The sequence below is a fragment of the Anas platyrhynchos genome, chromosome 4 (genome assembly GCF_047663525.1).
Source record: "Anas platyrhynchos isolate ZD024472 breed Pekin duck chromosome 4, IASCAAS_PekinDuck_T2T, whole genome shotgun sequence".
Lineage (NCBI taxonomy): Eukaryota > Metazoa > Chordata > Aves > Anseriformes > Anatidae > Anas > Anas platyrhynchos.
This window is the reverse complement of record NC_092590.1, coordinates 74,113,360-74,174,307: the sequence shown is the minus strand read 5'-3', so window position 1 is coordinate 74,174,307 and position 60,948 is coordinate 74,113,360. Positions and strand designations below refer to the sequence as shown.

Below are 60,948 nucleotides of genomic sequence, written 5' to 3'. Positions count from 1 at the left end.
TCACATGAAGTGGCTCCATCCGCAGGGCTCACAGAAGCATCACTGGGGCACCAGAGAGAGAGGGAAGTGGTCCCTGTGGCTGTTCCCTTTTGTGATTTGAATATATTTGCATGCAGCCTGATTGTCACCATCACAAAACAGCCGTGACCTCCCAGAGTGGTGCGAGGGTTCTCTGGAGCCACGCTTTGCACTGCGCTGACTGCTGCCTACCCACTTGTGTGCTGGAGCTGGCTCGGAGCCATCTGTTTCCATAGCAGGGAGTGGGAGAAAAATAAATAAATCATCAAGAGGAACAGCTGCCAACATCAGATGGGACAATATTGGGAAAGGGTGATAAGAAACAAAGGTAGGAAAGGAAATAAATGTGGTTCTGGGTAGACAAATAGGCAGGATCCTTCATGGCCAGAGCAGCAGTTCTGTATTTCTCTCCCAAGGAGTGATTTGGCCTGCCTCAGATCCCCAGCTCCCAGGAGAGGAGGAACAACCTGCGGAGGGAAGGTGCCATGCACCAGAAGACCCAGAAGAAGACATTTCAGGGTGCCCTGGTGCAGGCTGGTGCCCGCTGGGTCTCACCTTTGCTGCAGACAAGCACACCATTAAGGCCAACGACAGCAAATCCAGCATCCCTCTGCCTGATGGAACATCTCTGTTAGTGCTTGGATGGCTGTACCGTAAGCATAGCTTCTGTCTCGGCCATTTGTTTCCACCGTGGTCACCCATGCTGATCAGCAATTAGCAGCATATTTGTTCCTCATGAAGATGACTTGAAATTACCTTATATAAATCATTCGTCGCAACGCAGCCCCTCAGCCTACCAGCACTGCAGTGAAGCAATGTCAGCGTGTCTGAGGACTCCAGCCTGGGGAGGCAGGAGGACAACATTTCTTTCAGAAGAGAAACAAATCAGTGAGATTGTGGGATTCATTTTAACCGGTGCAAAAGCACACAGCTCACTAAGAACATCTCTATTTGTGGGGTCCCATTCCCCAGGAAAACTGGACAACTGTCTCCTCTGCAGCTTGATGTAGGCAAATATTATTTCTCCCTCTTTTAAAGTTGAAGGCAGTTTCATTGCTTCTGCTCTCCAAATTCCACCCACCATACACAGCTGCAGTGGAAAGCCCTTTGATCCCCAGCACTGCACTGATGGGGTCAGGAACATCCCCAAAGCTTCTCCTCTTGCAGCCATGCACATGGCTTTCCTAGGGTCCTGTGGCAACTTAATGGCAAAATTTGTCACCAGGGAGTGGTGATGGGGTGAAAAACCTGTGGAGTGTAAGGAAAATGTGATTCCTTATGCTGATAAGGTGATGTAAGGTATCCAGGAGAGGTGATTCCCTATGCTGATAAACCCCTTGGGGCAGGGAGCAGAGTGCTGCTGTGTCTGCATAGTCCATCACCATCAGCTCCTGGCTCAGGTGTGATTAATATTGCTGCAAGAGAGATTTTTGGCTGGCATTATTGCTCTCTTCGGATATTTTGGCAGTATCCATTAGGAATAACTTGCTTATCCCCGAGCACCATAGGGCTGTCTCATTAAAAGCAGCACATTTTAGGAACAGAGGAGGGAAGTCTCTACACCACCCACTGCAGGCTAATTTTGGTGCCAGTTCAGAGGACCCCAAGGCAGAGCACCAAGGTGACGATGTTGGACAGGATCGGTCCTGTCCAGGGCCACCAGCCCTTCCCTGCAGCCTCCATGGGATCCGCAGCTCTGCAATGCCACCTTCAGGCTGGCAGCAGCCTTGCTCCGTGCAGAAATCCTAGAAATCTCCTTAAACCCCCCAAAACACACAGTAAAATCAACGCTGGCTGCCCTGGATAACACACGCAAGACTTTTAAGACCATATTAACACAGCGATTTTAAAATAACTTCGTGCTATAAGACAAAGTTTACTGGAAATTTTTATTTAGAGTATATGAATTGAAACTGAGTGGCTTTAGCTCTGTAACTTGCATCGTCCAAAAAATCCTTTTTTTTTTTTTCTGACAACAATAAAAGCTCAGGTTTCTTGTGAGATTTCAGTGAAAATATATGTGTAAAAAAAAATTCTGCTGAACACTTAAAAAGTATTCAGTAATGGGGGTTTTGGAAGAGAGGTTTCCAGGCTTCCAGGGTCTCCGGTGGGCAATATCACACAGTTTAGAGAGCCAAGGAGCTGCAATCACAAAATAACATAGGTAACACATCCTAAAATCATTCAGAAACTCACAAAATAATGTAGGTGTCCTGGTCCAGCCTGCTGAGAGCAGGGCCAGCTAGATGAGGCCCTGTCTGATCATCTCCAGTGTCTGACCACCCTTGTGTAAAAAACAATCCCCTAACAAGATCCTATAAAGGAGACTGGTTGGAAAATCACTTTTTAGGAGAAAATGCTGCTATTCAGAAGAACATTCCAGCAATAAATCACTTACTATTTTGTCTCAGGCTTCACATCTGTTGATGGTTTTTCCCACTGCCTCAGCCCCTGAAATCCCATAATACTCACAGCTTTCCCTGCAAACATGCTAATCCTGGCACTCACCATGGCTCACGGGGCCGTGTCCAGTGCAACTCCAGTCTGGGAGGACAGCCTGGGGGGCTTCAAGGCAGAGCTCAGCCCCGTGGTGGGCTCTTGAGCCGCCCGGTTCAGCCTATGCAAGAAAATGCTGTAGTTGTCCTTGTACTCGGACACCCAGTGGTTCCTGCAGAGATGGAGAAAGGGTGAGAAGTGAATCTCCATCCTTTACCTTGTGCACCCAGACAGGGTCCTTTCTCCCTTTCTGCTTGGCCACCCAGCCTTGAAACCGTTTGGAGCACTCAAAATCATGTGCTGATGGCACGGGGAGAAGAAAAGCCTATGTCCATCGGGACCGGCTGTTGCTGGGACCAGTCACCCACCTCGATCAACCATTGCACCAGCTCGGGCTCCAGCCCACACCTAACACCAGGATCGTAGATCAAAATCGAGGCTTCAACGCAAAGCTGAAACATGTGTGTGCTAGGGGGAGGCGGGGGGATGAGGCAGCGGGGAGGAATTGCCGTTCTGGTGAGAAATGAGAGCTCAGGAGCAGTTTCTGCCTGTTTGTTCATAGTGCGCGGATGAGTCACGTCGCAAACAGCTCCTGCCCTGTCTGATTTGAGAGCGCCCTTTCCCAGGGGAAGCCCAGGTGCTGAAATGTTGATTTGTGCCTCCCTGCCCCTGTCCCACAGGGGTCTCGGCTCCTTCTTCCCAAGGGGACGTGTCTGAGGTTGGCCCTGGAGGAGTTTCCCAGCTTGTGCCTACAAAACCTTTCAAGAAAAAGCTGAGCCTTGGGGAAGGCTTTGGCCCTGAGGGAATTAATTTGAACCCATTGCATAATGTGGACACAGAGAAATGCACTTGAGAAACACCTTCCAACCCCAGCCGGCTCCAGAACCTCCCTTCTCTACTCTAACCCTGTCCCCCAGTCCCCCCTGATCACCCACTGCCCCCGCTCAGCTGTCCCTTACTGCTGGAAGTGCCCATCTTCAGGGAAAATGTGCGAAATATTCTTATTTGCTTTGCAACATCCATCGTGGGCTGCAGGCCAACGCTGGAAGTCTGTGGTGTAGGTACTTCTCCGGTCAAGGTCAAAGCACTCTAGTGAAAGAGAATCCGAATCATTGAAACGTTTTGGGGTCTCTATCTCCTGTACCCTGCAGCCTGTTTCCCCTCCTCCTTGGCTTCATCGTCACTTCATGCTCTTGGTGCTCCCACTGGGGCTCCCAGGACTGATGAGGAACAAGGGTTAGCCAAGGAGAAACACAAGAATTGCCTCCCTGCAGAGCCAAGGGCCCATGAGATTATTGAGCCCTCATTTCCTATGGCCTCTTGAGCATGATGGAGAGCATGCAAGGCAGATCTAGAAGTGATATCCTGCTTTCTTCTGGACACTGACCGGTCAGTAGCTATGTATTTTCTCCTAGCGTCTAGCTTTTCTTCTTTTATCATGCCAGAGCAAGGCACCCCTGCTTTATTTAATCAGGAGTAAACCAAGGAAGAGGTCTGCTTAACCTCTGCAGAGTAAATAAATAAAGGCACAGCCCCTCTTGTGCTGCATTACCACAAGAGGATGCACGGGCACTGATTTTAGGCTGAACTCTGGGCAGTCGCACAAGACTCCGTTCCCTCACTCGTGTTTGTGTCCGTGGTTGTGTGTGTGGAACTACATGTGCGAGTGACCCCAAATAAAGCAGGTTTGTGGAAATCCTGTACTCCCAGGCCACCATTAGTGCAAAAACCACAGGAATTTGGAAAAGGGGCAGTTCAGCTCCTTGCCAGGGTGCTGCAGGCAAAGGGAATGTAGGCAGGCAGGGTGGCCCCCAAATGAGGACCAGCACATCTGCTCTGCTCTCACCCCCCAAAATCCATGCAGGAGCTGATTTGAAAGGTGTCATCTCCTGTCTGGGGTATGCATCCTTCTGACCCAGCAGATCTGCCTGCAGAAAATCCGCTGCCCACCTCTCACAGCGAAGCAGGGAGGATGCACAAAGAGCTACTGACCCCAGACATTTCTGGTGTGGCCCATATGGAAAGGGGGATGAGAGAGGTGGTATTTCCAGCGCCCCAGCCTTTTCTGGAAGAAAATTGTTTTTCCTTGCCCTGCCTCTCCCCACCAACAGGTGGATGGTTATGGGGACTCTGCAGGCGCTTCCCGTTTTATTCACCTTCCCTTCACCTTCCTCAGCCTCTTCCTGCATGAAATTAAAAGAGCCCAAAGCCAGGCTGGAGGCCACAAGTCACCCACAAGGAGCAGCTGCCCCAACTGACCTTCCGCCAAAACAGAGGAGCCCAGGAACATGTTCTTGTTCTGCTGAGCCTCCTCTTGCTTTGCCCGGCCCGTCTCCAGCATGAAGTGCTGGTAGGTGCCCCAGGTCGGATCCAGCTTCTGCCTGTGCAGCAACATCCCTGAGAGATGGGAGAAGACAGTGAATTAGATGGAAGCAGCATCAATTACCCAAACCTACCCTTGGGTGGGAGCAGGCAAACAAACAGCTGAGGCAAGTTGGAGCCTCAGCTGGCATAAATCAGGGGAGACTCATTCTCTTCAGCAGGGCTTTGCTGTGTTGCATCAATTTGGAATTGATCTGGTTCACGAAGCCAGTGGGAGAAAAGATTTATGGTGATGTGAAGCGAGTGGAAGGAGCCATGCTGTCTCCACTGTGCTCCAGAGTGCTAAAAGGAGCTGAGACCCTTTGCAGAAGGTCAGGGCACGAAAGGGAAGGACTTTGCAGGGAATACTGCACCACTGGGCTGATCCAGAGAGATTCCACGGTGGGAGAGGTGAGCTCAAGGAGCAGCGAGGACTTCCTTGATCCTGTTTGGTGCTGGAGCATCACCGACCAGTGCTGCCCTAGGAGCTCAGAGGAAATCTCTGCTGCTTTGGGAAGGTTGCACAGGGATGGTGGCCACTGATTTTGTTTTTCTGATGTCTTAGCACTGACTTCCATCAGTATTTTAAGCCACACAAGCAAGCCATGAACTGGGGTGCCAAGGTCTGGCTATCATCAGTCCCTTTGCTGTGTTTGCTGCCAGATAGGTATACCTGGAGCAGAACCTGAACCCTGCTCATCATGAAGTCCTTTTGCCTCACCAAATCCTTTTGCTCACCACCTGCATCGCGGGGTTTACTGCACCTCCCTCCTTCCCAAAGGAGAGAAAAGACAAAACCCCTAAAGACTTTGCTGTGCTGATGCCCTGGTACCCCGCTAACCCAACCCTGCTTCCTCGGGAGCCTGCAACCCTCACGGCCAGCCAGCTCAGCCCAGGGGCAGGGGGAACTGAGCTGGCAAAGCAGCAGGCAGACAGCCCCTCGGGTGGCTGGATCCGGCCGGTCAGCTGCTCGCCAGAGCTGGCGCCAGCCGAGCGGGGATTACCTGCTGCTCCGGGGGCGCGAGCAGCAGCCAGAAGGCGCTGGGAAGAAGGCAGCTCGTTTTCCAGCTCACTGAGAGCCCGCGGCCTCTCCAATCTCTCCGCCTGGGTTGCTGTCAGCTCGGCGGCAGGGCAGGGCCTCGGGAGGTAGGTTTCTGCAAGGGGAAGGGCTGAACCCAAGCGCATTCGCTGCTCTTCTTCGGCCTGCTGAAATGGTGGGGGGCTGGAGGCGCTGCCTTCTTGCTTCCTCCTTCGCACAGCCCCAGGGCCGGGGGTGACTCCTCGTCCTTCCCCACCAGCATCGCTGTATGTCATCACCCGTGGTTCCTCAGGCACGGAGAACTCCTTGGCTTTGAGCTGGGCATCGGCAAACTTCAGCTTCTGCAGGAAAAAGGGGCTTGTGAGTGGAGCCCCAGCGAGCGGGACAATCTGTAAAGCATCGTCAAACAGCGCTACCTGCCCCCAGCTTTAGGGGACAGCACAGCCACAAAGCAGCTCCACAAATGTCATTAAAAACACACAGGACACCAAGCTGCCATCTTCTGTCCTTTTTATGGCTCGAGACTCTGCTGGGTGCCATGTCGACCCCAAGATCCACCTGCAGCAGCCCAGCAGCAAGCCCAGAGCTCACTGGTTGTGGCCTTGGCCCACAGCTGGTCCCACACTAGGATTTGTGGCTGGTGGCACTGGTGTAGCCCAGTTTTTTACATCTCCATGACCTCCCATCATGGAGAAGCTCCCATGATTTGACTGTGGGGTCTCAGCACCTCAACCTGACCCGTGAAAGGGAGGCTGAAGGCTTCAGGCCCTGCCGATCTCGCCAGCAGAAGGGACAGAGCCAGGCCTGGCAGAGGGAATGGCTCCAGGATTCGTGGCGGGGAAAGGCTGCTGAGGCTACTCGTGGGGATCTGCTGGCTTCAGCGTCTTTGCAGCCTCACACCGCAGCTCTGTCCAGAGCCAACTGCTCCTTCCTAAGGGCTCAGCAAAAGGCACTCCTGCCGTGAGCTCTGCCAGGCTGCTGGGGCCTGCTAGGACCATCCTTTATGCACCAGCTCCTCTGTGAGGACCTCCATGGGGTTCTGTTTGGCCCTCGGTCTCCAATGTCTCCACTGTCACCACCCACCCCACGGTGACTTCTTCGCCGTGCATACAGCAGGGCATCAGGGAGCTGCTGAGCTATGGGAACCACCTGAATTTGGGGTCTTCCTCTGCCAAAGATGGCAAAAGCTCCTCCTGAGGCATCTCCAGAGGGATAAGAGCCTCCCGGGGCCCATGGTGGGGATGGCACCTCCAAAAATGTTTTCTGCCTTAACCCAAGGAGGTCCCCAGCTTTCTCTTGGGAACAGGACACCGTCCAAAATGTCACACACACACACAAAAATATCCAAAGTTGTTTTAACCACTTAATGAGCAGGTCCAAGAGGGAAACCTGGGCCTCCTGAGGACCTCACCAGCACATGGCCCCATGGGACAGCTTTCCTCTGAGGGCCTGAGGAGTTAATAGAGGGGCAATGGAGAGTCGAAAGGAGATGTGCAACCCAGTGAAAGCGGTCACATCTCAGGAGCCTCCTCCTTTCAACTCTGCCAAGACCTCCACAGGAAGAAAAATAAATAAAGAATAGGAAAGGGGACAAGGACAGCAGCGGTGGCCGGGAGCCTGGGGTCCCGCCGTGCAGGATGAAGCCTACCACCACCACCCTCCTACACAGGCAGCCCTGGCGGGCTCCTCCACACAATGATTTCTCTGTTGTCTCCCATTCTCCCTCCCCAGCCTGAACTTTTCCTTCCTCTCCCGTGAGCGCAGGAGCCCAAAGCGCCTTCGCAGGCGAGCGTGCCCCCCGCCACATCCCGGCACCCACGGGGCTGCCACAAGCAATTAGGCCGGGGCAGGCAGAGCACGGAAAATCAGATTAAATGGCTCAGGGGGTCGCTCGCTCCACGCAGAGATTAGATGGAAAACAACGCGAGCTTTCCCCCCAAGAAGCCTTCTCAGGCCCGTGTTAGGGCACGGAGACATCTCCGTCCCGAATGCAGGCCCCCCTCCTCAGGGCGGCAGCGGGATGGGTCTGATCCTGACTCACCCCACCAGCCCCACGGGGAGCAATAGGAGTCCAAGGCTTAGGTGCGGTTCAGCGAGCAGTCGTTAGTGCCCTGACTTAATGAGTGTAATTAGCACAGCCCGCCCCAGATGCTTTTACTGGAGGGGGATTTCCCACAGAAGGGCTGGGGACACGAGCCAAGGGCGTTGGGGCCTGATGGGACCCGGTGGGTCGTGGTGGTGGGGACCGAGGTGGCCCCAGCACCCAGTGACTGTCCCACAGCCACGAGTGGGGATCTGGCACCAGGGGTCAAAGAGTGAAGCAAGGAGAAGCCCACGGTACCTGCGCGTACACCTCGGAGGTTGGCTGGTTCTCGTCGTACCACCCGTAGTCCCTCTTGTACGAACTCCTGTACATGCCCAGCGACACCGGAGGCTGGAAGGAGAGGAGGCAAACACAAGGAGCTGCTAGGATTTGGGGGAAGTCTTTGAAGGTGGTGACGCAAACACAAAATGCCTCTTGGTAGCGCAGGAGCTGATCTTCTAGACGCAACCTCTGTCCCCTTGCTTGGTCAAGCCCTGAGCAGGGTGGCCAGGAAGGTCCTGAGCTCTTTTGGCAATGAGCTTTGGGGTTCTTCTGGCCCCAGGGGGTCCCTCACAGTGAACACCTTCCTCCTGCCTTTCTCAGGCCTCCTCTGACTGCTCGGACGCTCACCCCTGGGCAGAGCACTAATACAAAGCTGCTGAAATACTTTGATCAGTGCTGAGGCCCCAGTGGCACTCAGGTTAAGTAAGCACGTGCTTCCGTCTCGTGTTTCAGCGATATTTCCCATGTGCTCGTCACAGATTTAAAGTCAAGCTCTGGCTAATGTCACTACACATTCTGCAAAGCCATTGGAGAAGTTATGGGGGAAAACACCAGCCCCAACACCAGAAATCACCGCAGAGAGGGGTTTAGGGAAGAAGCACCATGCGTTCCTCCTGCTTCCCGTGCTCCATCCTTGGCATCCACCATGGGCTGGAGACAGGGCAGCGGGGGAAACAGGCCTTTGGGCTGATCCAACAGAGCTGCTTTTATGTTAAAGGATTAAACAGGCTGATTTACAAATGCTCTGCAGAGGGCTGGGGAAGATGAGCCCTAATTAAAAGGAGGAATTGAAGGGTCACTGCCAGCCCCACTGCCACACCAGCACGTCCACCACGCAGGGGTGGCTTGGCCATGGGGCCAGCACTACCACGCCTTGTGTTGGGGCTGTGACCGAGGAGATCTGCGGGGCAGCAGGGCACAGCTGCCTGAAAACCAGCAGGTCACACTGTCAGATCAGCTCTTCCTGGCCAAACGCTTTCAAAGGAAAATGTACAACTTTGGCGTTTTGGACAGCCTTGAAATACTTCAGGCACCTCCTGCGATAAAAAGGAATCGATAACTGCACCAGCACGCAGCTTCTTGGGAAGGCTCCTCGCGCCTTGCCAGCAATGCCATCCATTATGTACGAGAATCTATTTTATATCCTCCTTACTCTTTTCCAACATTTCACTCGTTTCCCTCTCCAGGCTTCCCAGACAAATGGCTGCCAGGGGCCGGGACCCAGAAGCTTGTGGTCACCAGCTCCTCTTATCCTCCCAGCCTGGCAGACTGCAAACCCATTACTCAAACCACAGGGAGAGAAGGACCCCAGACTCTCTTTCTTTTTTCACCTTCGAGTGCACAGGTTTCCTCATCGCGTCTGCCATGGTGACACAGGAACCTGGACCAGAAGTCACTCAGTTAACACCCAGCGTCCCAGATCTTCTCCTCCACACCGCCCCAAGGGGTGAAGAATCTATGTGGAGACCTCGTGTGGGTCCTGGCAGGAGCAAGGGGATTCAGATGGGGCTCTAGGACCCCTGCACACCCCAAACTGGCATTTAGGCTATGCTTGAGTTCATCCAGCTTCAGCAGTGCCGAGTGTACCCATCCAAAAACAAGCAGGGACAGAGCCAGACCCCTCAGCTTGGTGGGATCATGCAGGCTGGAGATGATGAGAGCCCACCACCAGCAGCCAGATGGGAGGTGAATTTGGGTGTCCCCTCCCAGGACAGGAGCCTTGGTATGCACACAGTGGGATACCCCAGTGTTTGCTGGCTGCAGCGTTTCCATGGACTAGGGAAAGCTCCTGTCTTTTGTGAGGCACCCACACTCCAGAACCCTGGAGGCCTTGGTGGGATGGGGCCTCCCATGGAGTGTGGGGTGAAGGCTCCTTGGAGGAGAAGCCACCCCACAGTCAAAGCTGGGAAGCTGCGACCTGCTCCTTCAGCTGCAGCCACATGGGGACACATGGCCAGGAGAGGGACAAAGCCCTTTGCGAGCCCTGGAGGCCTCCACCTCTGCTAAAGGCACAGGTGGGAGCAAAAGATGGTGAAAGGAGGGAGAAAGAGACCCACTCTGTGGACAGGAGATCCTATAGATGGACAGGAACACCAGACCACAGCCACAAAGCACCAATTACTCTCTTAAAAACGTCAAGCTTTAAGCAGGCTTTGATCCACCTCATCCAAGACTAATCTCAACTAATTTTAGACATCCACAAAGAGGATGTCTCCCTCTGAGCCGAGCCTTCCTGGCCTCCTGGCTCCTTTAGCCTGATTTGTGTGAGCAGCGGGGATGTGTACTTTTGGAAGAAATGAGCTGCTTTCTCGGAAAGCCTGGGTTTGCTCAGCTGAATCTCATCCAAGAGTCCAATTTCTGTAGCCACACACGAGCCTGGCTATCAGATCAGGAACAAGATTCGCTGGCACCGCAGTAATGCAAATAGTGGTAAATGGCAGCGATGATGCATGAGTCAGAAATATGACATCTCAGCCCCGGAATCCCGGGCTGAATTTACTGAAAGCAATGAGAACGAAGCTCCTTGGCTGACAATTTCTTCTGAAGGGTGTGGAGAGGGACCTGCTCTACAGGACCTTATTTCCAAGGGGTTCCCGAGTCTCGAAACTGGGAGAGAAATTCCCGTTTTGTTCTGTGCTTGTGTGGAGCTGCCTACAGAGGAAAGCCGGTCACGGACCTGGGCTCGCAGGCAGCATTGGAATGAACCGAATTCCAGAGCTGTTTCTCTTTGCAACCTGTTATGCACCAGTGCATAACTGGAGCCGAGGGATGCTAGCGCTCCAGCAAGGGTCGTGCACTGCCAGCCCCTCGGTGCTGGTGTCAGAAGGAGAAGCCCTTTGTCCCCTGTCCCCGCTGTATTTTATGCTAATTAATATGAGAATAAACAACACGACAAGGAAATAATTTATTTCGAGAAATGTGAAACTCTCATATGCTCCTGTGCTTATATTAAAGGGATTACACTCCATTTCCTTCTTAATACAGCTAATGCTCTATGGGAAGCCCTCAGGCCAGGGATTAAAGCACTTATTCAATTAATTAGGAACAAACTTCTGCCTTAAAGTCAAACACACAACTATCAGTAAGCTCTCAAGAGTGTCTTCCTTCCAGGGCAGGGAAAACGAATCCTGTTTCTGATGTAAATAAACCCAAATCTGCACTCTAGATTATCAGGAGCAACATAAATTCGATGAGTCACTTTTAAAATTTCTGCATTCTGCAAAATCTGACGGGAAAGGAGGGGCAGCCCCATCATCTTTAACTCAGCAGCCAAACTCCCATGGGTTACAGGGGGAGCGGAGTCAGGTCCTACCCGACTCATATAAATGAGATACAATTTTAGGATAGAACATTAGCAACCAGCTCCAAGCTCCAGGCACGCCGGTGTTTGGATATATTTGAAGTTATTAGCGAAATCCTGGCCCTGCTAAACTCAAAATCCCAAAATGCTTATTCAGGAGGATCCGAATTTCACCTAAGGTGTCTGATTCATTACTGAGATAGGAGACAATTTCCAAAAGCTGGCTCCAAACCCTAATCTTCCTTGATGATGGCTTGATCCTTCCGCCTTCTCGCAGGCACAGTTCACATGAAATTAAAAGGCATTTTGCCAGCATAGGTCATGCAGGAGCAGCCCGCTACTGCTGTTCAGCTTCCCATTTCTTCTTCCCTAATACCAAACGATGGGGCTGATAATTACCAACAGGATCCCAATTAGAAGTGGGTGGGAACCAAACTCCCAGCTCTCATCTTCCCCTACCTCTGAGCAAGCTTATCTGCCTCCTGGTTGCTAATTCAGATATGGAGAAAAACCAGCCATATGCTCTTTTTTTTTTTTTTTTTAAGTGTTTTTACACATAACAGACTTCTTTTTTAACTTCTTTCACAGATGCCTGTGGGCTGTAGTGCCATTACTCCTCCCACAATACCAGTTCCCTGAAATGGCCCCAGATGTCTCCACGACCCCAACACAAAGGCACTTGGCAGAAGGATGCCCCCACATCGCATCCTTCCCCTGGCACCCCCGCACACATCTCAGCACACAAGACACACCGGGAGGGACAGGTCCAACTGCAAGACTCGGGAATATCGTGCTGGCTTCACACAGGCTGGAGTTGTGCCTTCCCTGCTGCGTTAACCACCACGAGATCATGTACCCACGAAGCAGTGGGGATTACCGCCACGGGGTGCTTGGTCAGCAGCTGTCTGAGCAGGCAGTTTTTGTCTTTTCCTCCCCAACTTTCCCCAGCTGAACACTTTCGATATGCTTTTGAAATCTTCTCTGCCCTAAGAGCAGCTCACTGAGGAGGGTTCATGGTACCCTGCGTGGGTGCCGGCTCAGAAGAGGACCAGCACTGCCTTCTAAACACCTGAAGGAGAAAATTGCTGTTAAATAAGGGATTTATTTGCACCATGCTCCATAAAGGTGACATCTGAGATTTCCAGGACTAGATACCAATACGAGGCACCTGACTGGAAGTGCCCCTGTTTCTCAAGGCACTCGTCACCCCAAAAATCCAGGGAAGTTTCCAGAGGGTGTTGGTGTTTTTGACCCCTCCACATCATGCTATGTGTGTGGATATTAAGAAATTGAAGCAAGGCCAACGTGCCAGCCAGGACAAGGCTGTCAAAGCAGCAATTATGTGTTCCAACAGCACCTTGGGTGAGCTCTCCAGAAGGTCCAAGTGTGTGATAGCTGAACTCAGGTCCTTTAAATTCAGCTGGGAGGAGTTTAAATTAGAATCAAGGACTTTAGCTAGAATATAAAGCCATGAGATTCATGTACCTGATCCATGTAGCTCCTTCCCAGCATCTTGCTGGGCACTTCCCTGTGCTCAGAGGTACCTATGCACCCCCAGAAAGTCAGCCTCATGGCCCTGGTAGGACTGTAGGTACACATAGGACTCAGCAGATAGATGAATTTCACCTCAATTTGGCCCTAACTTCCCCTACCCGCTGTCTTTTTCCACTCATGAAGTGGCAGGAGTGCTGTCTAAGCCTGTGTTGCTGTTGTGCAAGGTGCCGAGTTGGGTACCAGCATGGTTCAGGTCAACCACCTCAGCTATTAACGTTGTCTCACTGGGAGACAACGTGGCAAGGAGGACATTCCTCCTGTCAGCCCAGCTCTTGACAGGCGCTCTTTGGGCTGGGAGGAAGATTCATTGCCCCCGTGAGGATGTTGAAAGCGGGAAGCGATCAGCAAGCAAGGACCCCCATCGCGTGAAAGAGGCAGGGCGTAATCTGCGCATCTCCATTTGCGTTATCACCGCGAGGAGATAAGGTGCAAAGGGGAGACTCTTCTTCAAGGGATGAGTGCTGACAGCCTGTTCTGTCAGCACGAGGGCAGTCATGCATTTGGGTCTGAAAACATGAACTTTTGTCACGGTGCAGCAAGCCCAGCACAGGAGGGGTTCCCAGGGAGTTTATTTCACGCTTCTCTCCAGTTTTCTCGATAAATTGGTGGAGGCACTTATGGCACCAAGTGACCAGAAACAAACAGTGCCCTTCTGCCTAAATTTAAGGCACCCGGAGCCATCCTCCAGCCACTGAAATCACTGAAATCACTTACAGGACGAGCCCTGAATGCCAAACTCCTTGTTACACCGATGCTCCCCTCCACAGCAGGTGAGGGCAGCTGGTGAACTCGGTGATGAAGTCCCAAATCTTGGGGCCATTCTGCTGGAGCTTCCTAAAACAATCAGTCGCTTGCTCACAGTCCCCCCCCAAAAAAAAGTATCCATCAGCAGAGGGCTGCTAAAATCTCCTCCCTGCCTATGTGGGAACATTTTGTGTCCTGTGATAGAAATCAATGCATATTTATGCACCTGTGTAAGGCAAATACATGCATGTATTGTCGGAGAACCTAAATCTGCTCGCTAATGCCGTTGTTTAAATAGCCCTTTAACCACATCACTTTTCTCCTCGTTAGGTTAAGTCGCTGGAGGTGAAAAAGCCCTTCCAAAATGGTTTTCACTCACTCACTCAGTCCAAAGTAAACATGCCTCTGGGACCATTATGTGTATCAGATATCCGAGGCTTTGTTAAGAGCTTGCCTGTTAGGTAAATTCTGCTACTCATTCTCCTTGGAAGGAGAAGGTTAAAATTAGAGATAGGCTCACATGAGTGTTACGGGCTCGTAGGAATAGCTGGCCAAATCAGAGTCTTGGGAAGGCTCCTGATCTAACCCAGCAATATGACTTTGGCTTGACTTACGCCCGTCACCTGCAGTCGCGTTCGTCACAGACCTCGCTGTGGCCAAGGCTCTGACGTTTTCACCAGCAAGCGGTGGAGCCACCAGAGAGAGCCCAGCATAGCAAGCACCAGCCCTTGCCAGCAGCAAATATGAGCAGGTTGTGCGTTCATAGTGTGTCACAGAAAATCCTCAACCTGTAAAGCCGTGTGTCTGGAGGAGCTGAAGGCTTTCAGCTGGCTGGACTTCCCTCCAGTCTCACCCTGCAATACAAGCACAGCTACTTAATGTTTGGCAAAGCAACCCCTCCAAACCTAGACCTTGTCCAAAAGTGAGAACACTGAGAGGAGCCTTTCAGCAGAGTGCACCAAGGTTTGGGCCAGGTCCACAACTTTCCCACTGTATCCATTAGCCGTTCAGCTGAGCCAAGCTTGTCGGGGAGAATAAAGCAACCACCTGCTCCCAGTGACAGGAGAAGTAAAGCGAGATCAAACGCTAGCAGGGGGAGAGAATTTAAGCAATGCGAGAGGTGGTTGCATGTCATTTCAGAAGTCACCTTTTGCCTTTGATCTGCGCTTAGGAAGCGGGCACCTCCTGGATCAGGTGGTCATTAGAGAAGTGTGCCACCAAACCCACCCCACCTTGAAGTCTCAAGTGTTTGCTTTCCCCGGGGATCCTCCTCCTACTTCCGCCCTGGTGTAAACCATCTCCCCAGAGATTTCCTTTAGAAAAGCCAATTAATATATGTTGGGGAACCGGGGCTCGTGTCCTCCTCTAATTCCTGTGTTGTTCACAGCAATGAAGCTGCTCTTTTATAACCATATTATATAGGCACAAGTAGATGCCCCAGAAATCAGATAGAGTTTTTATAAAGGATGTTATGCAAACAATCAAAACAATTAAAAAAAAGGCCCAGAGGACCTTAACACTAAACACACCAGGCAGACAAAGGACTTTGACTTGAAGGATTTTAAAGACAAAGCACTCAGAGACAAAGCAAATCTGGTGGCAAAACTGCAGATAAATCCTGCTTGGCTGAATCCTCAGTCCTGCTCTTCGCTCTCCTCGGAGCGCTGCCTGCTGATGGCTAACCCAGCATTTGTTTTAGTGCCACATGCTGGGAAAATAAAATGTTGTGCGGTTTTAGTGTGGCGAGCACACGCAGCTTAAAAGCAGAGTTAAGAGCAGATGTGCATGTGAATATTTGCCCGCTCTGGGCATTGAATAAAGCAAACCCCTTGCATTTGGGAGGGAGTCTCTGCGTTCCTGCAGCGAGCTCGAGTTTGTTGATACCTTTGGTGATTGTTAACAAGGGGCAAAATCATGAGGAAGCAAGAGCCTGGGCTCAGGTTACCCCATAAATTGGTTAAGGCTGCAGAGAGGATTACGAGCCCAGAGCCATCCTAAGTACCTCGATGTCATTACGGCAAAATCAAAGGTAACCGTGGGGCTTGGCAGGGAACTGTCAACAGCGACGGGAAAGAGCCAGCCTGGGAAGGAGCTGCGCGTCAGGATGAAATCCAGCCACCTTTATTTTCATTTCAGGTGAGGGGTCAAGCAGAAAAGCTATCCCCAGCGGCCTTTATTTACAGTTTTCAAGGGAGCGGCTGATGAAGCGTTTCGGGGAAGAAGGATGAAGCCGCTCGTCCCTCACTCACAGGGTCCAGCCCGATGACAGACGGAGGATGCTGTAATGGCACGCGAGCTGGGAAGGCGCCTCTCGTGAAAGAAACCCAGGAGGTGGTGGTGGCCCTCGTGAAGGCATTAATAATATTCCCAGCAGCTTGAACAAGGCCGGGACTTCACCTCTAATATTTGCAGGGGGACTAAGGAAAAGATCTTCCCATCAGGATGTTTATTTTCTGCAGTGCAGGGGCTTACTCCTCTCAGTGACAACAATAGCAATGCCCCATAGGCAGATTTCAAGGCATTTCTGCAATCTGAGTTTCCTTTTACATTTCTTCTCTCCATCCTACCTGGGCGAGTGACCTGAATTTCTAGAAAACCACAATATTCTCTTTATTTCCCTCCTAGACATTAAGCCAATTTGACATTAAAATCTCACTTTATATATATATATATATATATATATATATATATATTATTTCTATTTCTCTGGATCTCCTGTTGATGAATGAATACAGAAATTATAAATGGTTTCACGTTGTCAAGTCATGATAGCGACATCTATGGTAGAAAAACCATCAGGGGCTGTTCTTGGGCCCTGAGCCCAACCGAAGTGCCCTGAGCTCACATCCACACACCCCAACCAGCACTGCCCATGGCTGACTGGTCCCGTGGAAACTGCCCACCGAGAAAATAATAGCCTGTGAGCCCTGCCAGGGCATGGGAGAGTACTGATAACCCCAAAACAAACCTGGCCCACGCTAATAATTTAACAGCATGGACTACTGCAGGTCACTTGCAGAGCCCACAGCCTGCTCATGCTTGATGCAGCAGAATAAATACAGACAAAAAAAAAAAAAAAAAAAAAAAGAAAAAAATCTCCTTTTTATTTCTGCTCAGACATGGGAAGCCCTCCCTCACCTCCCCCCCTTATTTCAAGACCGACAGTCCTGGCAGCAGCCAGTTTTGCAAGGGTTAACCAGCATGAAATGAATGTGGAGAGACAGTCCGGGACTGTAATCACTTATTATTTTCAGGTAATATGCTTTATCTCTGCCTAATCTCCTCATCTGGAGAAACACTCACTGCAGACAAGAGTCACTGAGGTTATCTCTGATGATGGGGCTCTACGGGCTACTGGCTGCGAGGGACCGAGGAGAGGCCAAGGAGAGGACTTCAATTATGGCCTGAACTATGCTCTGGTAGCTGAAAGGCCATTGTTTAATCTACTAGAAATCATCTATTTTAGCAGATAAAGGGATTACTTGGGTTTTCTTTTCCCCAAGAACAGTGTGTTATTCCAACTACTAACGGAACATTTGGTATTTAATTAAAGAAAAAGCACAGAGAGAAGCAACACGGGCATCAACATCACTTCTAAGGAAATTCAAATTGATTGTCACCCTTTGATGCTGCTCAATCACCTCTATCTCACTCACCCTTCCTACAACCCACATTAAATCATCTGGTTCTCCCCGTCCTGCATTTGATTTGTTTTTTAGGGATCCCATCCAAAACTTTGGGACTATGTAATGTGAATTCACTGCTCAGCAGAGACCTCCTGACCTGTAAAGAGCCCAATTACCCCTGGTTCTTCAAGAGAAGAGGGTGGAAATTCGAGTTAGGTTTTGCCCCTTCTTTGCTTGGTGGTGGTTCCTGTCCAGCAGAGCTCTTTCCACCTGGCCCATCAGGGTGATGGTGTCATAGGTCTACAGTTTGGAAACCAAAGGTGGCTTTATTGCTCAAGGATGAACTTGAAACTGCTGCATATAAAAATCTTGTGTTTCCCTCTTGGTTCCCTTGTCTGTGCCACCTACATTTTCAGGAAGATCTTCCCTTTATTATAATTTTTATTTATTTTTTGTCACACAGAGTACTGGCCAAAGAGTAGTGTTATAGTGTTATAAGTCATTCTCAGGTACTCCACCACATCCAGCAAACATGGACTTGTTTTCTTATGTCATCTATTCTCCTTCAGGTCCACAGACTGCAGACCCAAAGGGCCTGTGAAGGATGAGTGAGAAACAGCAGCTCACAGAGATAGGTATAAATTCAGTGTGCAGTGGTCTGTTGAGAAAGTTGTAAATAAAAAAAAAATAATAATAAAAATTAATAGTCTTGTTTCTCCTACCATCATCATCTTAATTCTCTTCCCCTTACCACAGCAGTGTACCTAGAAAGTGATTATTGAGCCAGCCAGCAGCCAGATCATGGGAGCTTCCTCTCATAGATGACTGCCACTTTTTTTGTTTTGCCTTCCTGAAAGTCTATTTCTCTGCACACAGAGCACGGAAAGGATCCTACTGGGTAGTATGACTTATGTACCCATGACTCTTGTCTTTTCGTGACTGTTTCAAGTGATCTACACCCACACGCACCAGCTACATCCTCCTTCCGATCTCTGTAGAGGGACCTGTTGCTGTCCCGTGTGGCGAAATTTCTCAGATAAATGGGGCTGTCCATCTTGTCCACCCTGCTGCTACCTGCTTGTGTAGTTCTCATCCTTTCTGCCTTTCCTCCTGGTCCTTGTCCGGCCCACGCCAATGTTTGATCTACATCACTCATCGTGGGACACTGCAACCTGACTTGGCACATCTGATGAACTGGCACCACCACTGACGATGTGGTTATCCCGAGGCTCTTGATCTTCTTGTCTGACTTTGCCCAAAATCTTTGGTGACTGTAACTCCATCCTTCACTTTCTACAGGCAGCTCCAGAAGTTGCTGTGAATTATCTGGTCACCCTGTCTGCTACCAGTCATTGTGTTGAACCAGTTGTTCAGCTTGCTCTTGACCAGGACTGCTGACCTCACCTCTTCATAATGTTTTTCAGCAGCTTCTTACACATATCATATAGCCCTAGGACACTCCACGCAGCTATTGCAACACACTGGGTCAAATGACTTCTTGGAATTGTGCAACTGAGGTTCGTGTTCTTGATATCTCTGAACTTGCCAGTGATCAACCTCTTGCACTGGTTTTGCTGTACTGTCCCCGAATCCACCTTCTGAATCCTCAGCAAGGAACACATTGAGGAATTTTCTCAGGCATCGGGAAATGCACAGAATTTGGAAGGTCACCACTGTGGGAACTTGCTTACGAGGATCCACTTTTCCTTGTTTAGGGGATCTTTTCCTTCTTGATAACATACAGTTGCTTCGCTGGGTCAATGACCCATGCTATAGCTCCATCAATCCATTCTCAGTCCCTCAGATTTCTTCAGCCTCCTGACCCTTCTTTACAACCTCTGCCAGCAAAATACGTCTTGTCACCCAGCTCCTGAAGCGTTATAATCTCCCAAACACTGCAAATCTCTTCATCTCTTGATCGGTCGTCTGTGTAGAGTCTGGTAATATTTCACCCATCTCCTCAGCCTGTTCTTTTTTGAATGTGGGGGCTGGCCTTATCCTTAATGTTGTGGAGAACACACTGGTTCTTCTTCCTTTACATCTATTACAAAAGGCTATCTTGATTTGGACTTTCACAATAACGTTTTAATACTGCTTACTTTTTAAGATTATTTTCTTTGACTGCCCTTACTTTTTGACTTTTACCCAGCTCTGGGTATGCTTGCTGAGGATGTATTCCTTCTCACCTATCCATTCTGCTTATCACTGGCCAAATGGAGAATGTCCTCCTACAGACTCAGTGCCTGCCTACCTTCTTGGCTTTATGGTGGTCAACATCAAGGCTTGATGAATCTTCTGTAGCTGGTTCTCAGTGGCAACTTCTGAGTTGAGCTCTTGGCTGAAGGAATCTCCCTTACTCCTTCGTATGTTTGGTCCTTCTAGCTCAACCATTTTGTAGCTGATTTCTTCCAGCCATAAGCCAACCAGCCTTCTCAGTTCACATTTCTAACCAAGCTGTGTTAAATAAATGAGGGTACAACTGCAGAAGACCTCTGCTCCAGAGGGTATCCAGTAGCTGCTCCTCCTTTACTTGCCAGTTTTGGTCTCCTAAATGCCAGTCAGAGCTTTCCAGCTCTGCTTCCTGTTTAGTTTGCACTTACACCCCCTTTTGCATATGTAGACTCTATAGCCTCATGAAAGCCTGCAGGCTTTGCCTTATTTGCTCTTGGTTAGTACTTTCATTGCCAATCTTCGGCATGTGCCAATCAGTCACGTACCACACTGAGTACATGAATGGTTCACTCCGAGGTATGGCTTAGGCATGCCTTGACTGGTGGAAAATTGCCTGAAATTATTTGAAGAAATCAAAGAAATTCTTCCTTGGCATTTGTCATAGGAGCCCAAATGTCTATAAGTATTACAGCACCTGTTTCACAGCCCTATATCCTGATGAAACCAAAGGGCTGGTTTCTGAAAGGTAACAAACCTTGAGCTGACCAGGATCATTTCTTAAAACAAAGTTATCCAATGTGACAACACTGCCTTGACTATCCATATGATTTTCAAAAGGGTCACACTATTATCCTGGTATATCTCTAACTTGCTCATTAGCAGTGAGATTTTACCCAAAATGATGGGAGATTCTTATTTTTTTTTTTTTTTTCCCTCTGACCAAAGCTTCCATTAGTAGCTCCTCTTCCATTTCACTTTACTCTGAGCTGGTGAGGCCTCACCTTGAGTACAGGGTGCAGTTTTGGACACCACAGTATAAAAAGGACATAAAACTGCTAGAGAGTGTCTAAATGAGGATTATGAAGGTGGTGATGAGTCTAAAGGGCAAGATGTATGAGGAGCAGCTGAGGTGCCTTGGTTTGTTCAGCCCAGAGCAGAGAAGGCCAAGGGGAGGCCTCATGGCGGCCTGCAGCTCCCTCACCAGGGGAGCAGAGGGGCAGGTGCTGAGCTCTGCTCTCTGGGGACAGCGACAGGACCCGAGGGAATGGCATGGAGCTGGGACAGGGGAGGGTCGGGCTGGGGGTTAGGGAAAGGGTCTGCACCCAGAGGGTGGTCAGGCACTGGTACAGGCTCCCCAGGGCAGTGGTCATGGCACTGAGCTGATGGAGTTCAAGAAGTGTGTGGACAATGCTCTCAGAAAAATGGTTTAATTTGGGGTGGTCCTGTGTGGAGTCATGAGTTAGATTTGATGAGTTAGATTTGATGATTCTTATGGGTCCCTTCCAAATCAGGATATTCTGTCATTCCATGATTCTATGATTCTCCTCATCCAACACCCACCTGTTTTATATGTCAGATAGCATCTACATGGCCAAGATGACTGGACAGAGCTCAGAGTGTTTCTTGCCAGTAGCCTTCATGGCAGACATGGCCTGCAGGTCTCAGCACATGTTGCTGTGCATCTTTTGAACACTCCTCATGGGTGAGTTTTTGGCTTAGGTGATAACATGGTGCTCAGCCCTTCTCCTAAGAGACATACTTCCAAGAGAGGACAATTCCTGTTCAGGCATCATAGCTGTATCCAGATTACCAAAATCACCTGGGCACTAAAACCCAGACAGAAATACCACTGGATGTGTCTGCACCAAGCAAAATTAAGCCCAGTGCAAAGACAGAAAACCAACCAAGGGAAGCTCCGAGTCTGGGGCTAGAAACAGCAAAGTGACCAAGTATAGTAATGTTCAATGCACAACCGATGCTGGGAAAATGGGAAGCTAGGAGATTACTGTGGAGATTTCACATGCATGAAGAAGGACTCAGGCTAAGGTTTCTCTTTCTGACTTCTTTCAAGTATGTATTAGAAAAAAAAAAAGTCCCGTCTTGATTTTAAAAGTGGTGAAGAATTCACAATAACCCCTACTAACTCGTTCTAGCAATTATGCACCATAGTCAAAATGGGTGCCTTGGACTTAAGTTGGTCACATGTGAAGGTGTTTAGAACTGTCTGAGGTTCCCTAGGGTTTCTGAGACTTCTGCAACATTTGACACATTTGAAAGTTTCCCGCCTCTGTATTTGACTAAATTGTAAAAAAATAAATAATAAAAAATATATTTTTTTGTAAATAAATAAATAAATAAACTTGACTGAATTGTAAAGAACTTCATCCCTATCACTTTCCCCTGCTACTCATGTTTTTACAGGCACTATCATAATTCAGTACAGCACCAATATGAAATTGTTTCCTTATTCCAACGCTGCATTCACCCCAAGGTCACAACAAGGAGCAGCTGATTATTCACAAGAACCACAACTACTTTATGAAATATAATTATTTTCCAGGATGGTCTCCATCACTTTGTCAGTCTCAGATTTTGTTCTTCTTTCTACGCTTTTGTTTTTCCATATCAAAATACATCCTACCCATCTGCTCCCAGTTCCCATGTGGAGACGGTGGCAGACTCGTGTCCTCTTCATTATTTGCATGTATACACATAGTTCCAGTTTTAGATTCCTACCAATTCAGTTGACAATGATTCTTTGGTTTCCCCCCAAATCAATGACAGAAAAATGAACCAGTTTCCAAAGGATTTCCCTGCAAATAGACTCAAGGATTCATTTTTCACTGTGACATTCTGAGATATCTCTAACCAGTTAGATCCACTTAATTTGCACTTAACTTTTTTTTTTTTTTTTTTTTTTCTAATCCACCTCCAATGTAGTATCAACCAAGCACTTCCAAAAATCAGTGACAAGAGTTGCTTCTCTTAGAGGAAAACAATGGCAATTTGATTTGACAAAGCTTGTTTTCAATATATGCACACTCATTTGCATCAATTTTATGCTTTCCTTTTAATAAATCATTCACCGAGTGATGTGTCCACTATTTCTTGCCTGTGACAGGCTAACAGTCTTAGTATTACCCACATCATTTTCCCAGTCCTTTTAAATAGCAAGCAGATATCAGTTTTCATAGTCCTCTAAAATCTTTTCACTGTCCCAAAATGAAAAATCAGCATTTATATTCCAACACATTCGGGTTCCAAGAGTTACGAAACTCTTGGCTATAAATTACCTGGACTGGCTAATTATAAAATATTTCACTTCTGTGGTTGCTTTTTAACATCATCTCTAGTTATTAATAGAGCCCAAAATGTTCTTTCACCAGAACTTGATACTAATACACTATCTGATTTTCTCCCCCAAACAAACATGGAAAAGAAATATTAATTTAATACTCCACCATTTCCTTGTGGTGCTGGTGGTGGTGGCTACTGCCTTTATCTACTAACAGTTTCGATTATTTTTACCTTAGCCGACCAGAAATTTATCTTTACTTTCTTCTGCTTCCATTACTCATTCCAGGGCAGAGGTGGCGTGTTCAGATGGATTAAGACCAAAAATGTTGGCCTTCACCTTATTGTACGAGAGTCATCAGTATAGAGCAACCAGCACAGAGCACCACGTTCCATTTCAAATATCCCATTGTGATATCCCATATTAATGAAAACAAGAACATGGAAAATACAAATACATTGCTTTATTTCAGTCCGGGTCAGGTTCCAGCTTTAAACAGGATCCACTGCTCCCAGAAAAGACACGATCTGATACTGCCAGGTTAGTCACACCTCGCTGTCAGGAAGATCTTTTAACTGTTGCAAAAATAAAATGAGGAGGGACTGTTTGTGGGATCGGAGTGGGGATCTTTAAATACTTTTTATGACTCTTCAGCCCAAAAAGAGGATGCTCTTCGAGCCGGCAGGAGGAATTCAGAGTGCTGAGAGCTTCTGCAGACTTGTTCCTAATACCTAAAGCGTGTGCCTGATCCAGCTGCAAGCAGCTGACTTCTCGCTGTCTCCCACCTCCTCTCCTTCTTCTCTCACAAATCCAAACCCAAAAAGTCAGGCTTTGCTCCCAGTCCGGTTTGTGACACACTGAGCTGCTGAAACCTGACCCCATCCCCTTGTTCCCCCAAACCCTGCGATTCCCGCTTGCCTCACTCCCAAGGTGTCTATTTAATCCCACTTTTATTATGAGTACAGCTACCAGTAGCTTACAGAGGTTACAAACAAAGAAGCTTTTATCAAAACTTTGGCTAATCAGTCGCTAACAAGCTCCTATTCAGAAAAGGGCTAGGTTGATTTGAATCTGAAAGTCACCCACTGACTGCAGAGAGGGAAGAAAGTCGTAGGGGAGGCAGAAAGCCAGCTTTCTGCCTGGCTTTTAGGGTCGGGAGGGCTCAAGCCCCAGGCTGAAGCAACCCCAGCGCCAGGGGATGCAATTCCACTTCTCCTTGTTCTGAATTTCTTTGGCCAAGTAGTGAACTGCATCAGGGCAGTGGCCCCGGCTAAAACGAACATAGTAAGGGTGAAAAAGAAAAAAAAAAAAAAAAAAAAAGATCTGGGAAAAGGTGTTTCTTTAGACCTGGATCCGTTTCTGTTCCCCACAGGAACACTTCTGCATGCTCAGCAGGCAGAAGCAGCAGCCAGGAGTGGACGCAGAGCAGAACTGCTCCTTTCAGCGATGAGGTTCACCCAAGACAGCCTAAAGAGCTTGAGTAACTGCAGCTTGCAATAAATTATGATTTATCCCTTGCTTTATGGCAGACTCCGCGGGCTCCATCACACTCAGGGCCATATAAACACACCGGGAAAATATTTGCTGTTCCAAAATGCCAACCATCTCTCACCGGTTCTCAGTCGGCAGCCTGCACTGCTTTTAAGGAGACCGTGAGCAGCAACCAGAAACAAAACCCAACCGAGCCTGTTGTCGGTAGCCTGAAAAATCGTGGAATGAGGACACCTCCCCAGGAAATGTTGTAGGGTCTGAAAAATCAAGAAAGGTTGAAAGCCTCTGATCTTATCACAAGGTAAGTTGGCAAAATTTGATCGCCAGAACTTCAGTCCAATAGATGACTAGATACAGGGAGGGAGGAATATGCAGTATTCTCCTTAGGTAAGGGATAAAAATTACTCCAGCCTGTATACACGTACACAGAACACCTTTCCCAGAATCACTGCAGCGAAACATCTATTGCCCACCATCAGATATTCTCTCTCCCTTCCCCATTTATGGAACAAATCAGAGGGTGAGTGAAAAAAAAAGAGATTTTCATAGAGCAGATTAATGGATGTAAAGTACAAAAGCTGGGAAGGGGCAGGCTTAGCTGTAAATAAGGGAGTGGTACTATGCATGGCCTTAAAATTTATTTGAGCTGTTCTCAGTCAACCCCTCGCTGATATTCTTGAAGAAATAAAGGGGAGCCACCATCCTGGACCACTGCAAGAGAAAAGTTAATTCTCCCATATTGTCCCCATATTCCCAATTTTGTTGGTGTCTCTGGAGAGAGATACAATCTGCACATGAAGGGTTCTTTTATATCTGGGCCACAGAGCTACTGCCTTGCCTCTTGTCAGCCCTAGGGAGAAAGTGAGACTTATATTGCAAATGCAGCCAAAACAAACCAAACCTGTGGTTCCTGCTTCACTGCAGCAGTTCGGAGCCATTGAAGAGATTCTGGTCTCTCCTACGAGAAAAGCCAAGAAAAGCCAACAGCACCCAGATGGGCTGTTGAGTCTCACTCCTCTACCACCATCACTGTGGCGAGACCTCAGCATCCTTGAAAAACGGAGAGAAACCCCGCTGGGTGCAGGTATCCGTTCCTGCTGCGAGGCTGGGTGCTCAGGTCTGAAGCATTTTCAGGTTTCCGCGTTCAGCTGTACGCACCTGAGATTCACAGCAGCACTGCTAAGCCTGTACCTACATGTTCGGAGGATAGGTTCAGAGGATAGGGCCTTAGAGGCAAAGACAGTGTCTTACACCAGGGAGAAAAGAGCTGGCCGCAGGAAAGAAAAGGACCAGCACACCCCCAAAGCTGGCGGTGTCACTGCCACAACGCCGGGACGGGGAGGACCTCACTCTCCCGAAGCACATTTCCTCAGGAAGCCTTGAAACCTTTTCAAAGGCAGCTCGCTGGGGAGGTTCGCACGTAATCGCAGCTGGCTGGGGATATGCTCCAGCCCCGACTCCCACATGCCATGGGCCCCTCGGCCCCGTGGACCTTGCTGCCATGCTCGCAATGCCAATGTTAACGAATGTCCCAGTGAGTCAGTAATAACAGAGGAATTTCACAGCATTGCTCAAGCTCAGCTCCGAGTCTGCTCGCAGTGATGGACAGTAGCCTCAGCCTCTTACCTTGGAAATGATTTCAGTTTTGTGTTTCGGCACCTCGCTTGCCAGCTTCTCCGCGTGTCTCTAAAAGGCAGACGTCGCCCAGACCTCTCTGGAAAAAAAGCACTGTTTGGAAAGCACAGAGGCAGAGCTCTCTTAACATTGCTTTCCTCGTGCCTTGGCAAAAGGGAACAGCAACAGGTTTGTACTGAGAGCCGGCGATGTATTGAGGCAAGGCTGTGTGCTACTCACAGGATAAACGCATTAAGAAAATTAAACATTTTCAAAACCATCACACCATCAAAGCTCCACTTGTTAAAATTAAGTGTTGGTTTGCATATCCATGCCATCCTGGCTATGTAATAACCTCTCCAAAGCTATTTTTGTTTCATATTCCCTAGTGTTTGGGAAAGCATGCTGGAGTTTTCTGAGGACACGCATTTTTATTAGAGCTAATTCAGCATTATTTTCTCACCCATTTCCTTTGTTGGAAGCAGAGGAATCAACTAAAGAAAACTCGAAGGCAGCATACCATGCCTCTGAGGGAAACTGCCTCCCCGCCTCGCAATAGCCAGGCTGCTCCTCTAGATGGCTCTGCCTTTGCCCAAATCCATCAAATCCCTGAAGCGAAAACCCCAATTTTGAGTGATACGGCGATACCGCTCCGGCTCCTCTCCCTCCCTCACCGATCACAGGCTTTTTAAGTGAATGGATAAACGCTGATTTTTTTTATTTTTTTATTTTTTGTAATTTTATAGAATAATATTTTCAGCTTAGCTCTTCTTTTTTTTCTGAGAGGAAAATCGTGCTTAAAGATCTACCTGCTTCTTGTCCTTCAGATGCCCTTTCTAGCTGTGAGTTGCCGATAAACTTCTTGCTTTGGATGCCCGCTGTCCGGTCAAACTGCAAATGAGCATTTTCCAGCGCGACCCTTCTCCAACACGCTGCGGAGCTGTTAGAAATAATAAATGTTTACAGGCAAGGAAGCAGGGAAGGGAAAAGACACCTTGCAAAACATGATGTGACATTTTCTCCTGCTGCTCTCACTACCCAGATACACGCACACACAGACGGATGGCAACTTCTTTCCCAAAGAGATACAAAACAAAATTGTCAGTAATAGTTGAAGACAGAAAGAAACAAAATAACTATAGAAAAACAACAACAAAAACCCTCCCTTTATGATTAAAGGAGGAAACCCAAAATCATACTTCTTTGTCACACTCACTTTTAAGTTTTTCTCCATCCCCAAACTTGCCCACTTGTTTCAAAACGAAATAAAATGACAAAAATCCTCCCATCGTTACATCCCTGCTTAGATCACACAGGGAATGAATATTCTTGATTTGAGCGAGCCCGGGAAAGCTGCCCCGGTCCAGCTTCAGGGTTTTACCTGTGTTTTTTAAACTGTTTTATCGAAGGAATAAAACGAGGGGACTTTCTCCAAACAGTCTTCTCTCCCCCAAGCCCCGATGTCACATCAAGGCACCCGGTGCTGGCAGCCCGGGGGCTTCGCACTTGTACCTGGGAAGGGGATTTTTACCCATTTTTATCAGCAGAAAACGGAATTGAATAACAATCATATTTAAGACCCGGGGATTTACATCTCCAAAGGGACTGACAAAGGCTCTCTAAATTCTCCTGCACCATCGGCCGTAGTTTTTTGCGTCTCTCCGTGTGCTTCTGGTGTTTGTCCCGGACGAGAGGGGCTTCGCATCCCCGCAGCTTCCCCTATAAACCCCGCGGTGCCGGACCCCGTGAATCCCAAGGGCTTCCCCCTTCACAAGGACCCACTTTCCCTAAAATCCCCCCTGCACGCAGATAGGCGAAAATCAACTTTTATTAGCCCTTTCCTCCCGCGGTACGAGCGCTGGATGCTGTTTGTTTGTTTGTTTGCTTCATTTCGGGCAATTCCTTCTCCTAAAGCTCAATTAGGCGCGATCTCAGCGCCGGCTAAATGAGGATTTGAAGCGATTTTCACCCTTCCCACACCCGTCGGGGCACCCCCGGCGCTGCCGATCCCCCCCAAAAACCCCCGTTTTGGGACCGGAGAGCTCGGGGACGATCGCCCCCGGGGGGTGCGGGGGCTCGGCGCGGAGACCCCGGGGAGGGGGCGGCGGGGCCGGGAGGGGAGGGATCCCTCCGGGGGCCAAACCCCACAGCTCCCCCCACCCCTGCCCAGCCGGGTCCCTCCCCCATGGCCGCTTTTGGGGCCCGGCCTTGCCCCCCTCCGCCTCCGGAGCCGCGCTACTGGCTGCGCCCCGCGGCCGCGGGCGGGGAGGCCGGGCACACGGGCAGCGCCTATAAGGCAAGGCGCTCCGCAACCCCCCTTTGGGATTTTTATTATTATTATATATATATATATATTATTTTTTTTTTTGTCGAGAAGGTGGGGGGGAGGGCGGTGGGTCCAAGCCAGAAGAAGGAAGACCCGAGATTTTTTTTTTTTTGGGGGGGGGAGGGAGAGAAAGCAAGCTCCGGCCGGCCCTGCATGGCCAGGGATTATGAGCGCCGGTGAGTTGCAGCAGGCGCAGCCCAGACCCTCGGCGCCGGCAGCCGCCCCGGTGCCCCCTCAACCCCGCAGCGCTCAGGAAGCCCCCGAGATGGCGGTGTACTGCGGAGAAAACTTCAGCGTCTACCCCCAGCCCAGCCTCCACCCGCCCGGCGCCGCCGCCGCCGCCGCCGCTGCCGCGGCCGCCGCCGCCGCCGCCGCCGCCTCGTCGGGGCAGCGGGCGGGGGGCTACGGGCTGGGGGATTACGGGGCTCCCGCTAACGCCGGCTACCTGTGGGGCATGAACAGCCCCGCTCCCTACCTGCAGGGCCCCCCGCCGGGCTCCGCAGCGGCTGCAGCAGCGGCAGCCGCGGCTCCTTTCTTGCCGCCGGGCTCGTACGGCTGCTCGAGGGGCGGGCAGCTGGTGGGCTCCCCCCCGGCCCCCGGGTCGCCGTCGGCGGGCGGCGCGGAGCTGAGCTGGCTGAGCCTGGCCAGCCAGGAGGAGCTGCTGAAGCTGGTGAGGCCGCCTTATTCCTACTCGGCGCTGATCGCCATGGCCATCCAGAGCGCCCCCGAGAGGAAGCTGACCCTCAGCCACATCTACCAGTACGTGGCCGAGAACTTCCCCTTCTACAAGCGCAGCAAGGCGGGCTGGCAGAACAGCATCCGCCACAACCTCAGCCTCAACGACTGCTTCCGAAAGGTGCCCCGCGACGAGGACGACCCCGGTGAGGCCGGGCGCGGCGGTGGGGGGCGGGCGGAGGGCGCAGAGTCCCCCCCTGGGGTCCCCGGGGTGAGGGGACCGGGCTCCCGTGTCCCCTGCAGGGCTCCCGTGTCCACTCAGGGCTCCCTCGTCCCCTTCAGGGCTCTCTTGTCCCCTTCCGGGCTCCCTCGTCCCCTTCAGGGCTCCCGTGTCCCCTCTTTAGGGTTCCCTTGTCCCCTTCTGGGCTCTCTTGTCCATCAGGGCTGACACCGATGACACCAGTTTCACATGTCCCCTCGGGGCTCTCTTGTCCCCTCAAGCCCAGCGCTGAGGAGAACAGGTTCCCTCGTCCCCTCATGATCGGTGCTGTGAAGGGACCAGGCTGTCTTGTCCGCTCAGAGCTCTCCTGTCCCCTCAGGGCTCCCTTGTGTCCCCTCAGGTTTCCCTTGTCCCCTCAAGCCCAGCACTGAGGAGACCAGGCTCCCTTGTCCCCTCAGGGCTCCCTTGTCCCCTCATGATCAGCGCTGTGAGGAGACCAGGCTTTCTTGTCCCCTCAGGGTTCCCTTGTCCCCTAAGGACTCCCTTGTCCCCTCAGGGCTCCCCTGTCCCCTCATGGTCGGTGCTGTAAGGAGACCAGGCTGCCTTGTCCCCTCAGGGCTCTCTTGTCTCCTCAAGCCCAGCACCGAGGAGACCAGGTTCCCTTGTCCCCATACAGCAGGTACTGCGAGGAGACCAGGATCTCTTGTCCCCTCAGGGCTACCTTGTCCCTTCAGGGCTCTCTTATCCCTTCTGGACTCCCTTGTCCCCTCAAGCCCAGCACTGAGGAGACCAGGCTCTCATGTCCCCTCACAGTCGCTGCTGTGAGGAGACTGAGCTCCCCCGACCCCTTCAAGCTCAGTGCTGTGAGGAGACGAAGCTTCCTTGTCCCCTCAGGGCTCCCTTGTCCTCTCAAGCCCAGTACTGTGAGGAGACCAGGCTCTTCTGTCCCCTCAGGTCTCTCTTGTCCCCTCAAGCCCTGCTCTGAGGAGACCAGGCTTCCTTGTACTTCCCCGGGACAGCCCTATGAGGAGACCGGGTGCCCTTAGCCCCTCAAGCCTGGTCTCCATGAGGAGACCTCCCCCTGCCTTGCTCCCTTTAGAGGACATGGGGCTCCTTTCACCCTCCTCACCCCTGCTGCTGTCCCCTCTGGAGGTGATGGCTGACCCCAGCCCTCCGTCCCCCTGCCCGGGCAGGCCGGGTGGGCTGAGGCCGGGAGTGCCGGTTGTGCAAGGCTCGGATCCTTCGGCCATGATTCACGGCTCCCCTCCCTGCCCCGCGCTCACCGGCCCAGCCCCGGGGCGCAGCCGGTGCCCAGGAGTGGGCGTAGTGCTGGGGTGTGCTGCCACGGTGCTGGTGAAGCCGGGCAGGGAGGGGACATGTAGGGCTGGGGTCTCCGGGGGGACGCTGTGGGGTCGCTGCTCTCATTAGCCACATGCAAGAGGTGTGTGGGGACAGCTAATGGCACCTCAAAGTGACATGGCACCTTGTCTGCAGCACTGCGCAGCGCTGCTGGCCTTGCTGGCCCCTTGGTGTACCTGGATCTGCAGGCCCACCTTCCAGCAGCTCTTCTGAGAAGAGCCGTGGCAGGGTCTCCATTTCATCAGCCATGGCCGAGGTGTGGGTGCCCCTGTTTGCTGTGAGGCAGCCGGAGCCCTGCTTTGTGTTCCCTTCAGCCTGGTCTGAGGTAGAGGTGGAGATCCTCTAGGGAGGTTGAGGCATCTCAGTGGTGGGGAGGTTCTTTTCTGTGTGGCATTAAGGTTCTCATGGCCATAAGAAGGGGACATAGGAAGGTGATAATGTCTTGGGGCCAGGATTTGGGTTCTTGTACTGGACAACAGGCAGAGGAAGAAAATTGTAGGAGAGGTGCGGGTGCTGTGCTGATGGGGCAGAGCACGAATATGGCTTATTTTTCTGCAGCAGGGCTCGCTGTCACAGAGGCTGACTTTCTCTCTTCTTTCTCCTGTTTCCCACCAGGGAAAGGAAACTATTGGACCTTAGATCCCAACTGCGAGAAGATGTTTGACAATGGGAACTTCCGCCGCAAACGCAAGCGGCGCTCGGAGCCCAACACCCCTGCGAGCGCGTCTGCAGCCTCCTCTCTCGGGGCCCTGAAAACAGAGGAAGAACGACCCATTGCAGCTGGAGGCAAACCGTGTGGAACCAGCCCACCCCCGGAGCTGGACCCTTCGCCTTCCGCCAGGGACCATCCGAAAAGCTCCTCTCCCTCCGGTATCATTTCATCCACCCCCAGCTGCCTCAGCACCTTCTTCAGCGGCATGAGCTCCCTGAGCGGCGGAGGCGGCCGGCTGACAGGGGGGCTGAGCAGTGACCTGCATCACAGGAACTTCTCTGCTGGACAGCTGAGCAGTGGCACTTTCACCCCTTCCAGCAGCTCTTCTCAGGAGGTGCCTTCGCCAGAACAGCTGCAGCGAGTTGCAGGACCTTCCCCTGCCTACTACAGCTCCTTCCACCCCAGCAGCGGCAGCCAGGGAGCCCAGTACAACCACTACTACAACTTCACGGTTAACAGCCTCATCTACACCCGGGATGGAACAGAGGTGTAGGGCGCTGGGGCAGGCAGCCAGCGAGCGCTGCAAAGGGAACGGGAGATGCAGGCGTGTTTGGCAGCATGGAGGACCGTATGCTTTTGGCAAACAGCATTTCAATGTGGACACTTCCCAGGAGTTCTTCCAGGAAGACAGAGCTTCTCACCTTTTAAAACCAGAACACCCCACGAACACCAGCAGAAGGCAGATGCAAAGTCTTTTCTCCATCCTGGAAAACGTTAGGTGCTTTAGATGGCTTGCCCTCTAAGCTCTGCAGATGAAAGTGAACTGAATTCAAGTTTTCTGAGGTTTCGAATCCTGAATGTAGAATAAGAAGCTGAAAAACTATAACCATTAAACGTTATCAGCAAGAACCAAGTAGACATCCAGTGAGTCTTAGAAGAGAACAGGAAAAAAAATGAAGAGATTTCTTATGAAGTGCCTTGTACAATGTATTAAAAATTTCTTCTGCCAGCAGTTGCCTCTGTAAGCCCTTTCTCTCTGCCCTGCTCCTGCAATATGCAATGTACAGGAGGACACTTTGGGAAAAAAAAAACACCCAAAACCTCCCCAAAACTCTCAGAGGTTCGCTCTGGTCTTCCTGTGTACGGCGTATTGTACAGCTAGGGCCATGTTTTGTAAAACAATCTTTTTCCCCCGAGCTTAGTACCAAAGATAACTCTAGCCATGCAGCTTTAGCACGAGAATAAACACTGGGGTATTTTTATACATATTTGTATGTAATGTAACTCTTCTGTACATATGTTTCTATGTGGTTTTATATTTGTAAATTATGCTCTGGAGCTGTACTTATTTATAATGTTTTAAACTTTGTTAAAGTTTATTTTACTCCGTTTCCCCTTCTTTTTTTGTTGTTGTTGTTTTATTTGTTTTGATGTTTTTGTTGGTTTTGTTAGTGTATTAATGAAACTGTTCAGGCTGAACAGCTGTTGGGAATAAAACGTTAACAATTGTTAGATTTTTTTTGCCTGGTTGTTCCTCGGTACGTTTGAGGCATTCCGAAGCTCTGCGGGAGACAGGTTTTCCTTTCACGTGGTTTGGGATAAAAGGTGCAAAGATTTATGAACAATTTCATCTGTGCAGTAAGAAGGAAACTGCCCTCGGCTTGAAGGAGATGCATATGAGCTGACTGGCGGCCTTTTGACGTCTCACTCTGCAGAGTGGGCACTCTGGGCTTTTTTTTTATTTGTTTATTTTTGCCAGTGATCTGAATTATTACTTTCTTTTTTTTTTTTTTTTTTTTTCAGCCTGGTTTGGTCAAAATAATAAAAGCTTGCCCAAGTAAAAGAAGGAAGGGCTGCTTCCAGCTTGGCACTGGCTAGCAGGGGGTAGTTATGAAGCCTGAGCCTGACTGCCTTGGCTCCAGCACTTTGAAAAATCCATTTTTCAAGCTGGATTGCACCTGCCTAAAGGGACGGGTCACCTAGCGGGCCAGGCCAAGCCGTCTGCTGTAAACAGCCGCTCCTGAGAATCCTTCCTAATCCCTGCTGCTGGCAGGGGAGAATCCATCCCATAGCATCCCTTCTGCAAAGCCCTAAATTTCGAATTCTTGCCGTTTGCATGAGCCGTTTGCATGAGCCGTTTGCTGGGTTCTCTGTGTGGCCACAGAGCGTCGATATAAACGTCTTCTCGAGGAACCCAGCGATAAAGTTAAGCACAAAATTGAAGCTATTAACCATACCGTGCAGCTGGCGTGATGTAAGGCCATCCCTGCAGGCTATTCGGAAAAGAAAATCACTGGCAGTGCGATGCAGCGCCTCGCCTCCTCGCTGGCTACCTGCATAACGTCTCTGCTAGTGATGCAAGACAAACTCCCGGCCCGATCCCAAATGCAAGGAAACCGTGACAAAACGTCAGATGACTTCCATGTGCTTGGGATCGGGATCAAGCACTTTCCCCAGCCCTGGCCGGCGTTTGGGCAATAGCTGAGGCCAGTGGGCGGCTGGCGACTCCTGCCTCATCCCCCTCTCGCTCTCCCCTTCCCAGCAGAGATACAATCTCCCTGGCTTTAGGGGTAATTCCTCCGCATGCTTGATTTTTAATTGTGTCTCGGGTGATGCCGTGGTAGCGATAACGGGAAGGAGAGGGCAGCTTGCCACTAGCAAAATGCCGAGCTGGTCAGTTGTGTCCTGCCCGGGTTCAGTCATGCCAGGTGTGGCAGAGCTTTGGATTTGGGGCTGCTGAGTTTGATCCAGCAATGGTGGAGGGATCCCTTCACCCTTTAAAAGAGCCAGACCTTAAGCTAAGCCGGGAACCCCTCACCCGTGTCCCCGTGTGGCTGTTTCACCCTTCCCAGCTCCACCAGCCTCTTGTCCGACCCCAGCAAGCAGGGCGTGCATCCAGCCCGTGTTCTTCCACCCGGATTTATTTCGGGATTTTCCTTCTGCCGCTTCCACCAGCTGATGTTTCTGTAAGCAGACCCGATAAACGGCTGCTCCTGCGGATCCCAGCTGGTGAGATAGGCAGAGCAGGGCCAGGGAAGGGTTGATTTCGGCACCTTTCCTGCCCTGAGCACCAAATCCTGCTCCCTCCAGGGAAAGTGAGCCCTCAGCTGGAGTCAGGGCTCCTGCGGCCACGCCGCCCCCAAAGCTGCAGCGCTCATGATAAAGGAACCTGCCCAAGGGACACTTTGAGAGCAGCATTCAGCACATAGGCACCTACTCTGCAGAGGGGAGCCGAGTGAATGAGCTAATGGCAGCCTTTTAGGTTTCCTTTTGTCATTACAAGAGACTCTTCTTTTAATGAGCAACGCCCAGATCTTGGGAGAGCGAGGGCAGGAGGATTGAGTTTAATGAAAGGCACTTAAAAGCGGCAGGGCTATTGTCATGGGTTTGGGGGATTTACCGTGATTCCCCTATTGAAGGAGGGGGAAGACAAAGGCAATTAGCCTGCTGGTCCCACCCTGAGAGCCGCCACTCCCCTCTAAATGCCAAGGCCATGCATGGGCCGGGCAGCTCTCCATGACAATGAGCCTCTTCCCAGCCTGCGCCAGGCCACAGGGATGTGGGGAGAATTATCCATCCTTTGGGGAGGGCTCATCTTTGGGGTCCTCTGCTCTTCCCAGAACCACACGATGGCTGAGGTAGAAGGGACCTCTTGCGCTGGTCCTTCTGCTCCAAGCTCTGCCCCAGCAGGGCCACCACGAGCAGGGAGCTCGTTACCATGTCCAGGAGGCTCCTGGAGATGCCCAAGGAGACTTTTGGGGATCCTTTTTTGCCAGGCTCCATCCCTGCTCAGGGAACCTCCTGAGCTCCAGGCTGTGCCAGCAAGATGCCACCTCAACCAGGCCAGCACAGCCACACCTGATGTGAAGCCACGGTTGTGCTGATGACTTTGAGCACAACCGCCTGGCTCCTCAGCCCCACAACGCCTGTGCCCCCCCGATACCCCAACCAAGGCCGGTGGCTCTCCCAGCTGCTCATCGCACGCACACAGCTCCTACAAAAGGCAGCAAAGAGGCACAGTCCAAAGGCGTTTCAAGAGATGCGCTGGATCGGTAACACGGATGCTTTGCTGGCTCCTACGTGTGGCACTTCTCCAGCACGGGGTCGTTTAACTTTGCTCGGCGCTGGCCTTATCGGCGTGCCAGCAAAGGTTCGGGCAGGCACCCACTGCAGGTCTGCACTTGAGCTGCTCCACAGTACAAAGGCTTTGCCAGTACAGCTGGATCAGCCCCGTCCCCTAGAGGAGACCCGGCTCCTATCAACAAAGGGAGCTCTCGTGCCAGAAAAAGTTAAACCCCCCACCCCCAGCAAAACCCAATATATTGTGGGGCGGTGGGAGGGGATTCAAGAGGCAGAACACAGCCATCCGCGCTGGGTTTCATCGCCCGCCAACTCTTTTGGAAAGAGGGCTTCAATTACTGCTACTGGCCGGGGACTGCGGTTTGCATCTCCTCTGAAGGAGGAGGCTTTTGATTTGTGCTGTCGCTCATCGAGCCCATGAAAGCTGGCCACGTTGTGCCCATACACAAGGTTTTGCTGCCTTTGGTAGACTGGTTGAGGGAGATGCGTCCCCTGCGATCATTAGGGACAGTTCAAACGATGTAGCAGCGTTCAAGGGAGCTGCTCTACTGATCCCCTGCCCTTGTTCCTGCTGTGTTTCTAGCAATGGAAAACCATCAAACTTCTCTAGCCAAGGCCCATCCAGCCCTGCAGATTTCACCTGGCGTTGAATGCAACCAAAATCCTGCCCTTATTCGTGGAGCCGCCAGTTTGATTCTGATAGCACATGGAACAAGAGGGCCAAAGCTTCGCTTTGTGGCTTGACCCAAGCAAGGCAAGATAAGAATCAGAACAGGCTGGTGGTAAAATGGGTGGTTGAAGCATCAGCCAGAAACATCTGTGCCAGGCGAAGGCTGAAATTACTGGGAAAATGTTGACAAAAAAAGAAACCAGTTTCACTGTCCTACTAGAAAATCTCTCCAAAACCGATCTTTTATTCCCAATTATTTTTTTCTCTGATTGTTGGAAGAAGAAAAACATGGATTTGCCTTTTCTTTTTCCTTCTTCTCGGCAGAAATCTCCATCGAGCTGAACTCCCCCTCCCCAAATGTTTCCTATTATACAGGAGGCTGGTGGAATGTTTTTGACCAAATTACCGAGCGCAACATTCACCTGGGTAAGGTGACGAGAATTTGCCCCTCAAGGAATAACTGAAGTCTAATGTAAAACATCAAAGGTGTTGTGTTTTTTTTTTTTTTAACCTTATACCTGAGCTATCTCTGAATCATATCAAATAATCTTCTCGTTTCATAACACCATACAATGCAGGCTAAAAGTGTATGTGATCTGCTTTGTGTACTGCTGAATGGATGATTAAACTGTCTCACCCGAGGGATATTCATCCAGGGCCTGCCCCAAACACAGTGAAGTCAGGGGAAAGACTCCCACTGACTTCAGAGGGCTTTGGAGCAGACCCATAATCAGCCCGGCTCTAATATACTTCAGGTGGTGTCTACGAGACTGCCCCGGGACACATAAAAGGAGCTCGAGATTGCACAGTTGTGAATTAAACATCGCGAGTCTGATCCAGGCAATTGGCTGCTGGAGGAGAGCGGAAGGCATCTCCCCTGTCCACCCGGGCTCTTAGGATCATTTTCCCTTCCCTGCCTTCCATTGTGTCTGGGATTTATTGACAAAGCAAAGCTCTCGCCATGCGACCGGGCCATGCTTGCAATAAACGGTGACAAATCAGGTCAGGATGGATGGTTAATCGGCCCCGGACCTCTTCAAGTGGCGCTGGGTTTTATATCTCATTAAATAGCGGAGCTGCTGGGCCCTTTCCTGGGCTCACATCTCACCCTCCATCTTCGGGGTGACCACGGCTGGTGATCCTAAAGCAGGAAAAGGGAACACAACGGGGAGGGAGGAACTGCAAAGACCTCATCTTTTGGGAGAAAGCACCTGGACTGCAGAGTATAGGAGTGCAGGAATATATTTTAGGGAGGTGCCACTGTATGGTGCAGTCTTCCCTAGGCAACCACCTTTTGGCACTGTTGGAGACAGGACAAAGGGATCAGCAGCCCGATCCAACAGAGCCATTTTGTGCTCCTATATTAGTTGCCGTGTAGCTGAAAGCATCATTTCAAGTTTCCATTTAGCACCGACCAGTGCAGAGCCAGCCCTATCGATTTGGAGGAGCACTGAAGATGCTCAGCTGGCTGCTGCAGTCTCACCCTAAAAAAAAAAAAGCTGCCTAAATAAGCTCAGACAAGGTGCTCTCTGCGGGTGCCTCTTTCTATCTATCCAACGCAGAGGCAGCCTGAAGAGAGAACTTAGGCCAAGCTTTTAGATCTCCCCTAGGCCAGCAGCCCTGCTGCATCCTAAGCTGTCCCCAGCACCTGGGGCAACAGTTTGGAAATCATGAGCACAATTTATTACTCACCAATAGCATCAAAACCATCGGATGTCTTAGGGGCAGAAGGTTGGACAACGTTTGCTGGGCAATGGGAGAGCGAGAGTCATTAAAACAGAGCTCATCTCGAGTTCAGGGGAGTGGAATCAGATCCTAGTGAAGACACCATGAGTTTGTGGCTTTCCCACAAGTCAGCAAGTCAAAATAAACCTTAGCCTCCTGGTGGATCTTCAGCCAGAGCTCTCAGCTCAGGATAAAGGTATGGATTGCTTTGTCCCTGCTTGCATGTAAACCTGAGCAAGGATGTGGAGGGCAGCTCAGTTAGGTGGCCAAGACAGCGTGAGCCTAAGTGTGGATGTATATACAAATATATAGGTACACACATTAGTGGCTGTTGTCAAAATATAGCAATTTGGTGGAGAAAATAAAATAAAAAAAAACAAAAACTGTTTTCTTCCTCTCCAGCATTTGCAGCCCGTCCTTTGCAGCACGTGGGGAAGCAGAGCTGATAAGACAGCACGGAGAGCCTTCAAAGTACCAGGGAATGTTTTCAGTGTAATTGAACAAGGGATTGTATTTGTTTTAACTATCCTTTGCAGGGGATATGTGAGCAGTGGTAAGCCTAGAGCAATGTGCATGTTCTGGATGTTAAAGTCATTTATCACAACTCTTAATGCTGCTTCTTTCCAGCCAGCAGCTGCTCGTCACAATGCAAAGCCTCATTCCCCCTCTGGAAATACGACAATCCAAAGAGACAAAAACAAGCATGACCAAGGAAGTGTCACTGTCCCTGTTTTACCACAAGGGGTCAAGGAACATCACGGGGAAGTGATCTGCTGCAGATGACAGCGTGCCACAGCAGAGATAGGGATCACATCTGCAGTTCCCAATGCCTCCATCACAAAACTGGCCTGCCCCTGCCAGGTCAGCCTGAAACACCGTGGCACAGTTTGAAAGCCATCCTTCCTTGGTGTTGTTACAGGAAAGCACCCCAGACCACATTTCTTGCCTAAATCTTACATATATCTGCTTTGCTCAGGAGCATGGATGCTGCTGGGTGAACATTGCTCCTGCTTAGGGGATCCAGTGGCAGATGATTTTCCTCGCTCCAAACCACAGAAATCAACTCATCAGGGACTGGTTCTGTCCCAGGGGATTTTCATAGTGTGTAAACCCTGTTCTTAACCACAGGGCAAAAGGAAATGTGCTGAACCCGCCAGAATTACTACCAGCAGCTGGGCACTGCAGTGACCAGAAATATGTGATTGGTTCCCATGCACCTCAATCTGCTCGGGTTTTCCAGCAGCAACATTTAGTTTGCACAGTGTTATCTCAGAAGAAAGGGTTAAAGTGTGTTCTGCCCTGAACCCTGTTCAGGAGATCTGATAGCCTAATTGCAGCAGTTCAGGTCCCTTCTATACCCCCGGCAGAACCACGTTTGCATCCAGGAGTGATACGGATCTGCTTCAGCCTGGTTTGAGCTCTCTCCAAGCAGCCTTGCTCCCCGTGAACACATGCTGCTTGCACTTGTGCACCTCCACACAGCTGCTGCAATGCTCGGAGAGCGTCCGCCCTCCCTGTTCTCAGAGGGCTGCAGAGCTATTTCCTCCAATTTTTGGTGGATGGATGAGCCCCTTGCTGCTAGGGGATATGTGAGCAGCGGTGAGCATAGAGCAATGAGCACGTTATGGATGTTGAAGTCATTTATCATATCATCCGTGTTACGGATGTTCAAGTCACTTATCATCCAGTTTCCACCAGGAGAAAGCGATGCTCATTGCCACTGCAGGACGGATGCTGGAAGCACAGGGGTGGTGGCTTCTGAACCAACCTTGGAAGTGATTTTTGCCTGGCCAAGCCCCCATGGCCAGATCCCCACCTGTTAGGAGGTATTGGTTCTATAGGTATAGAAAAACACATCAACTTGCAGCAGAGGAATTGCCTCAGAGACTCCTCTGCCTGTACAGAGAGTATTTTTCCTGCTTGTTACAGGACTTGGACACCCCACTCGCTTGCAGACACCCACCTGCAGGCACGTACAATTCAGTCTCTTACCTGCGAGCCGCATCCTGCCCTCCCTGCCCACCTACACGCCTGGCTGTCAGATCCCCACCAAAACTCAAATCTCTGCTAAGGGTGGGATCAGTTTCACCAACTTCAGGTGTTTCCAGCACAGACATCTCCGTCTGAGCTCGTCACCTTTGCCTCCCTTTTGAGCTGAAGCAGAGAAATCGGTGCCATGCACCTGATTTGCCCTTTGAGGTCTCCTTCAGGAATGGATGAATTGCTCCCTAGATTTAGTAGTCAGCATTGTTTCTTAGTCCATCGCCTCTAGTCCTAGGAGATAAAGGGAAAATCTCCCTTCTCCCTTTCCAGGGGCCAGTGGGGACATAGTGTCCTCTGCGTTTTCTGTCCCCTCCTCAACACTTTCAGCTGCTAAACCATCCTTTCACATTGTGTTTCCAACACCTGGTTGGTCTAGAAAAATCAGGACTGGGCACACCAGCGATAGTGGGTTCCACCAAATCACAGCCAGACTTAAATCCCTTCCAGTTTATAAAGATTTTCCAGAGCTTGACTACATTTCTAATTGTCCCACCACCTGTATTGAAATGTGCTGTACATGTTAATCTCAAATTCTTTCCTCTTTCTACAATCTTTTCAATTTTTCCTGCACTCAGGCAGTAAATCCAATTAGGTCCATGGGTGTTAGTGCAGAGCCAAATTTGCTTTTTCAGCTCCAGACATTAATGCACTACCAGAAAGCAAAGCTTTTTCTTTTCTTTTTTCTTTTCTTTTCTTTTCTTTTCTTTTCTTTTCTTTTCTTTTCTTTTCTTTTCTTTTCTTTTCTTTTCTTTTCTTTTCTTTTCTTTTCTTTTCTTTTCTTTTCTTTTCTTTTCCTTTCCTTTCCTTTCCTTTCCTTTCCTTTCCTTTCCTTTCCTTTCCTTTCCTTTCCTTTCCTTTCCTTTCCTTTCCTTTCCTTTCCTTTCCTTTCCTTTCCTTTCCTTTCCTTTCCTTTCCTTTCCTTTCCTTTCCTTTCCTTTCCTTTTCCTTTTCCCTTTTCCTTTTTTCTTTTTCCTCTCCTCTCATTTTTCCCCCCCAAATGCTCCCAGCAGTAACACAAGTCCTCCTGTTCTGCTCCTTTGCACGTTCCACTTTCTTGTGTAGGCTGAAACCGCTGGAGGTAGAGGTGTGGCAGTGATGTTTGATCTTATTTCACATTAGAACTCTTCCACCGAGGGCTGATCCCCCCACCCCACGCACACCTTCATCTTGAAGAGCATCCCACTCCATCAGGGCTCCTGCGGGAATGAACAAGCAGGGAAGGTAACACCCGCTGTAAGCAGGGCTGGCAGGATCGAGCCTCAAGCAAGCTGCCATCCCCGCAGGCTGCAAAATCTGTAGCCTCCTCCAAAGTAAAGGTGAACGTGATGACACTGCTTTCAGAGAGCTCGTGCAGTTCATGTCTCAAAGCGCATTCTGGCTCCAGCAGAGGATAAAACTTCACCAGGGCCAGGATTTTTCCTGTGTCTCCCTCAGACGAGTATTTCAGCACTGCCCAGCTTGTCCCTGCTTTATTCCTCTAAAGGCAGAATTATGCACCTATTCTGTAGCCTTCTGACTTCCAAAATGCAAATGGATGGGAATTATGCAGTGTTTGATTATATAAAATAGCGAGGTACTTGGAGAATGTGTGTTTGCTAGATCCTGATGAAGATGGATCAGGCACGAGAGCTGTCAGGGAGGCTGCAGGATTGTCTCTGGGGCTCTTAGTGGGATTTAAGCCTTCCTTTATCTTATTGAGATCCGTCTTTTGTGGCACTGGGGAGCTTTTTTTTTTTTGTTACAACTGCTGACTAGTTTCCTCCCTAAATGTTTTGAACTTCCCTACAAGAGAACAGCACTCCAGACCTTCAGCTTTCGGCTGCCTACCTGGGAAGCACCTGGTCTTTTAATGCCCATGGTTCTCTCTCAAATAACACAAGGAAAAATGGCTCCATGAAGGCTCACTTTAGACTCAAATAACAGAAGTAAAACCCACTCCATGCAGGCTCAATTTAGAGGTGGTAAGCAGAGCAGGGAAGGCAGGGAAGATCATGTCTGTCCTCAGGGCATAGGGAGCTCACCCATCCCCAGCTGAGCATGGATTTGGGAGCTGAAGCACCCGGTCTAGGTCTGGTTCCTGGAGAAGAAGCACCACGGAGGCCTCGTCTGTGGTGCTTCATTCATTGTGCACTGGCCAGTGGAGGAACCAGATCTTGGCTCCTGCACCACAGCTGCCATCCCCACCACTGGTGAACAGCCAGAGGCCAGTGGCTCTTCTTCAGGTTTACCTTCTCCATTGTGTCAGACTGGGATACTTGGACCTGTAAAACACACGGGCAGCTGTGAAAAAAAAAATATTCAGAGAAGACCAACAAAGAAGCTGATAGTGAGTGACGGGGAGAGTAATTCAGTATGAATAACGCGGCAGACAAGCAAGAAGCATGACCAATACCTGCAGGTATGAAGAGTCAAAGGACGCTGAGAAATGCAGAGGATTGTGTTAATGGGGATGAAACTAAATGCAATTAGCTGAAATACATCATTCATTGCCAGCTGCCAGGGGAAGAAGATGCTAACATGGAGAGCTACTGGGAGAAAAAGATGACATGAAGCTCCCCACCTGAGCCACTTCAGCCTGCACAAGACAGCATCAGACACTAAAGCCAGCACAGACCTGTGATGAAGAATAAATTCTTAGGTTGCTTCCTAGCTCCAGCATCTCCAATATTTATGGCACTTTTAGAATAATGTTTGCTACAGACCCCACAAAATTCCCCATTGTGGGAATGCTAAAGGTTTCTGAGGCTCTGTGGCTCCTATAACTGTTTCTAGCTGACCTAATCTTGAAGGCACCTGACATCACGTCAGTGACAACCTGCTGCCTGGTGTTTTGAGTAAACAGCCTGCGATGTTTCTCCAGCTGCCTTCTGAGGATGAGTAGCTGTGAAGATGCACTGCCTTCATTTCACCCACCTGTGCTGTGCTCACACAGAGCGCAGGAGTCCTTACACCAGGAAACCACAGCATCTTCTAAAGCCTTGGAAATGTGCTTCACAAGTATTGATCTCTTTGCCTAAGTGCTTTTCTAGCCTTGCTGTATCTGGGCTTTCAGACTATGGGAAAAGACAGTCTTTTCCCCTCCTGTTTCATGGGGAGGTACCTCTTGTTTTTGTCTAAGCAAGCAGGGCTTTTTGTTCATATGTTGGAGTTGCTGGCAGGGAGTTTTGTGAGGTGAGGGGTTCAACAGTTGGTTGTGAAGGTGGTATTATTCAAGGACTTTTTTTCCTCTTGATGGCTCAGATAGCCTCACTCTGCCTTCCCTTTGACTCTGCTAGACATCAAAGGTGAAGGCACCTTCCTCCTGAAAGATGGCATGGAGCCTGGATGTCGCCCCACCTGAAGGCACACGGCCTGATCTTTGGCAAGATGCAGCAAAAGGTTGGAACCCTTTTCCTCAGTGCATTGTTAGACCCTTGGACATCTCCTGGAGGCCTTCCAGACAAGCCCAAGCATGGCTTCCTCACCCCAAAAATTATGAGTGACCACCACTGCCGTCTTTGAGTAAGCCAGTGATTAGCTTGTGTTGAACCACTCCTGGTGGGCACAACTCCACTGATGCAGGACACCTGCAAACTGCTCTCATGGTCACTCACGGTGGTTAGCAGTAGAGGCTCCTGGTTTGGTCCACCTTCTGATGAAACATCTGTCTTTCTGCAACCACAAGAGGAGATGGTTCATTAGAGGAGCCACTGCTACCTCAAGACCCTACCTGAATGTAACGGAGATTCATCTTGGACATATCTTCATGGTGGATCACTTAAGAGTGATTCTGTCGTATTCATATTATGTATAGTTCTAACTGTGGTATATATGGGTTATCTTTGGCTTCAAGGTCATGGCAATGTGGTGGCAAAGTGCCCTCAGCATCCAAAGTGTCTTGTGGTTGGATAATATCTGCCCACTCTCAATTCACAAGGATATGTGACATAACCTGGACTTCACCTGAACATGAGCCGTGGTGGCTAGGCACCCACATATTCCCCTGCTCCCATGTCCTGCCACTGTAAACATGGATAATCCCCGGCTCATGCTCACTCAGTCCTTCTGAAAGCTCCTCATGGGCTTGAATTTAAGCTCTGCTTTATGACCAAGGGAGCACAGTCCTTGCAAAGCCCCAGTAATCATAATACGCAGAGGCAGAATTGATACATGTGGGCTTTTTCTATCACTCAATTAAATGGTTAGTTTATGCAACATGCCGTCTTTTTGAATCAAAGCTGGGTCACTGTTAGGCTGAGGTAACATTAATTATTTTTCCGCTTGTCGGATCCCATGAAAAGGATGTGAAAATGGCCTGTTTATGAAAGAGTGCGGGCAAAGGCTGTGAGCTGATTATGTCAAACATATTCAAAGCTTCCTCTGCAAAAGGGATTGTGATCAACAAAGCATAGCCCACACCTGCACCCATTTCACAATGAAAGCTGTGAGGGCCACAAAGCTATTGGGGAAAAAGAGAGGTTGCATTAACCCTTTTGGGGAACAGAGACCTTTCCACTGTGAGATCTGCACATGCACACAAGTTGATTTTCTCTTTCCCTCAAGTGGCTCCCAAGAACGCTACCCTAGGAACAAAACCAGACTTTTCCATCTATTTTTGTTCATGCATAGTTTTTTTCTAAACTGGGTAAAAACATCAGAGTGCCCCATTTACTCCTGCTCTTTGCTGATCTCCATAGGAAGTTGCAGAGAGGAGCCACATGTGCCAGGAGAGCAATGCAAGCTCAGACCCCAGTCCCAAAAGAAGTTTTGTACAGGCTGATCCTGGCACCCTCAGGGCAAGCAGCTATGCATGAGGAGCACACTGCTGGAGCCAGGCCATCACCTTAATAATGAATTTAGCTGCTCAGAAGGCAGGAAGGAGAGATGTGCTCTCAGAGGAAGTTAAACTGGAAGCTAACTGCAGGGAACTTATCCCATTTTCTGGCAACTCTGTTGGTTATACAACTGGATAAGATGGTTTGAGTGGAAGGTTGGACTAGAGATGTCCTGTGTTCCCTTTCAACCAAGTGATATTGTGATATGCAAAGTCACGTCCTCACGAGCCCTCATCACTGAGGGCAATTTTGCATCTGCTGGTCAGCAAGGGAATATGGGACTGGAGGAATCACAGAACCATAGAATTATAGAATATGCTGAGTTGGAAGGGACACACAAGGACACTGAGTCCAGCTCGTGACTCCACACAGGACTGCTGAAAAATCAGCCCATATGTCTGAGTGTTAACCAAACACTTCTTGAACTCCGGCAGGCTCAGTGCTATGGCCACATCTCTGGGCAGCCTGTCCCAGTGCTCGACCACCCTCTGGGTGCAGACCCTTTCCCTGACACCCAGCCTGACCCTCCCTCGTCCCAGCTCCATGCCGTCCCCTCAGGTCCTGTCACTGTCCCCAGAGAGCAGAGCTCAGCGCCTGCCCCTCCACTCCCCTAGTGAGGGAGCTGCAGGCCGCCATGAGGCCTCCCGTCAGCCTGCTCTGCTCTGGGCTGAACACACCAAGGGACCTCAGCCACTCCTCACATCTTGCCCTCTAGACCCTTCAACATCTTCGTAGCCCTCCTTTGGACACTCTCTAATAATTTTATGTCCTTCTTATATTGTGGCACCCAAAACTGCACCCTGTACTCAAGCTGAGGCCACCCCAGCACAGAGGAGAGCAGGACAATCCCTTCCCCTCACCAGCTAGCCATGACATCCCTTGGCCCTTCTGCCTGCCAGGGCTCTAAAGAAAAGCACCACCAATCCTCTCTGCAGACTTAGTATTTGTTATTCCTGCAGACAGGAGATGGAGATCTCTGATCCGGGTAGCAACACTGAAGGAATTGGAGTTATACCATGTGTGGCCTCCCTTGCCATGGTGCATGCTCAAAAGGCCACGCAGGAGCATTCACCCGGTGTTTTCCTGCAGCACCCCAGGAAAAGTGCTAGGGGAGTGCTGGCTTTAGATCACTTTGAAAATATTACCGTAAGCTAAACAGGGGGCAAGGGCCTGTTTTTCAGCTACTTTCGCAGCTGGGGCAAATAGAAGTCTGAAAAGGGACAAGCACGCAGGCAGAGTCTGATGTCACCTCAAAAAAGACTTATTAAGTTATATTAAATCCCTGCGAGGACACTTTTGTCCCACTTTTGTCCAAAGTTCTTTATCTTTGGAAAATTGCAAAGAGGTAGTTCAAATGGCCATCACTTTACCTCCAAATTAGAAGGATGTCATCGGGGACACTAAAGATGGTCAAAGTTCAGGTCACACTTAGCTAATGTGGATGAAATCCCCATCAGCAGATGAGCCCTGTGAGAAACTCCCTTGAAGTTAACGGAAGTCAACCATTGCATGAGGGAGGTAAGATCCACCACAGGATAAAGTAATGCTAAAACTTCAAGTTTCTGTTCATTTTCTCTGTGGTTCAACAGATTTCTTTTTCTGGTTCCCGTGCCAAGTCAATATTGTTTTATGGGAAGACCTGGGACAATCCTTTAATTCAGCAAAACTTCTACTGATTAATGTAAGAATTATGCATTAATAAGGGTGCTAATTGCATTTACTCTAATTAATGTTTCTGAGAGAAGGTCTAGAAAAGCCCTGTTCAGCTTTGCATAATATAAAAACAGATTAAGGAAAATCTCCATCTGACTTTTTTCAAGGTTGAAGATTTCCTTGATTCATTGCACATCATGACAGCAAAAACCACTCCTCTTTTAAGTATTAACACACAGTATGGAGAAAATGTAATTTCAAATCACAATAAACCTCTAAAAACCTGGTGTCTTAGAATCCCCATGTTGGACTTCGTAGTCTAAAGGTGAATTGCTATAAAAAGCATTGGGTAAATGTTTTGACTGGGTTGTAGTCTTTGGTTGGGTTGTAATCTAATCTCTGGGTCATGTTAATTGGAAGTGGGTAAGAAAGCAGGGTATGTTACAAACGATGTCAACGACTCTAGGTAAGGCAGTGAGTAGCTCATTTTCCATCATCAAATATTCTAAAAGATACTTTAACCTTGTTTGGTAACAAACAATCCAACAAAGCTTCCAAATACCTAATCTATTAATCCTCATAATTAGCATAGGTCAAGAAAAAGTAAGTTTGGTAAACATAAACTCAACTAAGAAGCTAGTCTTGAATAATGTGAACAGCAATCATTGGAACAATTATAACCTTTCAAAAATCATTCTATTTTCTGTTGATAATTAAAATCTCTTCCCTCAGATGTACAAAATAAGTTCAGATATTTAAAAGGAATGGAAAATGAGAACACCTTAGTTCAGCAAATGCTAAGAGCTCTTTTCACAGCACAGTGAAGTCCATGTTATAATTGATGGAGAATATTTGATTATAATTATGTATAAATTTCTCTATAGTGTTTGCAAGGGTCATTACAGAAAATGGACTATGGCTTTCTGCAAAGTAGTGGTTCAGGTTTAAATACACCTCTTCAGAAAAATAGCATTTCCCTCTCACAAGAAATTCTCTTATGTCAACTATTTATTTCTGACACTGGAATTAAAAGTCAAAATACTATCATTTTTCCTGGAATTAACACTCTGGAAAATGTTCACAAATTGAAAATATCAAGATGAGGACATATTAAGAATATGTGTTTTTTTTTTTTTTTTTTTTTCCTCCAAAATATCAATGATTTAATGCTTTAAATAGTAATTCATGAAAAAATGTTTCATTTTGATTTTGATTTTTTTCTCCTTATAGTAAAATCAAAAATGTATTAAAAACTGATAATTACACATGACAGCTTTGAGGGGAGAAGATGGAGAGCTAGAACCAAACTAGCTTCAAAGGGGACTTAAAAATGATTCTTGAACAATGTAAATACTTCTGAAGAAAAGCTTCTGCTTTTATTAATTGTAATTAAAAAAAACAACCCCCTGCTTTGGATGACAGCAGATGCTAATGCCAATGGCCCTGTTGGTCCCTAGCAGCTGCTGCATCTTCTTCCCTGCCAGTCCCTACTCCTGTGGGTTGGACTTTGCCAGCTTCAGGCACTGTAAGATTGCAGTGGAACTGTGTGGATTGGTACGGACGCTATTGCAACACTGCTGCAAGATTTCCTGGGCTATCCCCCGCTACATCCAGCGACTCATCTTTTTTCTGAAGAATATTTCTGCCGATGGAGTTCCTGCTGAGGTGCAGTGCGCTTAGGGACCAAATGAGTGAGACTTATCTGATCAGAGGTGGGTGTTTGCCCAGCCAGCTCCTCTGTCTGAGCCAGCCCCCAGGCTTCCTGTCTCATCACGGGAGGGGATCAGGCTTTCTCAGAGCCTGACTCCATCAGTCTTTAATTCAACACCTGCATCTGGCAGATGAAACATGCCCTCCTTCGCTTTGTTGACTGTGGAGGCATGAAGGCAGGGTGGACAGCTCAGAAGTAGGCATCTACCATGCAGACATCTGCAGTGAGTCATGCCTATATGTAACTGATTTGGCTAATTCTCTTCCTTTTCCTTGGAAAACCACTAGATCACCAGCCAACGTGCAAGCCTTGACCAGGAGGAGGAAAGCTCTTAGGCAGTGCCCATCACATTTACCCCCTTTGGAAACCTGGAACATCTGCACTGTGAGGTGCCTTTCCTCAAGATTCTTTATTATTTTTTCTTTTTCTTTTTTCCCCTTTCAGCATGGAACTGAAATGAGGATTCAACCCCTTTAATAACAAAGATATAGGAACCCTGGAGTGGATATTACTCAAACTAGAGCAGAAGGGAAATCCAGGTAAACATCATAGGGGCCAATAATAGCATACATTTTTCTGGGCTTGACATATATACATTGCCTTATTCATCCCTGTCTGTGTAGGGCATCCTTGAAGAACACCATGGACCCTGCACAGTGACCCTCTTTACGTCATGACCAGAAACTCCATCCTCGGTTTGGGTGTGGACAACTATGACATCCCAGAACAACTGTGAAGTGGGAATGGAGTGTCATGGTCATCTGCAGATTGGCAGTGGCTAAGAGAGTATGGAAGTCTCTGACGAAAGGAGAGGGAAGGGAGGAAAATTATCCTTAAACTCTTCCTTTTGGGCATCCCTGCTGTCCTCCTCACCAATGGCGTTGTTTAGTGCAATATTTTTAATGTTGGACTTGAATCTCAATCAGGTAGGAAATGGAGTCAAAAGGTAAGTGCTTGCTTATCTTTAGATTTCAGCCTGGAGGTGCAGCTTCTCCACCTTTTTTGTATTTCTCTTTTTTTCCATGTCTTTCTCTAGCTTCTCGAGTGGCAGATGTAGTTACTGTTCAAAGGAAATGTCAGCAGGTCATTTAACAACTTTCCCTCTCCTCCAAGGGCTTGACTCTTAATTATACATGGAAAGATACACAAGAGATTACAACAAGAGCAATAGCAGCCAGCCAAAACCAAACTGATTTATTTATAGCATGTGACATATGGCAACATAAGACAAGATCTCTGGCTTATGGGCATTTTGGCAAGACATGGGCTGGATCCTATGGCAACGCCTTGCATTTGTGCAGCTCCCGTTTCTGCTGCTCTGTCCTGTTTTCTTCTTTCATGTCTCATCTGTAGGTCTTCAAAGAGAGGATCCCAATCTTCCTTGGCCAGTTTTGACATGGACATTGCTTAGACACATGCCCACAGGTAAGAGCCATGCTGCTTCAAGCTGTTCAGGAGATACTGCATATCAAAACATTTTTGCCCCATTTTCACATAGAGTAAATGAAGACAGTGGTGCTTACCTCTTTTATCCACCTCAAAGGGTAGTGTGAGGGACAGGTAATGTTTTCAAGTGGGTATTTTTCTTATCATGAGGAAAAGGAAGAACATAAGAGCATCCAGTCTGGCTCAGATCACCCCTCTGTCTCCAACATGGCCAAGAGCATGAACTCGGGGAAGGTGTATCAGGATAAAGAAAGACCCTTGTCTCTACCTTTATGCAACCCTCACTTGCTTCCCATTGAGCTGAAATAGTAATAAATGATTGATTATTCCCGTAACTGCCATCCCCTTCTTTCTTCATCCCCGTCTCCCTGGAAATGACTCATTGTGTGAGACGGGGAAGACAGTAGGTATTTGATATCTCTGGGAAGAGCAGCTCTCAGTCAAAGGCAGTAGGGCAAACCCTCCTTCCTACAAACGGGAAGGGAGCGGAAATTTCCATGGGTGCTCCTGAGTCCCATCAGTCTTGTCTGAAAACCCTCTACCTTTGATTCCAGGGTCTCCACACAATGGGTTTTTAATGCATCGTTCTGCCTTTGATGACTACTGCCAGATTATTTTTCTTATCTGACTTAGGAAAGATCTAACAGGATCAGTTAGCTAGCTCCGGGGTAGGTTCTTTGAAAAGCAATGATTTAACAGGGCTTTCTTTTACCTGCTCTTGGGATTCTCCAAACTTTCTGGTTTATCTGGCTCTCTGAGACACAGGGCTGCCCTCAGCGATGCCCAGATGGGCTTGGTCGAGGAGCTGGCCCAGCCTGACCCATGGCTGTAATTCCTGGTTCAGAGGGGCCATGAATTTGCTGATCCTCATCACGGAGCACAGCTCCAAACACAGACAGAGGACAAGGGAAAACTACTTCTAGAAGGATGGTGGTCCAAGATACTGGGAGATAGCAATGGGCTGAGTTAATTTGGTTTAAAAACAACTGCCAGAAAGCTGTAGTTGCTCTTTCATCTCTCAGCCCTTCTCATAACCCTCAAGGTGGAGGGAGAAGGGACCTCAGCTCAGCCAGAGATTAATGCCAGTAGATACTCAAACACTCAGATGGCATGGATGGTCTAGAAGCTGTGTGGTTTATTGGGATAGAGAGGAGATCAGTGGCCACCTGAGATGGGTGATCACAAACCAGCTCCCCACTTTAAGAGGGTGCCTGAGACCCTACCAGGAGAAGCAGAGGGACATGAGCTCACAAACTCTCAGCTAACAGCAGGCACCTGGGGCTCCTCTGTGGGAAATGTCTCTGTGTTGGACGTGCTGGCCAGTGGCTGATCTAGCTGGAGAAGCTGTGATGTGAAACCAGTGTTTTGTGGCACTGTCACAAACCGAGTGGCTCATGAAGGCTTTGCATGCTTGAGCAGACCTGAGCAATTCACAGTCAGAGCTATCAAAGCAATGACCCAGTGACTTTAACATGCTGTCTAGAATCATATTCAGAAACTTTAACCCAAAAATTTAATGCTCCATTGTATCATTACAAACAGGCCCATGGTGATGTTACACATTTACGCATCACCTTCCACTCCAGAGACTCCCACTGGGGAGATTTAAAGTGAGTTCATAGAATTCATGGCATTACAAAAAAAAATATGTACAGGTACAGAGTGATTAGATGAAGTAAAATCCCAGTCTCCTTCCAAAGCTGGGTACATTTTAATGGGGGTGAGAGGGTGGAGGGATAAGATTTCACCAACTACGGACACATAGAGAATTTTGGATTCACCCAATTTATTGTCTGTGTTTTCCTGTAACACCACTAAGTGGGAGGCAGAGGCATCCTGCCCACCCCAGCAAGGTCTTACACCTTCCTTGGGCTCCTGCTCTTCTCCCTAGCCCTCAGAGACCAAAGATATTGGAGCCCCCCCAGCCTGGGAATGTAAACCCTGCACTCGTGTGCCCATATACAGAAAGCACCACTGACATGCAATTTCTTGCATTCGTAGAGATTTCTATCCACAGTATTCCAGAGCTTTTTTTCCTTTGCTATCCACCCAGAAGCAGAGATATTAACATCTTTGAAAATGTCAGTGCCTCATTTCTATTCAAGCACCTAATTCACCTTGAAATCAACTTTTGTTGGTATTTAAGTGCCTAAATGCCTATTCCTCACTTGCTCAAGGCTCATGGCAGAGCAGAATGAAGGGTCACAAGGATATTCTTCTCTTTGTTTCCAGTGCAGTCTGTTGTGGCATTGAAAAAGATCAAATGAGAGATAGAAGGAGCCATGAAGGTGAGCACAAGTCCAGTCCCTCATGCCCCATGACCTGGTTTCATTACTGTGAGGGGACAGGACCAGTTTTAAAAAGATTTCCAGTGTTAACTGGTGTGGCAGAGCTGTCTGGCTCCAGGTACCATGGCACACAGATCCTTACAGGTGACCCTGGTAAATGAAAATGGAAGTTTGGTGCATGAAGTGGATTGGGAAAGTAACAGAGAGTCAGCTGAGCAAGCTGAACTCCTTGTTGGAAACCCTACTTACCCTGGGAACTACAGACTGATGTCTCTAGACAGACCAGCAGTGTAAGCTGCTATAACCACCCTGGGTCACTGAGAGCGGCCAAAGACTCCTGTGGGGCTGGCAGTGATGAGCCACCTCTCTACTCAAAAAGATGCCATAGTGGTGGTTTTTGTTTGTTTGTTTGATTGATTGATTGTTTGTGTGTGTGTTTTGTTTGTTTGTTTGTTTGTTTGTGAATGGACAGGGCAGCTTTTTGTGTCCTCATTCTTCTAGATCCCAATCCACTCTGGCTCATCTGCCTTCCCAAAAGACTCCTGGCTAGTGCCGACTTCTTGCTCTCGTGTGCTCTGCACTGCACGCAGCTCTGTAGGGCTGGAAACCCATTGCTTGCAGTGCCCCTAGACGTCTGCTCAGCAAATCCTAATGCTCAGCTTAGCACCCCTGTGCACCAGAGACCTGCCTGCACTCTTGCTGAATGAGCCTAGGACATGGCCAAAGGAGTCGGCATCCAAACCAGGGGAAGGTGGTGGACAAGATTATCACAAGAAGGTGGAGATGAGCTCCCATGCTGGGGTGGACTGGAAAGCTCCTTGTGGTAAGAAGGGAGTCCAGAGAGGAGAGATGAAAGGAAGGTGTCGGGGGAGAGAAGGAGCTGTGGGAACAGCACGGGACAAGGCTTGAAGCGATGTGGGGCTGCCTGTCTGCTGTCTGCTGCTGGCTGGGATGCCTGCCACTTGTCCAGATCAGAGCTGGTGATACAGCAAAGCTTTTTCTCTCCCTTTCTCTCTCTTTTTTTTTTTTTTTTTTGTTATTCAGAGAGAGTATCTTTGGTTGCCATATACAATTCATTTCAGATCTGATGCCAGAGGATATTCGATACAAGATCTAAACAACCATATGTGTAAATTCATAATGCTGTCTGTGCCAGAACATGTTGCACGACTTTGAATGTTACTGTAGGCTAGTGCCATCAGATATAGCTTAACACAATCAAATGCAACACACCCAGCTAAAGAAAAGATGTGACATCTTCGCTGTAAAGCTGAAAGAAAACTAGCCAAGAGGGAACAAAACATGATTTGGCAAAGCCTCAATCAGCTCAGCAGAAACTCAGCATTTGTAGTGCGTAAGTACTCCCAATACCCATCCAATGAAGAGGGTCTGGACAAACTTCCCTGAGCAGAAAGGGAAAGGAGGATTTGGCAGTAAGGTACGTGAGATAACATTGCTTCTGATCTTGCCTGAGATTCACACTCTGCTTGGAGGCTGGGAGCATCTCTCCTGGATTCATCAGTCTGGCTAAAAGAGGCTCCTGCCTCCAGCTCTGCATTGCCTCCCTTCCTTCACTGTAATTCCCACCCTGTAAAACTTTTACTTCATATGTATTAAAAGGTTTTCCTGAACTTTGTAAGTTTGCACAAAACAGGCTAAAATAAATATTAATAAATAAATAAATAAATAATTTTTTCTCTTCGTGTTCAGCGTCTTACAAATGACCATTTAGTGAACATGAACATAAAGAAGTGAGAGGCTGAAACACACCCGGTGAATGTGAGCACACAGCCCATGTTCTGCAGTACTCTGGTGATCCTAACCCAGGCCCAGCACTCCTTGTCATTCACTGACACGGGAAAACTTACAGTCATTTTTCATACCTGGCCCTATAAAATTAACTCAATTGTTTGTGATCATGCCACACCTGAATAGCCTGCAGTATTTTTGGGGGAGATAAACTACAGAATTATCTCATCCATCACAGTAGACAAGGAGATTTTTGGCATTTACTTTCACATTTAGGTGTTCGACAGATTTGTCTTGTCACCAGCATGGATTTCTGCATTATGAAAGAGCATCAGCCATGTCATGGTATCCCTTAGCCTTCGTATGGCAATGGTCTTGCAAAAGAAAAACTGTCTGAGGCTGGCATAGAGAGGGATGGGTATAGGAAGGCTGGCCAGAATGCGATGGAAAATGTGTGTTGCTCTAAGCAATCAGATGGTTTGACATCTTTTCCTGCAAAAGTAGCTCTCCAAATCCCACAGCCACCTGTCCAGCTCATAGACTTTTCTTTTCATTATGTAAATGAGAGTTTGTTTCTCTGCTGCTTCACCATTATGGGAACTTTCACACCCAGAGCAATTTTGTGGTCAGAGCACTGGGCTAGTAAGCAGAAAATTCAGTTAAGTTGTGGCTTTGGAATAGATGCCTGCATGTGTATGAATCAGCTTGCCAACTAAAAAATTAAGGTATCAATACTTTCCTATTCCTGTTGGTTGTCTCCTGTGCTTATCCCTGATGATCCCTGTGAAAAGGAAGTCTCTGGTTCCAAAAAGAGTAAATGCAGGGGGGAATGTGATTTTGCTCAGCCCCTGTGGCCACTGCTGTCCCCCCTCCTTCCCTCTGAGCCAACCCTCAGCCCAGCAGGGCCTTCCTCTGCTGCATGAGGCTGGTAATCACTTATTCCCCAAGACATGGGCAAAGACTCTGAGACAGCATTTGGTTATTGGGAGATTACTGCCTACAATGAATGCTTCTCCTGGGAGACAAGGAAGCATCTAAACAGCCCAGAAATATACTTTTTTTTTATTTGTCACTTGTTAAAACACATTGGATTGGTGAAAACAAAATATTTGTTCAGTGGGAGGCACAAGGCAGAGAAAAGGGGCTAAGCACAATGATGACCAGGCATCTAGAGAGTGAAAGCCCCAGCACATAGATTTTTTTTTCTGTACAAGACAAGATCTTGTGTACATCCAACACACACAAGAGACTGACGACAGCTCCCCTTGAGAAGCAAATAGCCTCCCTTCCCAAAAACTTCAGAGACAGTAAGATGACTCTACCTATAATTTTAATAAACCCTGTAGATATTATTTCACATGCAATTTTGCAAATGTTGAAAGAGTTATTCTGCTCATCATGATCCTCACAATTTTGTTAATGATTCGGTACAGAACATACGTGCAGGGTACAATGAAAATTAACAGGGAGAACCAAGTAATCCAAATGCAGGTAACAATTAACTGTAGAAAAATAACCATTATGGTGACTGTCTAATGACTTGCAGAGACCACACTCAACTCAGTAACTTCTTATTTCCCCCTTTAATTGATCCCACTTCAGATCATCCAGCTTTTGTAGGTTTTGTAGAGTAGTAAATCTAAGAGGTGACATCTGAAGACACTCACCAACTTGCCTTTCCCCTCTTTTTTATCTACTGGAGGAAGATGTAATTAAAAGTCTGAGTTCAGGCACAAAGGAACTAATCCCTGGATTTTTGAGCTTGGAAGATCTTTGGGCATGAGACAGGCTAGGGAGGATTCAGTATTGCAAGCAAAGCAGTTGATTTCACTGAGGCCTTCCTGGATTATAAGGACAGGAGCTTGCAGAAAGCAATCTGAGTCCATGCATGGAGCATAAGACTGACTCACCAGAAGAGTGACTTTTAGTCCACATTCAGGTTTTCAGAAATGTCTGCTCCCCTTTTAACCGAGGGGATGCTGTGCCAAGTGACAGCCATGGAGATTCACCACCGAGGATCAAGTGTGAGGGAGCACCAGCACGTTGGAGGAAATGGATTCAGAATGAGCTGGCCAAATCAAAGAGTCAGGCTGGAGAAAAAAACAATGTTGTACTTCAAGGAAGAGCCATCAACTGTGCATATATGGGATCCAGTACTCTTCAGAATAGGGCTTAGCATTGCAAATGCAACAAACACCATCTTGGGATGTGTAAACAGCAATCCTGCGAAGCAATCCTTCAATCCCTTCAACACCAGTGGCGATCTGCTGAAATACGATTTTGGCTTCTCAGCATGATGGTCGAAAGAACATGTGGCCACTGGAGAAAGACTAGAAGTTATTAACCAAAATTGTCTATATCCTTCACAACCTAAATGGAAGGATTGAAAAGAACTGGGATTCCTTAGCCTAAAGTGGATAAGGAGCATGCTAATGACCTTCAAATATGTGAAAGGCTGTTGTGGAGAGGAAGGAAGCAGTCTGTTCTCCATGTCCATATTGTAGCATGAGCAGTAATGGTCTCTGAATTCAGTTTACCCCTCAGGAAACCTTTCTGACTGTCAGGACAGGAAGTGGAGGAGTAATTTTGCTGAGCAAGCTGGACTGCTGCTTGACTGGACATGCTCACAAAGGGTACTCAACCTGCAGGACAGCCTTGGTGTGTGGAGATATAGTTCCTGAGGTTGCTTCTAGTTCAATGGTGAGGCCAAAAATTGAGGTGTTGGTTAGAGAACTGGATTTCTATTTCTCCACACATTTTTTCCAACCATTTTTAAGTGGGAGATGGTAGAATTCATGCCTCCGGGCTGACAATCCTGATCACAGTAAAAGCAAAATAACTGCATTACAACTGCCTGTGCACCAGAGTTTGCCAGTCCAGGATATAATTCATAAAATCACAGTATAAACCTAGAAGTTTCTGAATTTGAAGAGGAGCTGAATTCTTCCATTGAGTACCTGTTGTGTCAACCAGGACTCAAGGGCAAATAGTAAGGAGAAGATGGATAAGATCCTTCAAAGAGAGCCACAAGGACCCAGAGCAATGCCCTGTCCCCACACACTCAGGTACCTCCCAATGGGGTGAAGGAGCCAAACTGTGTTGGGCAATTTTAAAGGAAACCCACATTTCTGAGGGCAAAACTCTTCTTTGCTGTCTCAGGAGAAAATTTTAACCTGCAGGTACACATGAACTCTTCAGTCACATGAAGTCATAGGCAAAGGTAGGTGGCTGTTCCGAGTCTGAACCTTTCGTGGAAAATCAAACAGCTTGAACAAAGTAGAAAATGCAAAAGAAAACTTCAGTCTTATCAAAGTGGTGAACAACAATCTAATCCTGCAGCTCAGTAAACCTTCAGCATATGTGTGTACTCAGTCCTGTGCTATGAATGTATGTGTTTACATACTCTCTCATTTTCAGGCTCTCTTTTCAATGCTGGTAATGGTGTAGTACTGAGTAAACTGGATTTTCTATTTTCTAACACATACTTGTTCTCATTCTAAACAGATTTTTTTTTTTTTTTTAGCTGTCTCCAGGATGATGAAGGCTTCATTCAGAACAGACGTAAATACATTTTTGGTGGCATGACTCATCGCTGAACTTTTAACTGTATACATTTTTAGTCATGACTGTGTTAAGATTACAGTAAAGTTATATGGTATTTCTTCTGTTCTTCGAGATATTGGCAAATTTAACTACCATTTACATATCTACATTCTCTGTGTACACAAACTTACTGCTGTATGACCTAGACATATATGCTGTAGCCTACAAACTGCACTTTTTTTAACCTTCCCTAAACAGGTTATGTGGAGATCAGTGACTGTTAGCAACAAAAACTCACAAGTCTTTAAAATTTACATGCACTAGAATTTCACAGGCTGTTCAGTGACTGCCTATAAGCTATAAGCACTGCTACAGCAAGGACAGCTTGGTCATTAATCATAGTTATTAAAATATGATGGCTTGGTATCCCTGTCCAAAAATTGCTTGTTTTTCATCTTCTCAACTGGATCTTAGAAGGCCAAATGCTGTTATGTCATTAGGAAGGTGATGTTACAGTACTGCTACAATTTATATTGCCACTAATGTACTTAGGGGTTTGTGGACCAACCACGGATGTGTTTCTGTGGTACTCTCACCAAGTAATAGGCAGAATCTGCTCTATGTCAAAAATTGTTATGTATTAAAAGGCAGTGGTGGCGGTATCTGCCAGTGATCACATCCACTGAGGGTAGCACAAACCATGTTTTGTGACCATCCCCACAGATGGGGACTCCTCCTGGTATCTGATTTAGTAACAGAGAAGGTTGATAACCTTCTCTCTGTTGAGAGATACCATTCCTATTTTTGCTCTTTCTGCAGTTCCCGCGGTAAGGAAGTACAAGTGTTTTCTGCTGCAATAGTTCGATCCATTAATTGCGTTCCCTTGTACCTACCCAAGAAATTCCTCAGCATCCTTTAGCTGACAGCTTTCCTACTTTCCACTCAAGGACTTTGTCAGCACTTGGCAAGCTGAACACGTTCACCTCTTGTGATCTTTCCCCCTAACACAGCCTTTGCAAGGACTTTTTGCATACCAATTATCCTCAGCAGTGAGTGCCTGATGCGTGGCTCCCAAATTCATCCAAATTACCTGGTCCCAGGGAGCTGCTGCCCGCGAGTTAAATAGATGTCAGCATGTCTAAAAATCAGATTCATGGTTTAAGAGCTTAAACAACAATTTTAGACTTCCAAGCTTGAAGAACGTGCCTTGAATGCTCCTTTCTGATTTTTTACTAGGTGCAGATGTAACCCTTCCAACACAGTGGGTTACACAAGCGCCTAATTGCAGAGCAAGGAGGAGGCACCAAGGTATATTAAAGCTCATGGGTGTGACTTTTGCATCGTGATGTTGTACCATGTGCTGGAGCTGCTCTGTTATCCTGAGAAGCAGAACCTGGATGCTAGATGTTGGCCCGAGCTCAGGAGCCAGGTGAAGCTGCCGGGCTGTGAGCACAGCAGCCCTGATAACCAGCAGCACTGCAATCACATCCCTGGGAGCCACGGAGGTGGCTGTCGGAGGTCTGGCCGGGCTGTGCTACATGGGGAAACACAGCTCAAGGACTGCAAGCTCCCCAGAAACCTGAAGGAGTTTCTCCCCTTGCAGGGAAAAGGAAGAATGAGTGTAAGGACGATCTGAATCCTGTGATTGCTATTCTTCTGCTAATGTGCTCCACACTGTTCTCTTTATAAACTACCGAATTATCCTGAGGAACAAAAGGTATTAGGGTCCTGCAAGCTTCTCTCAGTTTGTGGTAGGACTAATTCATTAATGTGGCTCCAACAGGAATGTGTGCAATGTTCTTTCTAATTGGACATGACTGCTCAAGAATGACTCGGCCTCCATCCAGATCACACTGTCACTTATGCTGTATAATAAGCTACTACTACTGGCCCATGAATCAATTTTTAAACAATCTCCAGTAATGAACTTGGACGGCCCATTGTTGTTGACAAAGAAATGCACAGTCCCGCTATTGTCAAGGGGCTCAATTATGGGTCCTTGCTGATAAAATAGCGGAGGGGGGAGAGGGGAGGGCGGGCTGCGGACAGTAGTGACAGACTGAAAGAAGTGTTTCATCTCCGGGGTCCTTACCAAGAATGACAAGCCAAAAGGTCAGTTTCATAGAGGTTTAACTCGAAATGTCCAAGGACAAAAAAGGCATCTGGAATCATTAGGAAATGTGAAGTTTGACTTGCACCATTGGAAATCCTTAATATATTATTTTAACTGTAGATCCGACCAACTCCTTGCCCTCTGGGTGGGAAAGAGAGGTTAAGGGAAGTAAAACCTTTATGTTTATCCAGTGGGGGGGAATAAAAAGTTTAATTTTAGTAACTCTGGGAAAAGTCTGTGGGGAAACTGTCAGTGTTTCAGCCCGTTCACCATTGTCCTGAGCCACACGGGTAGCAGGAGAGCCTGCTGCTGACTCTGGCTGCCGGACGCCGGGCTCCGAACGTTTTCCCCTCAAATAACCTCATCAGTCACCGAAATGTCAGGGCGATGCCGTGTCCCTTCTTCTCACTTTGTTCAAGATTACTCGCACGTTACCGGGATTCCCTGAGCCCTCCAGCATACAAAAAGAATAAATAAATCTCTCTGCAGTGGTTCCAGCAAGCTGGGTCCGGTGTGGAAATGCATTCATTTGCAATATTTTTTCCACCTGACCGATGTCTTACCAAGGGAGCTCTTTGTCATTTCCATGTGGAGCCACTTTGCCAACTCTTGTTTTAAAAGCTTTAAAAATGCCGTGCAAAGTCAGGAATTTGGCTTCAGCTTTCTTCCCATGGTAGAGCACCCTGTGATGAGCCCATGGGTGAAGGTACAGCAGGCAGGGTTTGAAGCTGCAGAGGAACGTGTGCACTGGGAGCACAGGTCAAAACCTTCTCCCTTTCCTCTTGGTTTTGCAATAGTGCCTGAGTAGAAGGGCAAAGGGCAGCCAGCACCAGGCGGGTGAGTCACTTCTCCAGCTGGATAAGACACTTGTCTTATCCCGGCCACAAAGAAGGACAACCTCAGTGCATTTGAAGGCCACGCTTGAGCAAGAAGAGTGGGTGAGATTTAACACACAGCAGGGACCTGCAGCCCACTTGTGTCCTAGCAGGAAGCAGGGAACCAAGCCGAGCTGAGGCATGGCCAGAGCAGGAATGAACATGGACATGCACGGCTAAAGCCCAGGAGAAGGTGGAGTCCAAGCCACACCTGCCGCTGTGAAGGCTGCTGGGGCTTGCCTAGCAGACGGGCTCATCTCTCAAGGCAGGCCTTCCAAATGCCCTTCAGAGCAAAGGGATCGTGCTGAGGTACTGAGGACCTCCTGCTCAGCACAGCCCAGCACCAGCTCAAGTCAAGGATAGGTGCTCCAGAACCACACACAGCAGAGCAGGGACCTGGTGGAGCTTGTAGTGCAGGTGTTCATGAGAAAAAAATCCCACGTGGAAGCATGTAGCTGGACATCATTGATCTCTGTTGTTGTCCAGACCCACAGCATGGGGAAAAAAGCCAATCAAGAGTACTGGGACTGAATCTGGGGAGACCTTCGGCAGAGGAAGGTGCTGGGAAACAGACTGTAAGGGCTCTGGAAACAGGGGCTGCTGCTGCTGGGAGGCATCCTTAGGACAAGGTCTTAAAAAATAAAAGCTTTTTTTTTTTCCTCCTTAACAATGTTCCCTCCCGTGAATACACCTTGACCTCTGGTGCTAATGGTCTGTGATTCACCGGGCGGGAATGCATCTCCGTGTCCAAGCTCTGGGCTCTGGTTTGTCCACCTCTCCCTGGGCTGAGACAATGCAGGAACGAGCAGAGAGAAGGGACTTGATCCCAACAAGAGGGAGAAGGGCTGTGGGATGAAGAACTGCAAGCATAGTGAGTGAGGGCTGGCTTTCCAACCAACACATTGACCTACAGATCTTTTTTGGTCATCA

General features: G+C 48.6%; 2 protein-coding genes and 1 long non-coding RNA gene across 4 annotated transcripts; 1 reads left to right on the top strand and 2 right to left on the bottom strand.

Moving 5' to 3' along the window:
* Nucleotides 1-1,763: 1,763 nt before the first annotated feature.
* On the bottom strand, nt 1,764-10,067 carry LOC140002364 (uncharacterized). The gene is made up of 7 exons (XM_072036790.1): nt 9,611-10,067; nt 8,256-8,348; nt 5,880-6,255; nt 4,774-4,911; nt 3,474-3,603; nt 2,527-2,686; nt 1,764-2,160 (listed from the first exon to the last, which is right to left on the bottom strand). Exons 1-6 carry the CDS (start codon nt 9,644-9,646, stop codon nt 2,533-2,535), a joined length of 927 nt encoding a protein of 308 aa, XP_071892891.1. The 5' UTR covers nt 9,647-10,067; the 3' UTR covers nt 1,764-2,160; nt 2,527-2,532.
* Nucleotides 10,068-23,289: 13,222 nt separating this feature from the next.
* Nucleotides 23,290-29,013, bottom strand: LOC113843441 (uncharacterized). Of its 2 annotated transcripts, none has more exons than XR_003496731.3 (5): nt 28,878-29,013; nt 27,458-27,588; nt 26,886-27,016; nt 24,584-26,176; nt 23,290-23,546 (listed from the first exon to the last, which is right to left on the bottom strand). It is a non-coding gene; the product is annotated as an uncharacterized lncRNA (long non-coding RNA). The 2 variants fall into 2 exon arrangements; XR_011809286.1 differs by having other exon boundaries at nt 26,089-26,176.
* On the top strand, nt 28,457-32,822 carry FOXI3 (forkhead box I3). Its single transcript, XM_027455762.3, has 2 exons — nt 28,457-29,283; nt 31,272-32,822. Exons 1-2 carry the CDS (start codon nt 28,569-28,571, stop codon nt 31,859-31,861), a joined length of 1,305 nt encoding a protein of 434 aa, XP_027311563.1. The 5' UTR covers nt 28,457-28,568; the 3' UTR covers nt 31,862-32,822.
* Nucleotides 32,823-60,948: the final 28,126 nt, after the last annotated feature.

Bases quoted from the DNA above. Each gene is read 5' to 3' on its own strand.
- LOC140002364 (XM_072036790.1), bottom strand. From the start codon at position 9,646: ATGGCAGACGCGATGAGGAAACCTGTGCACTCGAAG. The intron at 8,349-9,610 runs GTGAAAAAAGAA...CTCTCCTTCCAG, and splicing joins GGAAACCTGTGCACTCGAAG to CCTCCGGTGTCGCTGGGCAT. The intron at 3,604-4,773 runs GTCAGTTGGGGC...CTCTTTCACTAG, and splicing joins CTCCTCTGTTTTGGCGGAAG to AGTGCTTTGACCTTGACCGG.
- FOXI3 (XM_027455762.3), top strand. From the start codon at position 28,569: ATGAGCGCCGGTGAGTTGCAGCAGGCGCAGCCCAGACCCTCGGCGCCG. The intron at 29,284-31,271 runs GTGAGGCCGGGC...GTTTCCCACCAG, and splicing joins CCGCGACGAGGACGACCCCG to GGAAAGGAAACTATTGGACC.